This window comes from Ovis aries, chromosome 1 (genome assembly GCF_016772045.2).
Source record: "Ovis aries strain OAR_USU_Benz2616 breed Rambouillet chromosome 1, ARS-UI_Ramb_v3.0, whole genome shotgun sequence".
Taxonomy (NCBI): domain Eukaryota; kingdom Metazoa; phylum Chordata; class Mammalia; order Artiodactyla; family Bovidae; genus Ovis; species Ovis aries.
This window is the reverse complement of record NC_056054.1, coordinates 142322484-142394572: the sequence shown is the minus strand read 5'-3', so window position 1 is coordinate 142394572 and position 72089 is coordinate 142322484. Positions and strand designations below refer to the sequence as shown.

At 39.4% G+C, this 72089-nt stretch overlaps 1 long non-coding RNA gene across 1 annotated transcript; it reads right to left on the bottom strand.

Moving 5' to 3' along the window:
• Positions 1 to 15841: 15841 nt before the first annotated feature.
• LOC105607350 (uncharacterized) lies at positions 15842 to 42541 on the bottom strand. Its single transcript, XR_001044040.5, has 3 exons — positions 42346 to 42541; positions 25644 to 25766; positions 15842 to 19235 (listed from the first exon to the last, which is right to left on the bottom strand). It is a non-coding gene; the product is annotated as an uncharacterized LOC105607350 (long non-coding RNA).
• Between the last annotated feature and the right edge of the window lie 29548 nt (positions 42542 to 72089).

Below are 72089 nucleotides of genomic sequence, written 5' to 3'. Positions count from 1 at the left end.
GGTGTCATCTGCATATCTGAGGTTATTTACATTTCTCCCGGCAATCTTGATTCCAGCTTGCGCTTCTCCCAGCCCAGTATTTCTCATCATGTACTCTGCATAGAAGTTAAATAAGCAGAGTGACAATATACAGCCTTGACGTACTCCTTTTTCTATTTGGAACCAGTCTGTTGTTCCATGTCCAGTTCTAAGCGTTGCTTCCTGACCTGCGTACAGGTTTCGCAAAAGGCAGGTCAGGTGGTCTGGTATTCCCATCTCCTTCAGAATTTTCCACAGTGTATTGTGATCCACATAGTCAAAGGCTTTGGCATAGTCAAGAAAGCAGAAATAGATGTTTTCTGGAACTCTCTTGCTTTGTCCATGATCCAGAGGATGTTGGCAATTTGATCTCTGGTTCCCCTGCCTTGTCTAAAACGAACTTGAACATCTGGAAGTTCACAGTTCACATATTGCTGAAGCCTGGCTTGGAGGATTTTGAGCACTACTTTACTAGCATGTGAGATGAGTGCAATTGTGTGATAGTTTGAGCATTCTTTGGCATTGCCTTTCTTTAGGATTGGAATGAAAACTGACCTTTTCCAGTCCTGTGGCCACTGCTGAGTTTTCCAAATTTCCATCCCCATGGAAAAGAAATGCAAAAAAGCAAAATTGCTGTCTGGGGAGTCCTAACAAATAGCTGTGAAAAGAAGAGAAGTGAAAAGCAAAGGAGAAAAGGAAGATATAAGCATCTGATTGCAGAGTTTCAAAGAATAGCAAGGAGAGATAAGAAAGCCTTCCTCAGCCATCAATGCAAAGAAATAGAGGAAATCAACAGAATGGGAAAGATTAGAGATCTCTTCAAGAAAATTAGAGGTACCAAGGGAATATTTCATGTAAAGATGGGCTCAATAAAGGACAGAAATGGTATGGACCTAACAGAAGCAGAAGATATTAAGAAGAGGTGGTAAGAATACACAGAAGAACTGTACATAAAAGATCTTCATGACCCAGATAATCATGATGGTGTGATTACTCACCTAGAGCCAGACATCCTGGAATGTGAAATCAAGTGGGCTTTAGAAAGCATCACTATGAACAAAGCTAGTGGAGGTGATGGAACTCCAGTTGAGCTATTTCAAATCCTGAAAGATGATGCTGTGAAAGTGCTGTATTAAATATGCCAGCAAATTTGGAAACATACTCAAAATACAGTGAATAATTCAATGAATCATAAGTGTCAACATCTTGCTGATTTTATTTCATGTGTCCTTCTAGTTATACATGTTTAAAGTAAATCTCAAATGGTAACATTTTTCCTATAAACATTTTGTTATGCTTATCTAATACATAACAGAGCAGCGATGGCAATTATGACAATGAGTGGCTTGTATCTGTAATACTATAATCCATCTTAACATTTTTTAAATAATTATATGAGGAAGTCAAAATCCCAAAATCATTTTCAATATGTTTGAATAATTGGGGCATCATTCTACTCTGTGAACATTTCCCCTGACAGTAACTGGCCAGTGTTCAGTGAAGATTTACAGTCTGCATTCTTTCAGAGGGTCAAGGACTGGGTGTTCAGGTCAGGCCTGAAGGGTATTAAAAGAACTCAGGGTGGAAGTTTCAAACATCCTAGCTATGCCACTCAAACTAATGCTGATAATCTTCCTATTTTCATATGCACTAAATTCCTATCTGCTGCTGCTGCTAAGTTGCTTCAGTTGTGTCCAACTCTGTGCAACCCTGTAGACAGCAGCCCACCAGGCTCCCCTGTCCATGGGGTTTTCCAGGCAAGAGTATTGGAGTGGTTTGCCATTGCCTTCTCCAAATTCCTATCTGCATTTGTATAAGAAATATCATTCTTTTTACTTAAATTATCAAGGATAACCCCAGAGCAATAAAATTGTTCTGTTTCAAAACTATCATGCTTATCATGATTGTCACAATAATCCTTTTCTAAATATATGTAAATTGTTTCAAATGGCTCAGAACACTGAGCCAATATTAGTTCAATTTGGTAACCTTAAAAAAAGGAAAGTTAAAGTCAATAAATCTAATACTGGACAAGGTAATCTCAGGACTAGCCTTAAGACACAGTACTTTCACTTTCAGGGTTACCTGTGACTCCCTGGAGGAATATTTATAACTGTTATGGTTAGTTAGTTAGTGTTAGTTGCTCAGTCCTGTCTGACTCTTTGTGACCCCATGGACTGAAGCCTGCCAGGCTTCTCCGTCCATGGAATTCTCCAGGTAAGAATTCTGGAGTGGGTAGCCATTCCTTTCTCTGGGGGGTTGTCCCAACCGTGGGATAAAACTCAGTTCTCCTGTATTGCAGGCAGATTCTTTACTAGAACTCTCAGCCACCTGTGAATCTCATATTTATAACTATCTTGATTAATATTAGCTAAAACAGTAGCTCAGATGGTAAAGAATTTGCCTGCAATGTGGGAGACCTCTGGGTTTGGAAGATTCCCTGGAGAAGGCCACAGCAACCCACTCCAGTATTCACGGCTGGAGAATTCCATGGACAGAGGAGCCTGGCAGTTTATAGTCCATGAGGTCCCAAAGAGTCAGACATGACTGAGCGACTAACACATTCAACATTAGCTAAAACCACTGAGCATGTGAAAGCTCTGTTGAGGCTCAAGAAACTCTTTTCCTTATAGACAGGTAAAATAATGAGTGATAGTAATGGAAATTAAAAAAAAATAATGGATTTGTTTATATAGTTGACCCTTCAATGTCATGGATGTGAATTAGCTGGCCCACTTATATACAGATTTTTTTTTCAGTAAACACGTTGGAAATTTTTCTGGAGATTTGCAACAAGTTGAAAATATTCACAGATGAACCACATAGCCTAGAAATGTCAGAAAATTCAGAAAAAGGTAGATATGTCATGAATGCATAAAATACATGTAGATATGCATATAGCATAAAAAATACAGGTTAATTGACTATCTATATGATTGGAAAGGCTTCTGATCAGTGGTTAGCTATTTGTAGTTAAGTTTTTTTAAAAATTTATTCTAATTGGAGGCTAATTACTTTACAATATTGTGATGGTTTATGCCATATATTCACATGAATCAGCCATAGGTGTACATGTCTTCCCCATCCTGACCCTCCCTCCACATCCCATCCCATCCCTCAGGGTCATCCCAGTGCACCAGCCCTGAGCACCCTGTCTCATACATCGAACCTGGACTGGCGATCTATTTCACATATGATAATATACATATTTCAACGCTATACTCTCAAATCATCCCATCCTCGCCTTTTCCCAGAGTCCAAAAGTCTATTCTTTACATCTGTGTTTCTTTTGCTGTCTCGCATATAGGGTCATAGCTACTATCTCTCTAAATTCCATATATATGCATTAATTACTGTATTGGTGTTTTTCTTTCTGACTTACTTCTCTCTGTATAATAGGTTCCAGTTTCATCCACCTCATTAGAACTGATTCAAATGTATTCTTTTTAATGGCTGAGTAATACTTCATTGTGTATATGTACCACTGCTTTCTGATCCATTCATCTGCTAATGGACATCTAGGTTGCTTCCATGTCCTGGCTATTATAAACAGTGCTGCAATGAACATTGGGGTACATGTGTCTCTTTCAATTCTGGTTTCCTTGGTGTGTATGCCCAGCGTGGGATTGCTGGATCATTTGGCAATTCTATTTCCAGCTTTTAAGGAATCTCCACACTGTTCTCCATAGTGGCTGTACTAGTTTGCCTTCCCATCAACAGTGTAAGAGGGTTCCTTTTCTCCACTCTCTCTTCAGCATTTATTGTTTGTAGACTTTTGGATAGCAGTCATTCTGACTGGCGTGAGATGGTACCTCATTGTGGTTTTGATTTGTACTTCTCTGATAATGAGTGATGTTGAGCATCTTTTCATGTGTTTGTTAGCCATCTGTATGTCTTCTTTGGAGAAAAGTCTGTTTAGTTCTTTGGCCCATTTTTTGATTGGGTCGTTAATTTTTCTGGAATTGAGCTGCAGGAATTACTTGTGTATTTCTGAGATTAATTATTTGTCAGTTGCTTCATTTGCTATTATTTTCTCCCATTCTGAAGGCTGTCTTTTCACCTTGCTTATAGTTTCCTTCGTTGTGCAAAAGCATTTAAGTTTAATTAGGTCCCATTCGTTTATTTTTGATTTTTTCCCATTACTCTGGAAGGTGGGTCATAGAGGATCCTGCTATGATTTATGTCAGAGAATGTTTTGCCTATATTTTCCTCTAGGATTTTTATAGTTTCTGGTCTTACATTTAGATCTTTAATCCATTTTGAGTTTATTTTTGTGTATGGTGTTAGAAAGTGTTCTAGTTTCATTCTTTTACAAGTGGTTGGCCAGTTTTCCCAACACCACTTGTTAAAGAGATTATCTTTTCTCCATTGTATATTCTTGCCTCCTTTGTCAAAGATAAGGTGTGCATAGGTGCATGGATTTATCTCTGGGCTTTCTACTTTCTTCCATTTATCTGTTTCTGTTTTTGTGCCAGTGCCATACTGTCTTGATGACTGTTGCTTTGTAGTATAGCCTGAAGTCAGGTAGGTTGATTCCTCCAGTTCCATTCTTCTTTCTCAAGATTGCTTTGGCTGTTAGAGGTATTTCCATACAAATTGTGAAATTATTTGTTCTAGTACTCTGAAAAATACCGTTGGTAGCTTGATAGGGTTGCATTGAATCTATAGATTGCTTTGGGTAGTATACTCATTTCCACTATATGGATTCTTCTGATCCATGAACATGGTATATTTCTCCATCTATTTGTATCATCTTTGATATCTTTCATCAATGTTTTATAGTTTTTCTATATATAGGTCTTTTGTTTCTTTAGGTAGATTTATTCCTAAGTATTTTATTCTTTTTGTTGCAATGGTGAATGGAATTGTTTCCTTAATTTCTCTTTCTGTTTTCTCATTGTTAGTGTATAGGAATGCAAGGGATTTCTGTGCGTTAATTTTATATCCTGCAACTTTACTATATTCATTGATTAGCTCTAGTAATTTTCTGGTGGAGTCTTTAGGGTTTTCTATGGAGAGGATCATGTCATCTGCAAACAGTGAGAGTTTTACTTCTTTTCCAATTTGGATTCCTTTTATTTCTTTTTCTTCTCTGATTGTTGTGGTTAAAATTTAAAAACTATGTTGAATAGTAGTGGTGAGAGTGGGCATCCTTCTCTTGTTCCTGATTTTAGGGGAAATGTTTTCAATTTTTCACCATTGAGGATAATGTTTGCTGTGTGTTGATCATATACGGCTTTTATTGTGTTGAGGTATGTTCCTTCTGTGCCTGCTTTCTGGAGGGTTTTTATCGTAAATGGATGTTGAATTTTGTCAAAGGCTTTCTCTGCCTCTATTAAGATAATCATATGGTTTTTAATCTTTCAATTTGTTAATGTGGTATATCACATTGATGGATTTGTGAATATTGAAGAATCCTTGCATCCCTGGGATAAACTCCACTTGGTCATGATGTATGATCTTTTTAATATGTTGTTGGATTCTGTTTGCTAGAATTTTGTTAAGGATTTTTGCATCTATGTTCATCAGTGATATTGGCCTGTAGTTTTCTTTTTTGTGGCATCTTTGTCTGGTTTTTGGTGTTAGCGTGATGGAGGCCTCATAGAATGAGTTTGGAAGTTTACCTTCCTTTGCAATTTTCTGGAAGAGTTTGAGTAGGATAGGTGTTAGCTCTTCTCTAAATTTTTGGTAGAATTTAGCTGTGAAGCCATCTGGTCCTGGGCTTTTGTTTTCTGGAAGATTTCTGATTATAGTTTCGATTTCTGTGCTTGTGATGGGTCTGTTAAGATTTTCTATTTCTTCCTGGTTCAGTTTTGGAAAGTTATATTTTTCTAAAAATTTGTCAATTTCTTCCAAGTTGTCCATTTTATTGGCATATAGTTGATAATATGGCATATAGTTCATAATACTACTGATAGTAGTCTCATGATCCTTTGTATGTTGTCTGTTGTGATTTCTCTATTTTCATTTCTAATTTTGTTGATTTGATTCTTCTCCCCCCTTCCTTTTTTTTTTTTTTTTTGATGACTCTGGATAATGGTTTGTCTATTTTATTTATCTTCTCAAAGAACCAGTTTTTAGCTTTGTTGATTTTGGCTATGGTCTCCTTTGTTTCTTTTGCATTTACTTCTGCCTTAATTTTTATGATTTCTTATCTTCTACTAACCCTGGGGTGCTTTGTTTCTTCTTTTTCTAGTTGCTTTAGGTGTAGAGTTAGGTTATTTATTTGACTTCTCTCCTGTTTCTTGAGGTAGGCTTGTATTGCTATGAACCTTCCCCTTAGCACTGCTTTTACTGAATCCCATAGGTTTTGGATTGTTGTGTTTTCATTTTCATTCGTTTCTATGCATATTTTGATTCTTTTTTTTTATTTCTTCTGTGATTTGTTGGTTATTCAGAAATGTGTTGTGTAGTCTCTATATGTTTGTATTTAATAGTTTTTTTTTCCTGTAGTTGACACCTAATCTTACCACATTGTGATCAGAAAAGATGCTTGAAATAATTTCAATTTTTTAATTTACCAAGGCTAGATTTATGGCCCAGGATGTGATCTATCCTCAAGAAGGTTCTGTGTGCACTTGAGAAAAAGGTAAAATTCATTGTTTTAGGATGAAATGTCCTATAGATATCAGTTAGGTCTAACTGGTCCATTGTATCATTTAAAGTTTGTGTTTCCTTGCTAATTTTCTGTTTAGTTGATCTGTTCATAGGTGTGAGTGTGGTATTAAAGTCTCCCACTATTATTGTGTTACTGTTAATTTCTCCTCTCATACTTGTTAGAATTTGCCTTACATACTGTGGTGCTCCTATGTTGGGGGCATATATATTTATAATTGTTATATCTTCTTCGTGGATTGATTCTTTGGTCATTATGTGGCACCCTTCTTTGTCTCTTTTCATGGCCTTTACTTCAAAGTCTATTTTATCTGATATGAGTATTGCTACTCCTGCTCTCTTTTGGCCTCCATTTGCATGAAATATCTTTTCTAGCCCTTCACTTTCAGTCTGTATATTTCCCTAGGTTTGAGGTGGGTTTCTTACAGACAGCATATATAGGGGTCTTGTTGTTGTATCCATTCAGCCAGTCTTTGTCTTTTGGTTGGGGCACTCAATCCATTGACATTTAAGGTAATCATTGATAAGTATGATCCCGTTGCCATTTGCTTTGTTGTTTGGGGTTCGAGTTTATAGATCTTTTCTCTTTCCTGTCTAGAGAATATCCTTTAGCATTTGTTGGAAAGCTGGTTTGGTGGTGCTGAATTCTCTCAGCTTTTGCTTGTCTGTAAAGCTTTTGATTTCTCCTTCATATTTGAATGAGATCCTTGCTGGGTACAGTAATCTCCATTGTAGGGTTTTCTCTTTCATCACTATAAGTATGTCCTGTTATTCCCTTCTGGCTTGAAGAGTTTCTATTGAAAGATCAGCTGTTATTCTTATGGGGATCCCCTTGTGAGTTATTTGTTATTTTTCCCTTGCTGCTTTTAATATTTGTTATTTGTGTTTGATCTTCATTAATTTAATTAATATGTGTCTTGGGGTGTTTCACCTTGGGTTTATCCTGTTTGGGACTCTCTGGGTTTCTTGGATTTGATTGGATATTTCCTTCCCCATTTTAGGGAAATTTTCAACTATTATCTCCTCAAATATTTTTTCATGGCCTTTCTTTTTGTCTTTTTCTGGGACTCCTATGATTCAAATGTTGGGGTGTTTCACATTGTCCCAGAGGTCCCTGAGGTTGTCCTCATTTCTTTTGATTCCTTTTTCCTCTCTGCTTCATTTATTTCCACCATTCTATCTTCCACCTCACTTATCCTATCTTCTGCCTCAGTTATTCTACTGTTGGTTCCCTCTAGAGTGCTTTTGATCTCATTTATTGCATTATTCATTATTGATTGACTTTTTTCTTTTCTTCTAAGTCCTGGTTAAACTTTTCTTGCATCTTCTCAATCCTTGTCTCCAGATTATCTGTAACTCCATTTTGTTTTCAAGATTTTGGATCATTTTTACTATCATTATTCTGAATTATTTTTCAGGTAGACTCCCTATCTCTTCCTCTTTGGTTTGGTGGGCATTTATCCTGTTCCTTTACCTACTGGATACTTCTCTGCCTTTTCATCTTGTTTAGGTTGCTGTATTTGGGGTGGCCTTTCTGTATGCTGGAGGTTTGTGGTTCCTCTTTATTGTGGAGGTTCCTCCCTGTGGGTGGGGTTGGACGAGTGGCTTGTCAAGGTTTCCTGGTTAGGGAAGCTTGTGTTGGTGTTCTGGTGGGTGGAGCTGGATCTCTTCTCTCTGGAATGCAATGAAGTGTCCAGTAGTGAGTTTTGAGGTGTCTGTGGGTTTGGTGTGACTTTTGGCTGCCTGTAATTTGTGCTCAGGGTTATGTTCCTGCATTGTTGGAGAATTAGCTTGGTATTTCTTGCTCTGAAACTTGTTGGCTCTTGGGTGGAGCTAGGTTTCAGTGTAGGTATGGAGGCTTTTGGATGAGCTTTTGCCAATTAATGTTTCCTGGACTCCGGAGTTTTCTTGTGTTCTCAAGTTTTGGATTTAAGCCTCGTGCATCTGGCTTTCAGTTTTATTCTTACAGTAGCTTCAAGACTTCTCCATTCATACAACACTGATGATAAAACATCTAGGTTAATGGTGAAAAGATTCTCCACAGTGGGGACACCCAGAGAGGTTCACAGAGTTACATAGAGAAAAGAAGTGGGAGGAGGGAGATAGAGGTGACCAGGAGGAGAAGAGGGGAATCAAAAGGGGAGAGCAATCTAGCCAGTAATCAGTTCCCTATTTGCTCTCCATGGTCTGGGATACTCAGAGGTTCACGGAGTTCCATAGAGAAGAGAAGAGGGAGGAAAGAGATAGAGGTGACCAGAAGAAGAGGAGGGGTAGTCAAAATAAGAGAGACCAATCTAGCCTGTGATTAGTTCCCTAAGTATTCTACACAGCCCAGAACACACAAAGAGATTCACAGAGTTAAGTAGAGAAGAGAAGGGGAGGGAGGAGATGGAGGTGACCTGGTGGAGAAAAAGGAGAGTCAAAAGGGGAGAGAGCAATCAAGCCAGTAATCACACTCCTAAGTAAAAATGGGTACTGAAGATTGGATTCTTAAAGGTACAGAATTGATAACAAACACCAAAAAGCAAAGATTAAAAATCTAGAGTAGAGATTAGACTCTCAAAAATACAATATTATAGAAACAAAACAAAATTGCAAAAGTTATAAAAAATATATGTGAAATTTGCTTTGAATATAGGGTCTTTATTTATTTATTTTTTGCAAGGTAATAGTAGGTTTTAAAAATGAAAATTAAAGGAGTAATAAAGAACTTAAAATTTTAAAAAAATTAAAAAATGATAATAGTAAAATATATCTAGGAGTTTCTCTGGAGCTGTTGAGGGCAGTGTGGGGTCAATTCAGTTTTAGATAATTCCTTGTTCCAGCTTATACTTCTTCTCAAGGTCTACAGGTCCCTTCCAATGTAGTCAGTGCTAACTACAGGGTTTTAATCTCTTCCACCTGTCACTTCCAAAGTGGTTCCCTCTTTGTTTATTTTGGCTTCCTCTGTTTGCAAGTTTCTCCAGCATCTAACTTCTGCCCTGACACAAGGGGGCGAAGGTGGTTATTTATTTAGGCTCACTTGTTCAATTGTGCTGCAGGGAGGGAGAAACACTGCAAACAAATATCACTGGTGTGTGTGGGGATTGCTCACAGTGTCTAGGCCACACTGGGTTTGCCCCCGCTCACGGCATGTGTGCTTTCCCAGTCTACAATGCTCAGGCTACAGGTTGCTCTGCAGGGGAACTGTCTAAAGCAGGCCCTGGGTTGCATGCACTTCCCAGGTCTAAGCTGCTCAGGTTCAGGTTCTTGGGTACTCCACAAAGGCACAGAATCGGTTGGGCCTGTGTTTTGTGCCCTTCCCAGGTCTGAGAAGCTCAGGCGACCAGGTGCTTGGTGAGCGCACTCTCTCCAGGTGCAGTGCATCTTATCACCTCTGCTGTGCCAGCAGCTCGGTTTCCTGTGTGTGCAGTGGGTGCACCGTCTCAGGTGTGCCATGTTTCTCCTCTGGGGAGCTGATCTCAGGCTGCGATCCTCCTGGCTCATGTCAACCGTCCAGGATCCCAGGAAGACTTGGTTAGCAACTGGGAGCCTGCTCGCAGTTTGGTAGAGGATGCTGTCTCTGGGGCCGAGGTTGCCTCTTGCCTTCTGGCTCTGTCTGTGGCCTGCCTGCCTCTGGCAGGGGATGGGCTGGTCCGCTGCAGGCTAGCTGTCTTCTGGTATTCGCTCAGTCCTTTGTTCTGTGACCTGGCCGGCAGTGCCTTAAGTTAGAGCTTTTCACAGGAAAGCTCTCTCTCTCTCTCTCTCTCTCCTCTTTTTTTTTTTTCTCTCTCTATCCCACAGTTTGGGTTGCTATCTCATGTTAGCTTCCTCAGATTGCCCTCAGGGCCTTCAGGCCTGGTCCTTACCCTAAGCAATGCAGCCCGCGGCTGCCTGTTCAGCCCCCGCTTGCTGGTGGCGGATGCGAGCATCTGGGTGACTTCACTGGGAGTTGCAGTTAGGTGCATAATCTGTGGGTTTTATTAATTTATTTTTTCCTCCAAGTTATGTTGCCCTCTGAGATTCCAAAACTCCCCACAGAACTGCCAGTGAGAGGGTTTCCTGGTGTTTGGAAACTTCTCTTTTATGACTCCCTCCCCAGGATGGGTCTCCGTCCCTAACTCTTTTGTCTCTCTTTTTATCTTTTATATTTTGCCCTACCTCCTTTCGAAGAAAATAGGATGCCTTTCTGGGTGTTTGGTGTCCTCCACCAGCATTCAGAAGTTGTTTTGCGGTATTTGCTCAGTGTTCAAATGATCTTTCAATGAATTTGTGGGGGAGAAAGTGGTCTCCCTGTCTTAGTCCTCTGCCATCTGAGGACTGCCCTCTGGAGTTAAGTGTTAAGGGAGTCAAAAGTTATGGGTAGATTTTCAACTGTGTGGAGAGTTGGGGGATGGGGAATTGGTGCCCCTAATCCCTGTGTTGTTCAGGGATTGACTGTATATATGAAAGACTGTATGAGCGACTGAACAACAACAACAATGAAAGACTGGGTACACGTAGAAAGAAAATGCATGTTAATAGCCCAGCTAAATTCATCAGCCATCAAAAAATTTGTATACAGTTTTCCAGTGTTTCAAATCTGCTGATTTGTTCTGGTTACTCAGATTCTGTTCAGAAAATCTTTTTTTCAAGTGTGATAATGATGACAATTCAGTTCATTTCAGTTGCTCAGTCATGTCTGACTCTTTGCGACCCCATGGACTGCAGCATGCCAAGCCTCCTTGTCCATCACCAGCTCCCAGAGTTTACTCAAATTTGTGTCTGTTGAGTAGGTGATGCCACCAATTAACCCTTGTTTAAAAAGCAAAAGCTAAAATAACATCATTGTACTATGCCAAAAGCCCCTAAAGAAAATAAGAACTAATTTGTCTTTGTTCTGTTTTTACTTTGAATATGTCAGTATCATTAACCATGTAAGTATTCTGCTTGGTTTGTCATCAACAGATGCTAATCTTTTTTCACTTCACTGATAACATTTAATATGCATATATAAATGTATATGCAAGTTTCCATGAGAAGAGAGGAAATAATTAAATATTTTAAGCTGCTTACACTTTAGAAGAAATACTAATGAACTATGCCTATGGAGAGAACTTTGACTGTTTATACATAATTTTCAAATTTGTTATTTTTGAAAGTCTAGCTTTGAGAGATTCAATCAGCTGAGTTAAGCCACCAGGTTTTGAAAGTTTATATATAATGAGAAAGACAATGTGAATGACCACTGGATTAGGGAAATCTTTCATAACTATTACTACTGCTACTGTAAATCTTGCTCTTTTGGTTGTATTTTGTATTTCCAAATGATGATTTGACTCATTTCATTTGGTTTCACAATTATCTACAAGTTAGGAAAAGGATATTTTCACCCATTGTTCTCCAAATTTCAGAGGAATTACAAAATATGTAACTTCTGGGCTACTGTCAATGTTACACACCGTGATTAGACTTGTGGTTCCTTGACTATATATACAGGCAAAGTTCTATTCAGCTACACATTTATAATTTATGCCAGTTATACCTTAATAATAATATTTTAAAAGAATATGGTCAAAGTGATGAATTGGGTGAACTAAAGTGGTTTTCAGTGCAAAGAGATAGAGGGAAACAATAGAATGGGAAAGACTTCAGATCTCTTCAAGAAAACTAGAGATAACAAGGGAACATTTCATGCAAACATGGGCGCAATAAAGGGCAGAAATGGCAAGGACATAACAGAAGCAGAAGAGATTAAGAAGAGGTGGCAAGAATACACAGAAAAACTATACAAAAAAGGTTTTAATGACCTAGATGACCACAATGATGTGGTCTCTCACCAAGAGCCAGATATCCTAGAGTGTAAAGTCAAGTGGGCCTTGGGAAGTATCACTATGAACAAAGCTAGTGGAGGTGAAGGAATTCCAGTTAAGCTATTTCAAATCCTTAAAGATGATGCTGTGAAAGTGCTGCACTCAATATGCCAGCAAATTTGGAAAATGCAGCAGTGGCCACAGGACTGGAAAAGGTCAGTTGCTATTCCAATCCCAAAGGCAATGCCAAAGAGTGTTTAAACTACGTTACAGTTTCACTCATTTCACATGCTAGCAGGGTGATATTCAAAATCCTTCCAGTTAACCTTCAACAGTACATGAATTGAGAACTTCCAGATGTACAAGTTTTGGATTTAGAAAAGGCAGAAGAACAAGAGATCATATTGCCAGCATCCACTGTATCAGAAAAAACAAGGGAATTCCACCCCCTGACCCTTGACCCTCCACAAATAATCTATTTCTCCTTCATAGACTAAGCTAAAGCCTTTGACTTTGTGGATCACAACAAACTATGTAAAATTCTTAAAGAGATGGCAATACCAGACCACCTTATCTGTCTCCTAAGAAACCTGTATGCATGTTTGGAATGTTGGGCTGGATGAAGCAAAAGCTGGAATCAAGATTGCCGGGAGAAATATCAACAACCTCAGATATGCAAATGATACCACTCTAATGGCAGAAAGTAAAGAGGAACTAAAATCTCTTGATGAGGGTGAAAGAGAAGAGTGAAAAAGTTGACATAAAACTCAACATTCAGAACATTAAGATCATGGTATCCAGTCCCATCACTTCATGGCAAATAGATGGGGGAAAAGTGGAAGCAGTGACAAGTTTTATTTTCTTGACAAGTTTTATTTTCTGCAGACAGTGACTGCAGCCACAAAAATAAAAACACCTGCTCCTTCGAAGGAAAGTTATGACACCTAGACAGTGTATCAAAAAGCAGAGAACTCACTTTGCCAACAAAGGTCTGTCTGGTCAAAGCTATGGTTTTTCCAGTAGCTAAGTATGGGTGTGACACTTGGACCATAAATAAGGCTGAGCACCAAAGAACTGATGCTTTCAAACTGTGGTGCTGGAGAAGATTATTGAGTGTCCCTTGGACTGCAAGGACATCAAATAAGTTAATCCTAAAAGAAATCAACCCTGAATATTCGTTGGAAGGACTTCTGCTAAAGCTAAAGCTCCAATACTTTGGCCACCTGATGGGAGGAGCTGACTCACTGGAAAAGACCCTGATGCTGGGGAAAAAATAGAAGGCAGAGAAGGGGGCAGCAGAGGATGAGATGGTTAGATAGCATCATTGACTCAGTGGACTTAAATTTGAACAAACTCCAGGAAATATTGAATGACAGAGGATCCTGGCATGCTGCAGTCTATGGGTTAGCACACAATTGGACATGACTTAATGACTGAACAAAAGTTGGGTCACAGTATAATGAGATATCCACAGCTTTACAGCAGTGAGCTGAAGTGGAGAGTGTTGATGGACATTCAACATTGATTTGTCCTTATAAGGCAGAGGATATTGAAAACTCAAGTCAATTCCCTAGTGACAATACATGCATCCAGTATTTACTACAGCAGGCTTCCCTGGTGGCTCAATAGTAAAGAATCTGCCTGCCAATGCAGGAGATGAGAGTTCAATCCCTGGGTCAGGAAGATCCCCTGGAGAAAGAAATGGCAACTGACTCCAGTATTCTTGCCTAGGAAATCCCATGGAGAAAGCAGCTTGATAGGCTACAGTCCATGGGGTTAAGAATTGGACATGACTTAGCAACTAAACAACCACAATTTACCACAGCTCTCTATCTTGCAAAACAGTACTTGAGTAATTTAAGCATAGAGAAAGCTTTCAGACAGATCACAGAAATACTGGCTTTGAGTGACATAGGTTATGGTGTATAACTGAAGTATATTCCAGCCACACATATGGTATAGAAGAGTTGCATAAAAACATGTTTCCTATGAGCCAGTGCTTACAGATCTCAAAGTCCTTTGGCACAGGAACTAATGTATTTTGACCTGAGTTAGTAATGCTTGAATACAAAAAGGTACAAATCTTTAAAAATTACATCTCGTTATTGCATTGCTTAGAGAGTATTAGTATTGTATTCAAACACTAAATGCCTCTCTCTCCCAAGAGAATGAAGGAAGAAGAAGCTTGCTTCTGGATTCTATAAGTCACCTTAGTCCAGACGATTTCTACACCTCTTGACTAGACAGTAAAAATTCATCTCATGATAATATACATGTAGAATTACTTTTTGAGTCTTCATTGATATTTAATTAGGAATTTCTCATAGGCCAAAATATAATGTCTAGAAGTTATTGAGCTTCCTGAGCTTTTTTTATTAATAATTCCAGATACCAACAATCAGAGGACAGAATAAAATTATGGCCTTTTTTGTGGCCTACACATACTGTCAGTTTAATGTTGGTTAGTGTGATTTAGAATAATTTTAATGAAATAAATCAGGCTTCCTCGCTGTTCTTTTGCTTACAACAACAAAAAGAAATGAAAGACATTTGTATTAGTTATTCCTTGATAGAACAGATGAGATGTTAGAATCCATAGAAATCGTTTTGTGCTAGAGAGAGAAAGAGCTAGAGAGAGAAAGCAGGGCAGGATGACAGTCACTATCAGGCAACAAGCCCTGCCAGGGTCACAGTCACCTGTGACTTGACTTCAGTTTCCTCTACGTGTGTTCATGTGTGCACACGTGTGTGTGCACATGCAAACACTATATAGTTTTGCCTCCTTATGATCTTATCAGATATCCTCTCTTGAGTCTCACTGAATTTTTGCTGAAACATCCACACATTTCAAGCATATATCAACTAAAAGAGGATTCGATGACAACCCTGAGTTGAATTAAATATGAGTTGCATACAGTGTTGGCATCCGAATTTGACTCTCTTGGGCATTTATTTTTTATATATTATTGCGATTGTAACCTCTCTGCTTAGTTTTTCATTTTACATATGCTTATGGGAAGTTTAGCAAGAACCAGACCATTGCTTCTAACTTAGAACCTCAGAATGATAGAGATTATAACATGTAATATTATTAGAAATATTATTTTATCCAAGGCAGAGAAAATATTATTAGGGTATTTGAAATATTATTTTCTCCAAGGCAAAGAAAATCTTGATGGCACAAACTCAAAAGCTGCATTTCCTTGGCTTTTGTCTTGAAGTAGAACTGACAGCCATGAGTTAAGGAAATAATTACCGGAAAGGATGCAGAGGCGTATAAACCAAAGGAGAAGAGACATGTAATACCTATGAATTACAACTTTGTATGGTCAGCATTTTTATTTGTAGAGATAATCTGACTATGTATTATTTGTACATAAATAAATATGGTCACAGTACATGTAAAATAGTTATAAATTACTTGTCAGATGCAAGTACTTATTTATATTTGATGTTTATTGCTCTTATCACTGTACAATCGAGGCACTTTAAGGAAATTAAAAACACAAGTTAGTTTTAGCTATATCTGTAATAAATTTAGTTTCATAAAAGTAATTAATCCTACATCTGAAGTATAATTTTGGTAGATTGACTTCCTTTCTACATAATGAATAAAAGTAAGCAGTGAAATATTGTTTACAAGCATACAAGTTAAGATGGCGGATTACAATTGAATCATGTAATTTCTTTCCCATAAAATTTAGCAAAATGAGCGGGAACAAAAAGGCTAATAAAAGCCAATCAGAAATCTTCACCAACAGTCACTAAACAAGAACAATGGAAAACAATGCATTTTAATAAACTAATCCAAAGAAAGAAACAAATGTTTCTGGAGAGGAAGGAAGAAGTGAACAAAAACATGCTCTCAACAATGCCATCAGTCTCAGAAAGAGCTTGTCAATGTTTCCTAATATGGTACGAATGATATAAAGAAAATTCAATTGTTGTCTTTTTCTTCTGCTTGAACATTAGGGGAAAGTCTCCAGGGGAAAGATGGGTGAAGTCTGGAAAAATGAATAATGAAATACCTCTGATAGAAGTAAAGGCTCCAAGGTTTCACAGGGAAATTCTACTTGACAGAGTGTCCAACTGGGTAAAGTGACCCTGGACTAAGGCAAAGGGCAGAGGGCAGAGGGCAGAGGAGAGAGGAGAGAGCACAGTCCTGAGTTCTAAAAAGGATGGCATACCACTTTATCTGAGCTGTCTGCCATGCATGAAACTTCTATTCTTCCCAGCTCTCTGGCTACAGAAAATTGTCCAGAACATAAAATACTCACCCTGTAGACTCTAGCTTGGAGGTGCAAACAAATGGATCCAAAAAAATGCAGTGTCGTGTCAGCCACTTTAATTTTTAAAGGAAAGTAAAAATGTGAACCCAACCACTCACACAGAAGCAAGATGAAAGATCTCATCTTAAAGGAAAATAAGGATAGCCTGCTTAAAACCAGAAGAAAATTCCTACCTGTTGCTGTTCCCTGTAAAACAACTCAGTAAGGACACAAATTCAGTAGGTTAGGCACTTAGAGGCAAGTCTTCTTTTCAGCTCTAAGAACTGCTGTCTCACCAAAGGAGCTAAGTATACACATGGACCAACTCAGCTCCAGTCCTCCACACATTTCTATGCTGAATCCCCACCCACCTCTGGATTCTAATGTCTTAATATAGTATCTCAGATCATAACAACCATATCCACCCAGAGGTCATGATTCCCTACCCTCAATATTGGTCTTGCATCTCCACAGGGCTGCTCATCATTCAGCCTCTGCATTTTCTCTAATCTATCAACTCCTCTTGATCCAACCCCCTTCCCAATCCAGTGAAGGTTCCATGAACTATGATTCTCATTAGCTCCCTAGTGGCTCAGTGGTGAAGAATCTGCAATACAGGAAACCTGGGTTTGATCCTTGTGTGGAGAAGATCCCCTGGAGAAAGAAAGGGCAACCCACTCCAGTACTCTTGCCTGGAAAATCCCATGGATAGAGAAGCCTGGTGGACCATAGTCCGTGGGGTTGCAAAAGATTCAAGACACAACTTAGTGACTAAAACAACAAAAATATTACATTCTGCATTAGAACATTCTCCTACTATTATTTCTAGAGGTGAGTCTTCCTTAGAGTTGTATATCTGCCCTCTTTTATCCTCTCCATATGTTTTAGTTTCCCTTTGTCGCTGTCACAAAGGATTATGGATTTAAAACAACATAAATTTATCCTTTTACAACTCTGAGGAGGTTCAAAGTCCAAAATGAGCTTCATTGGGCTGAAGTCAAGCGGTCACTAGGGCTGGTTTCTTCTGGGTTTTCCAAGAGGAGAAAACAGTTTCCTCTCCATTTCCAGTTTCTATGGACCACTTGTGTTTCTCGTGGCCCCTCACTCTGTATACAAAGAGTAGCACTTCAGTATCTGCTCACTTCACACTGCCTCCTCCTCTGACTTTGGCCCCTCCTGAGTCTCCCTTAAAATTAGCATTTCATTGCAGTGAAGAAAACATTAGATCTGCCCACATAACCCAGAAGGATCTTAATCTTAGATGTTCTTACTTCAATCACATCTACCAAGTCCTTTTTGCCTATAAACTAATAGTCCCAGGTTCCAGGAATTAAGAAGTAGACATATTGGGGGTGAGAAGGGGCATTATTCAACCTACTGTACTTTAGCTCTAACTCATCTACTAAGGATTCTATGGTTAGAACTTTTCTGCAAAGCAACAGAGCTACTACCCAATTCTTCTGTATGAATATCCCACCTACACCTCAAACTCTAAAATATTCAATCACCTATCTTTTTACATTTGATCTTAATTAAATTATTTTCTCCTTTTTTGTATATTTAAGCTTTTCCTTCATTCTGCATCAATTTCATTAGAACGTAGCCAGGGTTAAGGATCTCTCATCTCCCAATTTTGCCTGCTTCCTTGAATAAGTCTTTCTGACGTCCTCTGACTAGATTAAATGTCTCTATTTCATACTTTAATAGCACTTTAAGCCACTCTATCTACATACTTGACATGGTATAATTTTACACAGTTATAATTTTACATAAATTTATTGGTATAAGTCTGTTTCTTCCACTAGATGATAAGCTCCATGCAGGAATAAAGCATAAATGATTTTATTTATTGTTGTTGTTGTTGCTAAGTCTTGTCCAACTCTCCATGACCCCATGTACTGTAGCCTTCCAGGCTCCTCTGTCCATGGGAAATATTTTTATGCAATACTGTATTTCACTAACTTTACACAGATCCAGGGGCATAGAAAATGTTCAGTAAATACTTATTAAATGAATGAATGAATAAGTACCTGCACTCTGCCGGGAACTGTGCCAGGTGTTTGAGGAAATATAATAAGCCATACAAACACAAGCAAGTCCTACTAGTGTTCAAACCTCTTTTAAAAATTGCTTGGGGTTGATAATTTTAATTATCAGAGAGGTTATTGTAATACTTTAGTCTCTAAGAAATTAGCGCATAAACAAGATTAGTACTTTTTTTTTTCTGTTCAGTTTTATTGCTCAAGAATGCAAATGTGAAGTTTCTCTTCCAAGGACATGTAAATGTGGCCTTAGATTGAGTAAGACAGTCTTTGTTCCTGGACAAACACTTCTATATTTTGAGGAGAAGAGGGCATCAAAAAATGATGTCTTTACAGTAAATGCTGTGTTTTATGGAATCCTTAACTTTTATTCTTCAAGGTTTCCCAGAGCTGAGGTTGTCGTTAGCGATAGTCCAGCCATTTTTTGGTGATCACCTGATTTTGATAGGGAGCCAGGAAGAAAAAAGTTGTCTTCAATGATCAGTCCACCTTCTGGCAACCCACAGATGTAGCACAAGGTCCTGTAATTTAATTACGTAAATAACGTAAATAGGAAGAAAGGCTTCTGCTCCAACCTGAATATCTTCAATTCAAATAATCTTCATGATCATTCAAAACTAGAAAGCTCCAAAACACAGTCACTATCTTTGACAAGAATACTTTCTGATAACTTTGATTTCCTGTCTCCATTTAGCCTTGTAAATAATTAAAAAATATAAACTGAAAAATTCATTTATCATATTTTTCTTGAAAACCAGTAAGCAGTAGTTAAATTAGCTTAGCAGTAAAGATGGGAAAGAGAACACAGACATCAAAAACTTACAGAGAAAGTTAGAAAAGACACACTTCTGAAGTCAGATTCCTTGTTATAAAAATGTCTTACATTGCAAACAAGGGTTGTTTCTAATAATAAATCTGTCAGTGGCAGACACTGGCAAATCTACTTCTACAATAATTTGCAAAACCCTTATTTGCCTATTTTATACATGACAATTCCTTGAGTAAAAATGAGTCTAATCTGTAGATCTACAGATCTATAGTATGTTTGTGTTTTGACGTGCTTCTTCATCATTTTCTGCAATGTTTTAGGTCCAGTACATTATCTTGAGCAGTTGGTGGCAAGTATTTATAACATATAATCATTACATTTGAAAATATCTATGTGCTCTGAATGGGGCCTTGTCAACAATGAGAGAACGTTTAGTGGCCGATAGAACCTAGATAGCTATGGGACCTTCCTGTCTACAAGGGGTACTAATCTTCAGCTTTCAAAATTGTATGCTTTGGGACCTCTTAATGGTTTCACTACCACTTAGTATCTGAAGAACATAGTCAAGATTTGCTTATTGGAAACGTGGCACTGCTGAACTTTGGCTGTGATGTACAGTTTACTGCCTTCTTCCTGTCAGCTAGGCTAATTAAGAATTCAACAAACGGCTATTCTATCCTTGTTACAAGTCTAGCCAAACTGTCTCCATTCTCTCTTTCGGCAGTAAGATATCACTCTAAGGCCTGCCGCAGACTCCCATTGATAAATCCTGTTCTTTGAATTGGAGAAACTTACAAGGCACAGGGGCGCCTTTTGTTTTCAATTTCTAACTCAAATGAACATGTGAAGATGTTTGACTAAAGATAATCAGGTTATACCTTTTCTTTCTGGTTTTTCAAATTGGAATTAATAAATGATGTCTTTACTTGATTAAATCTTAAAACCAATTAATAGAAAATAGTTCCTGTGAAATTAGTCTGGTTCCATAATTTGAAAAAACTTGTACCTGTGATAGCACAATTCAATATTTATGAAGATTTTTTTTCCATGACTAAAGAGATACCTGTTAATGGGTTTCTAAAAATAAGGAGATTCAGTCATTATCACTTAAAAAAACTCATTATCTGTTTCAGAATTTTACCAGTCAAGCTCTTATCATTTCTAATTCAGAATTAGAGGAGGAGGGACAAAAACTGTGGTCACTTTTCATAAAAATGGCCCAGTGCTTCATGTGAGTTTCCTTCCCAAAGGTATGATGGAGTAAGGATGGAGGTTGTTTTTGCTTTTGCAAAACAAAAAAGCTTTCATTTAAATTACCTAAGCCAGGACCAAATTTTCTTCAACGCTATTTTAGTCCGTTCCCCTGCTGTCACCTCACTGTTTTACAAGTAATGATAAATGTGATAATGAGTAATGACATCTATTCATGGAAAATGTGAAAGGTCTGAAGTTACAGTACTTTTCATTAGGAAAATGTGTCTCTAGCAGCGACAGGCACCTTGACTTAATCAGCCCAGCTCCAATTCTCTAAAAGAAATAAATTTTCCTTAAATTTTATACAGTCCCCACTTCTTCCACCCTCTCCCCACCCCTTCAGTCCTATTAGCTACACAGGCTTTTTCATGGTAGTTTAAGTGTAAAGAAATGTTTCAACTCTTATTTTATCCATTAAAATGCAAATGATGTAGGGCTTTCTGATTGTTTAATCCCCTGGGAGCTTTTGGATATGCAACATTGACTACATGTTTTCAAAGTGAATTCTTCTATATCCTTCATCTTCTCCCTTCCAGTATGCGAAACACAATGAATGATTAGTGTGGAGCCAGGCAAGCAAGATGTACACAGAGATTAAAAATGACCTTGCTTTCTTGGTCTCCATTTGAGACAAGCTGTATGATGCACGGAGGCCATTTTACAAACTTGAGATGGCACGTTATTTCTATAGCTCTTCTCTATCAGGAGTTCAAAGATATTTATCTCTCAACTGACACTGGTAGTATACTTGATCTCCAGCTAAGAAACTAGTACCTGTGTAATTAATGTAAGAAAAATAATCCACCATTAAAGTCTGTTGGTTTTAGAAATACAAAATATAGTTTTATGAAAAAGAAGTCATATTTTACGGCAAGACAAAAATGTAAACATAAAAAAAAAATCTCTCTGCCCTTTGGCCTCCTCTCTCCCCCTATTTGCATTGTGTATCTGGGCCATGCATCAGCCAACCTTCCCATCAGCAGACATACCTGTTCAGCCATAAAGAGCAGCATTCTCCTAGCATCAAGGCAATTCCTTAAAGATAACATTCCTTCCTGATCTTGTAAGGGGCCGTGATGACACTTAGATCTGATTTGTGTAAACCATCAGTAACACGTCATTTAATATACAGCCTTCAGTCTCAAAACTCATATAACTCTACCTTGACTTCTAAAGGGGGAAACAGTCCTCAGAGATTTCTGAGCTGCTATTCCTGGGTTATAATCTTAAATCTGACTCAAAACCAATTTCCCATTTCTTTCTTAGACTGATTAATTTCTTTGTTGACAATGTTTTGTCTGAGGTTTACTTGGTGGGGGGGGGGAAGGAGCAGTTAAACATTTGAATGCCAAGCCTTTACTCACAAATATCTATATGATGCCAGTATTATACCCAAAATATTTAAACTATATAATACTAATAATATCAAAATAAAACTTAAAACTGTCCCCAAAAGAGTGGAATTAATTTATTTATAGCACAAAGATAGTTTAAAACATTTGAATTTTTTTCCCTTAGTGAGTTCTTAACTTTTAATGAGCAATATCAACATGCTTTTTTAAGGGGACTTATCTTCATTTAAATATCCCTTCCTGCAAACTCACAGCAGAGCAGTATGACTGACATTCATCATCAGTATCTTCCCTTTCTCCTCTCTCTTCTGGGAACACTTACAACCCAGGTCACAATGTGTCATCTAGACTTACCTCATTTCATGCTTCATCAAAATGTATCTATTTTGTATCTCATATATTCAAATGTCCAGTAAGTAAAATAAACTAATTTATTTCTAAAATTAATATTTGCATAGGTAAACATATTAATCCTTATATGAAGGGCAGTGGTTAAAAACCACAAATTCATCGTCATGGTAAGAATGTCAGGGAGGCTAGTGTGGAAGGTATTGATATCTAGTACCTTAATGAGGTCTTTTTCTGCTTCTTGAATTGCCTGATGTAATTCACTTTCCACTCTCCCAGAAAGAAAGATTCACTTTGAAATGTGTATATTCAAAAATCATATTCTCAAACCAACGGCCATAGCCAAACCAATAGGCATGTTATCAATCATGATTTTTTTGTGTGAAAATCATATCAAACATGGCTTCTTGGATTTGCTTAAACTATTTCCTTTTCTCTGACCTTGTTTTCATTTTAAGTATTAATTTTCAAAAATAAAATAAAGTTCAACCTAAATTACTTTTGAGCATAAAATTCATTTTTTGCTCCCCAAAAGTACCACTTCAGCATAACCATTAGCAATAAGCTCCTCTTTTCTGATCTCTGGACCTGATTACAAAAAAACTTTTGCTCTTCAAACCCATGTGTGTGTGCGTGCTAAGTCGTCTCAGTCGTGTCTGACTCTTTGTGAGAATCCCATGGTCCTCCGTCCATGGGATTCTCCAGGCAAGAATACTGGAGTGGGTTGCTGTGCCCTCCTCCAAGGGATCTTCCCGACCCAGGGAAAAAACTCAGATCTCTAAGGTCTCCTGCATTGGCAGGTGGGTTCTTTATTCCTAGCACCACCTGGAAAGCCCTCAGACCCATGAAACTCTCTTATAATCATTGTATTCCCAGTCAATAGATATTAGCCTCAGTGTTTACATAAATAAGTTTAATAAATCTGTGGCCACTTGCAGAACCTATTATGTAAAGATCTCCACAACTCCCTGCTTGTCTAAAAATTACACTTCAGAGGTTTTTGGTTCAATCAGCTTCAAAACATTACTTTTAACTTCAAAATTCTTCCCTTTCTTTTGCAGGGAGAAAATGATAAGATAGGTTCTTTCTATTTCTGTGAGTCAAAATATTTATTTGGCCACCTGACAAAGGTAACAGAATGCTGCTTCCTGTTTGAAAATAAGGAGGAATTTTGCAAAAGCATTGGAAATTTTAATTCCTAATCTATAAAACTTTTAATTCAAATGAAATGACTGATTAAATAACACAAATTTAATTGCTCCTAGAGTTTTAAAAGCACTGTTTTTATAATATGTTAATTACTTTAAACCAGTTCACATAATAAGGCATTCAAAGGCTTTAAGCAAAAACTAAATGGAGCATATCTGTAAAAGTAGCAACTGGCCTTGAATATGAATGTGGTCTTAAAGAAAATTATGTTGTATGCTACAAATAAAAAACTTTAAATATTTACATAAAATTAAATAATCTATTTTCTACTTATTTTCATCCTTGTGTAATTTATCAATTCAGATATTTTAGTAGCCAATTTAGCTCTATGCCTATGTTATTCCATTATGAAAAGGAGTCTTCATGAAACAAACAAGTAAAATAAGCTTCTGCTCTTCAAATGCAAACAAGAGCTTTCTTAATACACAGGAATTCTCTAGAAACAAATTATGGCTTTCCTGTTAATAGATCCAAAGATGAAAGGATGAAGAGGAAACTGATGTTTCCTAAAGATGAGTCTTTATATCTTCTACTCCTAGAAATAGGATACAGTTTTCTATCAGAAGAGATTTGCAGAGGATTTGTAATGAGAGAGACACAGAAAGCCAAGCACTTAATATTTTTTTTTTTTTACTTGCCAAAATTTCAAAAGCCTTTCTAACACTTAACCAGTACTATAGGAGTGATGTATTTACCAGAACTATACATTTGGGACCTGAAAAACTAAATGAATTTATGATGTATTAACATTTTTCCTTTGCTAAGGCTGTAAAATTAATAAACACACAGTAGGTGTGTTGCCTGAACTTGCAGCCCTATTACTCTCCTGTCTATATTTAGTTAGACTTTGAATTAGGAGCCAAGTTGGTTTTAGAATTTTTCACACTATACTTTATTGTGTGTATTTGATTTCCCCAAAACAGATATGAATGTACTGATGGCTGGGATGGTATCTTTCAGTTTTGGGGGACTATTCAATTACATTAGAACCACACAGTGCTCCTGGCACCAGCATCATGGCGATTCATCAAGACTAAATCAGGAAACCAAGCCATTAACTGGTTCTGTGACCCTGGACCACTCATCTCACCCTTCAAGTCTCCTGGTGCTTCTTACATGAAATGAGATGATTACACTCTTTCTAAGAAACATTCCAGATATAAAATTCTATGATGTTTAATTAAGGAAGTAAGTACAGGAAGGGATAATATCGAACGTGTGGGAAGGAGCTTCTTGTTCAAATTCAGGAGTGAAACATAAATTCGAAGAGTAAACTGACAAATCCTTGGTAAAATTGTTCAAGCCTTTGAAAACCAGAGGAAGCATTCTGGAAGAGCAGGATGAAAGCAGAAGAAATCTACTCGCTAAAGATGGCATGACATGGATGCACATTTGTGAGTTAGATGCTTTTCTTTACTGAATGCATTGGCCAACAATGAGCAGTCTAGGTGGCAAAAAACCTGACAAGTCAAACATTAAGACAAACTTAACAGAACAGCTGAAAATTGGGAAAATCCCTCGAAATAGGAAAACAGCAGTGAGGTGATCCTAATCTCTGCCTAGATCCGGCTTACATCTTATAATGTAGCCTGTTTGACATTGAGAACAAGTGAACTTTGCGTGTTCGGTCACTTCAGTCGTGTCCAACTCTGAGACCCCATGGACTGTAGCCCGCCAGGCTCCTCTGTCCATGGGATTTGCAAATCAAGAATACTGGAGTGTGTTGCCATTTCCTTCTCCAGGGAATTTTCCTGACCCAGGGATAGAAGTGGGGAAACCCCTTAAGTAAACTTTGATTGCATACAAGAACTTCACACGTTTTCTTCCTCGTATGCTTTTCAAGCCACAATTTCTCTCTTTTCATATTGTGCATCCATTCACAACTTGTTATAGCTATAGTTAATATTTTCATCCTTTAATCTTGATGCTAGAATTAAGTGTTTAACATTCTACTGTATTATACTGTTAGAGTATTCTGAAGTTGTCTATCAGCTTACTTTTACTGGTGAATTGTATATCTTCATGTTACTTATATCAGGGGATCCGTTGCTAAGATGTTCCTAGTGGCTCATGGGTGAGCTTCTTAATGGAGTCCATGATGCAGTTAGTAGGATTCATGTCTTAAAAAAAAGAAAATTCATTTGGCTGAGCCAGGTCTTAGCTGCAGCACATGGAAACTTTAGTTGGGTCATGTGGGATCCAGTTCCCTGATCAGGGATCAAACTGGGCCTCCTGCACTGGGAGCTTAGAGTCTTAGCCACTGAACCACCAGGTGGTCCCAGAGTCATGTCTTTTAATACCCTAGAAGGGTTCTGTCTGTTGTGCTCTCAGCCTCCCCTTTCTCACCACCCACCCCCCTCAGTCATCCAGCTCATAATTCAGGTATCTGGATGAGGAGAGAGAGAAATGAGCTCCTTTGGCAGCATCTCACATGGCTGGGGAAGTTGAGGGCTCTCTCACATGCTTCTGCTATGCCCTGTGGGAGAATCCTGGCTAAGATGGGCCAAGAAAAACTGGTATAGCAGAGTTCAGTGCCCAAGGCACATAAAACAGCCTTATTATTTAGGAACACGAGGGAAATCTCAGCCAAGTTTTTATGTGACAGACTTAACTAGCAAGCCCTTCAAAGAGCAACATCAGACCTGCTGTATTAACTCTTTCCATAGTCACCCTGACACTGCTTCTAAACCCCAGCTGTGGCACTTTCTTCCATAGCTGCAGTTACATCTTGTTTGGATTCCCCCCATGACCGCCAAACTCATAGAAACAGCCTCATCACATCCTCTGCAGAGAAACTAGGCACCAGTCCACCAGCTCTATCTCCTTAAATGTCTGAGTTTCCCCTCCGCAAGTCTCTCCTTTAAAGCTTTTAAAATAAATAATCCCAACCTCTTCCTTGTTCACTTAGACCTAGGCATGGTTTCTGCTTCCTGCAACTTCTATTTTTGGTAGTTTCATTTTTTCTGTTGAGTTCATTAACAACTTTCCACATAGCTTAAAATCTTTATATGAAATTATATATGGTCAGATATCTACTGCAGCTCTAAGCTCGACTCTGACTAATACAAGAACAGAGACCATCTTCCTTTGGTAGAGGTGGTCAACAAGCTAGAAGCACCAAGATTTGTTGATTCACTTACTCGTTAATTTTCATTTTTCATACCAAGTTTGTGCTGAGACAGCTGTGGCAATAGTAGCAAGAACAGAAGTAGCCACAGATTCAGTGACCTCTGATGACACCTGCCCTGGATGAACCTGAAACCATATTTCAGCATCAACTAAAAGACTGATGCTGAAGCTGAAGCTCCAATACTTTGGCCACCTGATGCAAAGAAGCAACTCACTGGAAAAGACCCTGAGGATGGCAAAGATTGAGGGCAAGAGAAGGATGACAGAGAATGAGAATTCATGACATCACCAACTCAATGGACATGAGTTTGAGAAAACTCGGGGAGATAGTGAAGGACAGGGAAGGCTGAAATGCTGCAGTGCATGGGATCTCAAAGAGTGGACATGATACCACCTGAACAACAAATGTACCAAAAAAGTCACTGTAGACATATGACATTTGATATTCCATTGTTCACTTCAGTTCAGTCATTCAGCCGTGTCTGACTCTTTGCAACCCCATGAACCACAGTATGCCAGGCCTCCCTGTCCATGTCCAATTCCCAGACTTTACCCAAACTCATGTCCATTGAGTCGGTGATCCCACCTAACCATCTCATCCTCTGTCGTCCCCTTCTCCTCCTGACCTCAATCTTTCCCAGCATCAGGGACTTTTCCAATAAGTTAGCTCTTTGCATCAAGTGGCCAAAGTATTGGAGTTTCAGCTTCAACATCAGTCCCTCCAGTGAACACCCAGGACTGATCTCCTTTAGGATGGACTCGGTGGATCTCCTTGCAGTCCAAGGGACTCTCAAGAGTCTTCTCCAACACCACAGTTCAAAAGCATCAATTCTTTGGCACTCAGCTTTCTTTATAGTCCAACTCTCACATCCATACATGACTCCTGGAAAAACCATAACCTTGACTAGATAGACCTTTGTTGACAAAGTAATGTCTCTGCTTTTGAATATGCTATCTAGGTTGGTCATAATTTTCCTTCCAAGGAGTAAGCATCTTTTAATATCATGGCTGAAATCACCATATGCAGTGATTTTGAATCCCCAAAAAATAAAGTCTGACACTGTTTCCCCATCTATTTCCCATGAAGTGATGGGAACAGATGCCATGATCTTAGTTTTCTGAGTGTTGAGCTTTAAACCAACATTTTTACTCTCCTTTTTCACTTTCATCAAGAGGCTATTTAGTTCTTCTTCACTTTCTGCCATAAGGGTGGTGTCATTTGCATATCTGAGGTTATTGATATTTCTCCCGGCAATCTTCATTCCAGCTTGTGCTTCCTCCAGCCCAGTGTTTCTCATGATGTACTCTGCATATAAGTTAAATGAGGAGGGTGACAATATACAGCCTTGACGTACTCTTTTTCCTATTTGGAACCAGTCTGTTGTTCCATGTCCAGTTCTAACTGTTGCTTCCTGACCTGCATACAGATTTTTCAAGAGACAGGTCAGGTGCTCTGATATTCCCATCTCTTTCAGAATTTTCCACAGTTTCTTGTGATCCACACAGTCAAAGGCTTTGGCATAGTCAATAAAGCAGAACTAGATGTTTTTCTGGAACTCTCTTGCTTTTTTGATGATCTAGTGGATGTTGGCAATTTGATCTCTGGTTCCTCTTCTTTTTCTCAGAAAACTTGAACATCTGGAATTTCATTGAACTTATTTTTATAAGATAGAAAAAAATGCTTTTGAGATTTTTGGTCACTTTTTTTTCAATATCAGATGAAATTATATTCATAATGGTCAATAACTTAGGAAAGCTGATGTATTATGTGTGCTCAGTCATGGAATTTTCCAGCAAGAATACTGGAGCAAATTGCCATTTCCTACTCTAGGGGATCTTCCCAACTCAGGGATCGAACATGCACCTGTTGCGTCTCCTGCATTAGCAAGCAGATTATTTACCACTGTGGCACATAGGAGGCCCTCTTACTACACCTGATCTTAGCCAAAAGGCCAAAATCTAATAGAATTTACTTTTAGAAGGTTATACTTGATGGGATAGAGCCTTGAACTAATTGCACAAAAAGGACTGTACCTATAGTCAGCTAGCTTGAGTCACTGGAACACAGTTAGAAAACTGTTAACCAACCACTTTGACTTTCAGAATAACAATGATGTTGGCCTTTAAGACTTATTTAACATTGTTGAACTTTTATGGATAACCTGAAATTGTACAAGCATAAAATTTTATAGAGAATGAGGATCAATAGAGAAGGATCTGTTATATCACAGTCACTGAACATAGGAATTTTATCTCAATGCTGAAAAGATGTTTCTCTCAACCACAGCTTACATATATGGCCACTTCAATGGTGTACCTCTATAACATTTTCCTGAATTCCCATAAATAAGAGTTCTTACTGTTATTCTCTTTAGGTAATTGCAGCTTCCAGAATAACCTCAGGTCATTGAAATGTCCTGGTTCTGCAAGAAACCCTTTATTAGCCAGATTCCATCATGAAAATCCATCTTGCTACTGCTGTGAAGATGTGACTTTATGACCTTGGAGGAAAAAAATACAAAGAGCTATCCAGTGGCTCTTCATGGTGAAATAAATGCTGTCAGGGTATGTTTTCTAAACCACAGTTGTTAAGAAATGGCTTCACCTCTTGGTTCTCTTCACCCTCCTCTGCCTCATGAAAATCTTCTAGGGAGTCACATGTATGTTGGGTGATATATACATAATATATACATATTCACAAAGTGAATAGCCTTTGTTCTTAAAAAATATGAACTTCCACTGTTCTTCGTTGACCGTTGTCTCCATCAAGGTCCAGTAAGGGAATGAAAACCATACCAGTCATTGAACAGACAGAATTTAAATATTAGGAATTTTCAATTAGATATAAAGTTGTGAATTAAGTAACTGAAGGGCTTCCCAGGTGGAGCTAGTGGTATAAAGAACCCAGCTGCCAATGCAGGAGACATAAGAGATGTGGGTTCAATCCATGGGTTAGGAAGATACCCTGGAGAAGGAAAAGGCGACCTACTCCAGTATTCTTGCCTGGAGAACCCCATGGACAGAGGAGCCTGGTGAGCTATGGTCCAAAGGATTGGGCACAACTGAAGTGGCTTAGCACACACACAAGTAACTGAAACAGAAAAAGAAAACACCATTGAAGAATTGATGCTTTTGAATTATGGTGTTGGAGAAGATTCTTGAGAGTCCCTTGGATTGCAAGGAGATCAAATCAGTCAATCAGGAAATCAACCCTGAATATTCATTGGAAGGACTGATGCTGAAACTGAAGCTCCAATACTTTGGTCACCTGATGCAAAAGGCCAACTCATTAGATAAGACACAATGTTGGAAAAGATAGAAGGCAGGAGGAGAAGGGGACAACAGTGGACGAGATGGTTGGATGACATCACCGACTCAATGGACATGAGTTTGAGCAAGCTCCAGGAGATGGTGAAGGACGGGGAAGTCTGGCGTGCTGCAGTCCATGGGGTAGCAAAGAGTTGGACATCACTGAGCAACTGAACAACAATTGTACCATAGAGGCAGCAACAACTAGGGATCAGATACCATCCCTGAGGCTGAAAGAATGAAAAGGAAAGGTTGGACTTAAAATTTAGAAATTTAGGTGAGGAAGAGTGGTCCTGAATTGTTGAAACTCAGATTTTTGAAGAGAGAATGGGTTTAGTTATGAAGTGGGTACTAGTGTTTCTGAGCTTAGAGAAGAGACCCCAAAATGCTGGGACCCCAATCCCTGAGGATGTGATGCTGTTGGTTAATGGTGGTACTGTAAGAGTAACCCAGAGAGGCTTGCTCCATGAGTGTTGAAAAAAGTGCAAACTGAACCCAACAGCTGCTACCCAGGGAAATGAAAAAGCATTGTCAAGATGATACTCAGGGAACTGCAAGTAGATTGGAAGCCAACAAGGCATGCACAGAAGGGCAGTGTCCCTGTTTTCTTCTCCAGCTTTACAGTCCCCTCCTTCTGTCCTCTTGTGGTCAGCTGGTAAGTAGAAGTGAGGTTTGCAGAATCTCAGCTTCAGCTTCACAAAGCAAGTAGAGAAAGGTGTTTGGAGCTGAGAGACAATTACTTAGTAAGTGACACAACCATCCACAGAACATTCTTCTGAAATAACTGCAAGTTGACTCCTGATTACAATCACACTGTGGTTAACAGTGTAACTACTTATAAAGGTTGGTAGCTTAGTAGGAGACTATATAACTCTGCATAACTTCATGGTTTTAACAGTGGAGAGAGAAATAATGCAAATTCCAATCCATGTTTATTATGTGATACAAGAAGATGAACCATACATCTGCATATCTCTTTCTGATGCTTGTTTGAAGAACACTGATGCACTCTATGACTGCCGAGAGTAAAAATTGTAACATAAATTTGACACTTACCAACCATTAAAAGGAAAAACTGAGAAGTTCCTGTTTTTTAAACCAGATCAAATGAAGCTAATCTCAAATGATGTTTGTTGAAAATACACTCACTCCCATCCCTCTCCTAAAACACCACATAAACTAAATAACAACTAGAATTTCTCACTTCTGCCTATGTCAAAAAGTCAAAACCTGATTTTGATTAGTGTGTGAAAATATATGTTGTTATATCCTGTTGGTGAGAATTTCATTCACATTTCTGTACAGGGGTACCTTTTGGCTGTTATACATGACAACCCTCTAAAGCAATCATCTGCAGCCTTTTTGGCACCAGGGACAGTTTTTGGAGAAGACAGTTTTTCCATGGACAGGGGTGGGGGTTGTTTGGGGATGATTCAAGCTCATTACATGTATTGTGCACTTCATTTCTATTATTATTATATCAGCTCCGCCTCAGATCATCAGGCAGTACATTCCAGAGGTTGGGGACTTCCTGCTGTAAGTGAAGAAGTGAAGTGGCTCAGTCCTGTCTAACTCTTTGCGACCCCATGGACTGTAGCCTACCAGGCTCCCCCATCCATAACATTTTCCAGGCAAGAATACTGGAATGGTTTTCCATTTCCTTCTCCAGGGAATCTTCCCAACCCAGGGATCAAAACCAGGTCTCCCACATTGCAGGCAGATGCTTTACTGTCTGAGCCACGAAGGAAGCCTAAAATATGCTTTATTCTTTTCAACAGAAAACTCATTTCTAAAACTTTACTCCAAGGAGATAATCACATGGGTATAAAATAGATTCATTCACAGATTTCTCTTATTAATGTCATTTAAAGTAAAATAGAACTGATAATAAACTTAAACATTCATCCATTGAAGAATGTTGCTGTTCAGTTGCTAAACTGTGTCTGACTCTTTGTGACCCCATGGACTGCAGCACCCCAGGCTCCTCTGTTCTTCACTGTCTTCCGGAGTTTGCTCAAATTCGTATCCATTAAGTCAGTGATGCTATTTAACCATCTCAGTCTCTGCCGTCCCTTCTCCTTTTGCCTTCAATCTTTCCCAGTAACATGTAATGAGATACTATGCAATCTACAAACATGATTATAGATATGGGTATATCTTTATTAACAAAGAAAGAACAAGTTATAAAACATTCATTCAACACCTGAGTACCTGTTTGGCCAATGAACCAAACACTGCCTTTGCCCACAAAAAGCTCCCATTTGTGTATAACTATTTGAGTATACTTATTGGACACAAACATATGTGTATATATATATATATATATATATATATATATATATATGAACTAAGTTCTGAATATTCATCGGAAGGACTGATGTTGAAGCTGAAACTCCAATACTCTGGTCACCTGATGCAAAGAACTGACTCAATGGAAAAGACCCTGATGCTGGGAAAGATTGAAGGCAGGAGGAGAAGGGGACGACAGAGGATGAGATGGCTGGATGGCATCACCAACTTGATGCACATAAGTTTGAGTAAGCTCCGGGAGTTGATGATGGACAGGGAAGCATGGCATGCTGCAGTCCATGGGGTCGCAAAGAGTTGGACACAACTGAGCAACTGAACTGATATATATATATACACACACACACACATACATGAATATCAGGCAAGATCTCCTTAAAAACATTGAGTCATTAGCATAAAGAAAAAAACACATTTTTCTCTCAGTGGTGGGACTGTAGCTGATTTCTACTTCTGTCTTTGTCCTTTTTTTACTTTAAAAAATCCTACGCTTATTCAAAATCTAGGGCTCTAAGTCTTAGCAGAGTTCTCAGTTGAATGTGATTTTTTTTTTTTGCTCAGAATCACTTTATCATTTGGTTTGTGTCATTCTTGGGGACCTTATATTCCATTCTGAATTATAATTAGTTATGTACTTGTCCTTTCCCCTTATATAAGATAAAAAGTATCTTGAGAACAATGACACCACCATGTGTAACTTTCCATCTCTCATAACATCGAAAATAGAGCTTGGCATTTAGTGTGTGCTCAATAAATATTGTGTTTCATTCCTAATTTCACTCGCCATCAAACTGCACTGGGCATTAATCAGAGTAATTGTTTCACTCATATAGTTTATAGGTAATCATGCACTACTTATAGCCCATGCTGAGGAGCTGCCTTAGTGAGCAATGTTTCATAGTATACATCCTAAGTCCTCTAGACAGAGCTGACTGTTCCAAGGGTGGACAACTGACCCAAAGACAGCCAGTCCAAAGGCTGGCCACAGACCTGACCCAGGATGAAAATTTGACTAATAGCTATTCCCTGGAGGAAAAAAAAAAAAGGCAAATGGTTATAAACATAGGAAATGGTGCTCAGCTTTATTAACGATTGTGAAAATGCACACTAAAACAAAGCAGAGACACGATTTCTTCATCCATTGGATTATTTAGAAGACAGTGTTTTATGTGGAAGAGAATAAAGAGAAATGGTCACTTCTAACATTGCATGGGTGGTAATGTAAATTTAGCTTTCCAGTTCAGTTTAGTTAGCTTTGGGGAAGGCAAAGGGACAGCACCTTCAGCATTTACATTGCGCTCATCTTTCGATGTAGTTATTCTGTACCAGGAATATAATTTGCAGAGATATTTCCTTGTGCATAAGGATGAGCAAAGGATGGTCTTTATAATCTTAAATGAAACACTTAAAACTTTCCCTTCATTAGGAAAGAAGGGTTAAGTAAGCTATTTACGTCCATGAAGTAAAAAAAGAATCAGGAATGCAGTAAAGTTACTAAAATCAAATGCAGTGTCCTTAGCAAGACCCACAGTCCTGTGTAATCTGGCTTCTGCCTCTGAGAACTCATTTCCTCTCTCTTCCTTCATGTCTTGCTCTGTTTCAAAATCTAGGGCATTTTCACTTTCTTATTCTTCTACCTGTATTATTCTTTCTTCAACATTCTCTTAGCTGGTTCATTCTCTTCAAAAGCTCTGCATGAATGGCACCGTGTGGCATCCTGATTTCTACCTTCTCAATATTTTAACCCACTTTATTTTTCTTCACAAAATGTACCAGCTCCTAACATTAAACGCTGAAAGTGAAAGTCACTCAGTAGTGTCTAACTCCTTGTGACTCCATGGGCTATAAAGCCCATGGAATTCTCCAGACCAGAATACTGGAGTGGGTAGCTGTTCCCTTCTCCAGGGCATCTTCCCAACCCAGGCATTGAATCCAGGTCTTCTGCATTGCAGGCGGATTCTTTACCAGCTGAGCCACAAACGAAACCCAATAATATTAGAGTGGGTAGACTATCCCTTCTCCAGTGAATCTTCCCAACCCAGGAATCGAATGGAGGTCTCCTGAATTGCAGGCAGATTATTTACCAACTAAGCTATCAGATAAGCCCATTAAACGTTGAGCTACATATTAATAATCAATCTCCTTCACTAGAACCCAAATGTTTATAGGCAAATATTTTATCTATTCAGTTCAGTTCAGTTCACTCACTCAGTTGAGTCCAACTCTTTGTGACCCCATGAATAGCAGCATTCTAGGCCTCCTTGTCCATCACCAACTCCTGGAGTTCACTCAGACTCATGTACATCGAGTCAGTGATGCCATCCAGCCATCTCATCCTCTCTCATCATCCTCTCCTTCTGCCCCCAGTCCCTCCCAGCATCAGGGGATTTTCCATTGAGGCAATTCTTCGCATGAGGTGACCAAAGTATTGAAGTTTCAGCTTCAGCATCAGTCCTTCCAATGAACACCAAGGACTGATCTCCTTCATGACGGACTGGTTGGATCTCCTTGCAGTCCATGGGATTCTCAAGAGTCTTCTCCAACACCACAGTTCAGTTCAGTTCAGTTCAGTTGTTCAGTCATATCCGACTCTTTGCAACCCCATGAATCGCAGCACACCGGGCCTCCCTGTCCATCACCAACTCCCGGAGTTCACTCAGATTCACGTCCATCGAGTCAGTGATGCCATCCAGCCATCTCATCTTCTGTCATCCCCTTCTCCTCCTGCCCCCAATCCCTCCAGCATCAAAGTCTTTTCCAATGAGTCAACTCTTCACATGAGGTGGCCAAAGTACTGGAGTTTCAGCTTTAGCATCATTGCTTCCAAAGAACACCCAGGGCTGATCTCCTTCAGAATGGACTGGTTGGATCTCTTTGCAGTCCAAGGGACTCTCAGGAGTCTTCTCTAACACCACAGTTCAAAAGCATCAATTCCGCAGCAACCTCGGTTCGTATCCGAGTCACGGCACCAAAAAAAAAAAAAAAAAAAACCATCAATTCTTCGGTGCTCAGCCTTCTTCACAGTCCAACTCTCACATCCATACATGACTACTGGAAAAACCATAGCCTTCGCTGGAAGGACCTTGGTCAGCAAAGTAATATCTCTGCTTTTGAATATGCTATCTAGGTTGGTCATAACTTTTCTTCCCAGGGGTAAGTGTCTGTTAATATCATGGCTGCAGTTACCATCTGCAGTGATTTTGGAACCCAAAAAATTAAGTCTGACACTGTTTCCACTGTTTCCCCATCTATTTCCCATGAAGTGATGGGACCAGATGCCATGATCTTCATTTTCTGAACGTTGAGCTTTAAGCCAAATTTTTCACTCTCCTCTTTCACTTCCATCAAGGGGCTTTTTAGTTCCTCTTCACTTTCTACCATAAAGGTGGTGTCATCTGCACATCTGAGATTATTGATATTTCTTCTAGCAATCTTGATTTCAGCTTGTGTTTCTTCCATTCCATCATTTCCCATGATGTACTCTGCATATAAGTTAAATAAGCAGGTTGACAATGTACAGCTTTGATGTACTGTTTTTCCTATTTGAAACCAATGTCCAGTTAGAACCGTGTCCAGTTCTAACTGTTGCTTCCTGACATGTGTACAGATTTCTCAAGAGGCAGGTCAGGTGGTCTGGTATTCCCATCTCTCTCAGAATTTTCCACAGTTTATTGTGATTCACACAGTCAAAGGCTTTGACATAGTCAATAAAGCAGAAATAGATGTTTTTCTGGAATTCTCTTGCTTTTTCTTGTTTTTCTGGAATTTCTCTTGCTTTTTCCATGATTCAGCAGATGTTAGCAATTTGATCTCTGGTTCCTCTGTCTTTTCTAAAACCAGCTTGAACATCTGGAAGTTCACAGTTCATGTATTGCTGAAGCCTGACTTGGAGAATTTTGAGCATTACTTTACCAGCGTGTGAGATGAGTGCAATTGTGCGGTAGTTTGAGCATTCTTTGGCATTGCCTTTCTTTGGGATTGGAATGAAAACTGACCTTTTCCAGTCCTGTGGCCACTGCTGAGTTTTCCAAATTTGCTGGCATATTGAGCGCAGCACTTTCACAGCATCATCTTTCAGGATTTGAAATAGCTCAACTGGAATTCCATCACCTCCACTAGCTTTGTTCATAGTGATGCTTTCTAAGGCCCACTTGACTTCACATTCCAGGATGTCTGGCTCTAGATGAGTGATCACAGCATCATGATTATCTGGGTTGTGAAGATCTTTTTGTACAGTTCTTCTGTATATTCTTGCCACCTCTTCTTAATATCTTCTGCTTCTGTTAAGTCCATACCATTTCTGTCCTTTATCGAGCCCATCTTTGCATGAAATGTTCCCTTGGTATCTCTAATTTTCTTAAAGAGATCTCTAGTCTTTCCCATTCTGTTGTTTTCCTCTTTATCTTTGCATTGATCACTGAAGAAGGCTTTCTTATCTCTTCTTGCTATTCTTTGGAACTCTGCATTCAGATGCTTATATCTTTCCTTATCTCCTTTGCTTTTGGCTTCTCTTCTTTTCACAGCTATTTGTAAGGCTTCCCCAGACAGCCATTTTGCTTTTTGGCCAGTTCAAATCAATTCTTCGGTGCTCAGCTTTCTTCACAGTTCAATTCTTACATCCAAACATGACCAGTGGAAAAACCATAGCCTTGACTAAATGGACCTTAGTTGGCAGAGTAATATCTCTGCTTTTCAATATGTTATCTAGGTTGGTCATAACTTTCCTTCCAAGGAGTAAACATCTTTTAATTTCATGGCTGCAATCACCATCTGCAGTGATTTTGGAGCCCCCAAAAATGAAGCCTAAATGAAGACACTATTTCCCCATCTATTTCACGTAAAGTGATGGGACCACATGCCATAATCTTAGTTTTCTGAATGTTGAGCTTTAAGTCAACTTTTTCACTCTTCTCTTTCACTTTCATCAAGAGGCTTTTCTGTTCCTCTTCACTTTCTGTCATAAGGGTGGTGTCATCTGCATATCTGAGGTTATTGATATTTCTCCCAGCAATCTTGATTCTACCTTGTGCTTCTTCCAGTCCAGCGTTTCTCATGATGCACTCTGCATATAAGTTAAATAAGCAAGGTGACAATATACAGCCTTGACGTACTCTTTTTCCTATTTGGAACCAGTCTGTTGTTCCATCTCCAGTTCTAACTGTTGCCTCCTGACCTGCATATAGGTTTCTCAAATGAAAACCTACAAGAACTTTTAGAACTAACACCCAAAAAAGATGTCTTTTTCATTATAGGGGACTGGAATGCAAAAGTAGGAAGTCAAGAAACTCCTGAAGTAACAGGCAAATTTGGCCTTGGAGTACGGAATGAAGCAGGGCAAAGGCTAATAGAGTTTTGCCGAGTGAACGCACTTGTCATAGCAAACACCCTCTTCCAGCAACACAGGAGAAGACTACATGTGGGCATCACCAGATGGTCAACACCGAAATCAGATTGATTATATTGTTTGCTGCCAGAGATGGAGAAGCTCTATACAGTCAGCAAAAACAAGACCGGGAGATGACTGTGCCTCAGATCATGAGCTCCTTATTGACAAATTCAGACTTAAATTGAAGAAAGTAGGGAAAACCACGAGACCATTCAGGTATGACCTAAATCAAATTCCTTATGATTATACAGTGGAAGTGAGAAATAGATTTAAGGGCCTAGATCTGATAGATAGGGTGCCTGATGAACTATGGACTGAGGTTCGTGACATTGTACAGAAGACAGGGATCAAGACCATCCCCATGGAAAAGAAATGCAAAAAAAGCAAATGGCTGTCTGGGGAGGCCTTACAAATAGACCATTCAGGTATGACCTAAATCAAATCCCTTATAATTATACAGGGAAGTGAGAAATAGATTTAAGGGACTGGATCTGATAGACAAAGTGCCTGCTGAACTATAGATAGAAGTTCGTGACATTGTACAGGAGACAGGGATCAATACCATCCCCATGGAAAATAAATGCAAAAAAGCAAAATGGCTGTCTGGGGAAGCCTTACAAATACTGTGAAAAGAAGAGAAGCGAAAAGCAAAGGAGAAAACAGAAGATATAAGCATCTGAATGCAGAGTTTGAAAGAATAGCAAGGAGAGATAAGAAAGCCTTCCTCAGTGAATCAATGCAAAGATAAAGAGGAAAACAACAGAATGGGAAAGACTAGAGATCTCTTCAAGAAAATTAAAGATACCAAGGGAACATTTCATGCAAAGATGGGCTCGATAAAGGACAGAAATGGTATGGACCTAACAGAAGCAGAAGATATTAAGAAGAGGTGGCAAGAATACACAGAAGAACTGTACAAAAAATATCTTCATGACCAAGATAATCACGATGCTGTGATCACTCATCTAGAGCCAGACATCCTGGAATGTGAAGTCAAGTGGGCCTTAGAAAGCATCACTATGAACAAAGCTAGTGGAGGTGATGGAATTCCAGTTGAGCTATTTCAAATCCTGAAAGATGATGCTGTGAAAGTGCTGCACTCAATATGCCAGCAAATTTGGAAAACTCAGCAGTGGCCACAGGACTGGAAAAGGTCAGTTTTCATTCCAATCCCAAAGAAAGGCAATGCCAAAGAATGCTCAAACTACCGCACAATTGCACTCATCTCACACGCTAGTAAAGTAATGCTCAAAATTCTCCAAGCCAGGCTTCAGCAATACGTGAACTGTGAACTTCCAGATGTTCAAGCTGGTTTTAGAAAAGGCAGAGGAACCAGAGATCAAATTGCCAACATCCGCTGAATCATGGAAAAGCAAGAGAGTTCCAGAAAATGTCTATTTCTGCTTTATTGACTATGCCAAAGCTTTTGACTGTGTGCATTACAATAAACTGTGGAAATTTTATCTATTGGTTACTATCAAGTCACCAGTGTCTAGAGAGACATATTGTAATGAATATGTGTGTCAGATTAATCAATTAATTCTAAGGTATGCATTAGAATTATACATTTTAACATGAAAAGATATCTAAGATATACTGATGTTGCCAAAAAATACAAATGATATGGTCCCATTTATGTAAAGAATAAGTGTGTGCATATATATGTATATATACACACACTTTTATATGTTTATGTATATATATATGTATGTATGTATAGATATATATTTCCATGGTGGCTCAGGAGTAAAGTCTCCTGACAATGCAGGAGATGCAGGTTCAGTTCCTGGATTGGAAAGATACTCTGAAGAAGGAAATGAAAATCCATTTCAGTATTCTTGCCTAGGAAATTCCAAGGACAGAAGAGCTACATTCCATGGCGTAACAAACAGTTGGACATGACTTAAACAACTGAACAACCACTATATATGTATACATATATATATGTATACATATTTATATAAGCTTATACATGAATGAATTTGTGTATTTGACCCACAATTGCATGTAGATATTTAGATAAAGAACTGAAATTACACACATCAAATTGTTATCTCTGGCAAGCAGAGTGTCAATGGGAAGCAAGGAAAAGGAACTTTCACATTTTACTTATTATACTTCCATATTAATTTAATTTAATTTAATTAACTTATTTCTTTTCTTCTTTCTTTTGTTTGCTTATTTGTCGTTTTTAGTCCTGTCTTTAGGTGTAACCTAACTGAGTGAATGTAAGGCAAATTATACTTTTTAAAGCTACAAAGGAAAAAGAACAATACTAGACAAAATGATACAAAAACAGTTGTGTTTTATGTTAAATTAAAACGCTCCCTCCTTCTGAATTTTTCTACTCAGTACATCAGTGTATCATGATAGATTACAGTACACACTGCATTTTATTTTCTTTAGAGCTTCTCTATGTGATGAAAGAGAGGTTGTTTATTTTTTATTTTTTTAATTTTAAAATCTTTAATTCTTACATGCGTTCCCAAACATGAACCCCCCTCCCACCTCCCTCCCCATAACATCAAGAGAGGTTGTTTTGTGTGCTAAGTTGTTCACTCATGTCCAACTCTTTAAGACCCCATGGACTGTGGCCCACCAGGCTCTTCTGTCCATGGGGATTCTCCAGGCAAGAATACTGAAGTGGGTTGCTGTGCTCTTCTTCAGGGCATCTTCCCAACCCAGGGAGAACTCAGGTCTCCCACACTGCAGGCAGATTCTTAACATCTGAGCCACCACATGATATTGGTCTCCTATCTCCTTATTCATTAAATTAAAACATCGTTTGTTTTTATTAAGCATTTATGAAATCATACCTATAGTCCTCCTATCATGGGATTTTATCATCTTTAAGGTTTCATATGGGATGTAAATGAGACTGATCATTGTAGCCAATATAATCTTCCAATTATAAAAATTGTGCTGTTTATCTAGAAATGATCCCTGAATGTGTTCACACAGTTCAACCTCCAGTGTTACATTACAGAGAATACCAGTTTACTAACAATTTCAAGATTGCCTTGGGGTTTTCCTGCTTCAGAGCATGAGGTTTATCAGTTGTGAATGAGGATTAAATCTGAGCATATATGATTACAAACACATACATGTCAAATCTTAGCTTTCACATTCAAAGTGCCTGCAAATAAAGAACTGCTCTTTTAAATGCAAGCTGGAAAAAAAAAATAAGGTATCACATCTCATTTGTAGATTGTGTTCCTTCCTCTGAAAAAGAGTGAAAGATGAGGTCACACTGTTCTATTAAAGCATATTCCCTTTTACACTGAGGCAAAGATATGATTTAAAAGTCTGCTCATCACTCTAGCTCTGCCTTTTATGTGTGAGCTACTGAAACATAAATATACCGCTAATTCTTTGCAACTACAAGACTGTAAATCAAACACGCCACTTAGTAAATGACCCTTATTCCTCATCTCTGTTTCTTACTAAAGATTACTAGCTATTTGTGGCTACTGCAAGAACACATAGAAAGTTTTGAGGAAGATACTTTTGCCTATCATTCCCCGAAGGCAGCTTGCTTATTTTGAAGCTCTCTTTGTAAAGAAACAAACAACTGGTTGAAAGGTGAAAATTCTAGTCAAATAATTTTTGTAGGGTTTATATTTTCATTCTTTTCATAGGATGGTAAGTGATGATTTGTGAAATATATATTTTTTCTGCTGAATTCACTAATTGTTTTGATGGTAAGTAATTAGAGACACACATCCACTAAGAAATGAAATAATCAGACAAAAAGAGAATTTGTTGCAATAATCCCTCTTGTAAAAAAAATTAGCAATAACAATTTAAAAAATTAATTCAGCCCAACCATAATAGTAACAACTCCCATTTACTGAATATTTGCTGTTTACTGGCCACTTACCAGAATTTAGCACCTCTGGCCAGCTCACAGTTGAGAGCCTATTGGATTTAGCAATAAGCAAGTCGCTGTTGTATTTGCCAAGATTAGTTTCTGAATCAGTTCCAGTGGAGATGAAAGACTAGTTTCAGTATATTAAGGAAGATTGGGTAAGAAGGAAGTAGAAAAAACTACCATGGAAACAAAATTACTCATAAAAGGAAAAAGAGTAATATAGCCCCAAAAAGGTGGTTAGAAAGCTGGACTTTGATAAATTTTTTTTTTAGTTTTCTTTTTTTTTTTTTTTTAAGATAAAGGCAAACTGAGCTGATGTACATGAAATGTGGAGCAGCAGTTTAAAGGTACAGAAGAGAGATGTAACAATCCTCCGAGCAAGGCAACTGAGGGTACAAAGAAGGGGAGGGTTTCTGGGGAAGATATAACTGCTGTGTTCAGATTCTGTCAAACCCTACTGGACATCTATCCTTAGGCATTCCACGAATGCCTCAAACTCAGCATTTGCATCCCCCATCCCCAAAATGTTCTGCTTCTTCTTCCTCTCTTAACAAATGGCAACATTATCCACCTACGTTCCCAAACCAAAAATCTGGACATGATGCCGAATCATACCCTTTCCTTATCCTCTCATTCTATTGCAAGTTCTGCTTATCTTTTAAAAATATGAATATTATATTTCTCCTGAGAATCTTACCCTGAGAAGTCCAGGTTAGATGCTCTATGATATCAGTCAGGATCCCATCAGAAAAACAGGAATTACAGCAGGTATTATAGGAGAGGCGATTTAACACAAGAAATCGGTCACACAAAGAGAGAATGAAGGAGCTGAAGCAACTGAAAGAATAACAACAGAAGGGCAACTACCACCTCTAGAGACTGAGGAATGAGTCAGAGAGATGGCATTACTGGAACCAGGGGTGTACTGGTTAATGTTCAACATCAAGCTCTCTGGAAAACAACAAAACTCGTCTGTGAATTTATGTGGTGTAAATATCCCGGCAGAGCTGATTTCAAGCTACCAACTCATCGCTAAATATAGAGTTGGGAAGCGATGCACAGATTCAGCTCTGATGAGCTGCCATACCGGAAACCAGAAGCTAGGTTGGAGCTATAGAGGAGAAGTAGCTATTTCCTAAAATTCTAAGTAGAACCTTGGCTTCTCCGGGTCTGCCACCTTCCATTCACTCTTCAGTGCCTCTGTTTGGCCAGACCCAGCCATATCCAAGCTCAGCCTGGGAAATGCAGCCTGAAAGTTCAGATAGCCTTGGATATATAGCACAGCTGAGAAAGGCAAGAACAGATGAGTAAAAGACTCCTGGAGTGCACCTACCTTCATTAATACTGGCCTATAAGCTTTCCAAGGACAGGAGCCACTGCATAGTTCAGAGTGTGCATTCAATAAGCATCAGATATTTTAAAGGATAAATGAATGGTTCATCGGCAAATGTAATGTCAGCACTCAATAACAGAAATCTGTGCCTCTTTGTGTGTATACAAAGTGAAGTCAAAGTGTGGTCGGTCAGTAGTATCCAACTCTTTGTGATGCCACGGACTCTAGCCTGCCAGGTTCATCTGTCCAGGGAATTCTCCAGGCAAGAATACTGGAGTGGGTTGCCATTCCCTCCTCCAAGGCATCTTCCCAACCCAGTGATCCAACCCAGTTCTTCTATATTGCAGGTGGATTCTTTACCCTCTGAGCCACCAGGGAAGCCTTGTGTATATATGACTTGCTGTCACATTCCCACATTTATTGATACAGTGGAGCTCTAACTTGGCAAAGTAGCATACACAGGTGTTTTACTGCTTGACTTTTAAAAAAATCCCCACTAGTGCCTTAGCTCTTCGATCTCATCTCAGACAACTTTCTGGAAAACTGTAAGCTTTTGTTTGATCTAATGATTCTTGTCAATTAAAAATCTCCAAGTTATTTACAAATCTACTTTTTAGCAATTATCATTAACCTAGCATATTCTACAAGTTCCCCTCTCTACCTAGCTCTGTCAACTCCAAAGTTGGTAGTTAAAATCTTCATCTCTATAGCTGGTTTCTGCCAATGGATAAACTGTTTCAGCTTCCACCTATCTTCTGCCTGGTCCAACTTCTATTTGTAATCACATTCAACAGAGTCAAATATATTTCATCTGAAGGACTATTTATAGTAGAATTTTCCTGGCCTGGGGTGCCTCTGCATCAGATGGCTACTTTTGTTCTGATGTGTATTTAGAATGATTTGTAAGTCTTGTTAAAGATTAAAAAGTCAAGGCTTCCCTTGTTGTCCAGCGGTTAAGAATCTGCCTACCAGTGCACAGGACATGGATTTGATCCCAGGTTCAGGAAGATTCCACGTGCTGCAGGACCCTTGAGCCCGTGGACCACAACTACAGAGCCTGTGCTCACAAACTGACTTCTGAGCCTGTGTGCCGCAACTACTGAAGCCTGTGCACCTACAGCCTGTGCTCAACAATGAGAGAAGCCATTGCAATGAGAAACTCATGCACCACAACTAGAGAGGAGCCCCCACTTGCTGCAACTAGAGACAGACCCAATGCAGCCAAAAATAAAAAGATAAATCTGAACACTAGTTGGGCTTCCCAGGTGATGATAGAGGTAATGAACATGCCTGCCAGTGCAGGAGACGTGAGAGACATGGGATCGATCCCTGGGTTGGGAAGGTCCCTTGGAGGCGGACATGGCAACTCACTCCAGTATTCGTGCCTGGAGAATCCCATGGACAGAGAGGCCTGGAGGGCTGCAGTCCATAAGATCCCACAGAGTCAGACGCAACTGAAGTGACTTAGCGTGTACACACGGACACTACTTGAAGTGTGAAGGCCAAAATTGAGTTGGTAATAAGCTACGGCAAGCAGGAAGAGAGTCCAGAGTAAACTGAACTCAACTGAACTCAATTCTGATTTGAACAGTGATGACTGGACATTTTAGAGGAAGAATGAGGGCGAGGGAGACAGAGTCCAGGAAGAGAAACTTTTAAAAAGTAGGGAAAGGACATTGGTGCATGTGAAACCCATCTGGGTTACCAAGTGGTACTTATTTAGGCTACTACATACCCACAGGGTGGGGGAGACAGAGGTCCCGCCATCAGGTGTTGGTTGGGACAAACAGTGGACTCTTCGGGCAGCCTTGAGTTCTCTCAGGCAGCCACTTTAAGGGGGTGGGGGCCCAGGTCATTGCCACTGGAAATTATTAATTTTTTCTTCACGTCTATATAGGCCAAGGTTGGGCCTAATCTGAAAGCGTGCTTAGAGAAGCCTGGCTAGAGTTTGACCAAGGAAAAACTCTGTCAGTCTTACACAAAAACACATTCTCAACTATTCACTCTTCCCAGACATCCTCTTGTTAGAAAGTCAGGAAGAGGTCATTCCAGTCACTGTTCTATGTCTCCTCCTCCACCTCCCACAGCACAAGCTCTCCAAGAGCAAAGACTAGGTGTAGTTCCCTTTTGAACTACTTCTTCTGTGAATTTACCCGTTTTCCACATTCACTGTCACCCATGGGTGGGCCAAGTGGTGGGTGAAGTCTTCTTCAGGTTCAGGTAACAAAGAAGATTCTGTTGTCTACAGAGAATTTTAAAATATCTGCCTTTCATTATTGCCATTTTTAACAATGGCAGTGACAAAAGTATGCCTCCTGCCTGAAATCTTTCGCTGATCTAAATTCTAAGTAATTTCTCTGGCCACTATTAAGTTTTAATAATAACATGCATAAGCTTCAAATTCATACAGTTTTATTACTTATCCTTTAATAAATATTGTATTTTTTACAGAGAAGTTAATTTGGATAATTCCCAGTTGTACAGTCAGCTCTGAACACTTGTGGACTCAGTATATGCTTCCATTTAAAAACAACTTTGTAATGTTTCAAAAATTAGTTGAGCTCTCTTTGGGTGCTATAGGTATCTTTCATTGCTTCACTTAAACAGCAGACTCAAAATATATGATGAAAGCATATTGATAGCTAAAAAAACCAAAGAAGCAGAATTTGAGTTGACATAGTTCTGTTATTCCATATAACTACTTGGAGTCTATATTTGTGCTTAAAACATTAAAAAGTGAAATAGAATGCAAGCCATGAGTTACAACATTCCATTTACTAAGTACAATTTTTAATTTATTGAAATTGATAATTAATATATTGAATAGTATCATAAATTAAAATTTTTAAAATTAGTAGCAGTTTTAAAACTAAGCAATGAATCAAGAAAACAAAATGTCCATCAGTTTTGTCACTGAGTCACTGTCTAAATTTTGGTTTTAATAAAACTCCCTTACTAATTGTCAGAAAATTATTTACATAAAATATTATGATAGAATTATAACCAAATAATTAAAGTTTAAACTGTTAAATAGATATAAAAACAATTAAATGAGTACTTGTGCATTTATTCATTTTGGTGCAAGATTATTTTATCTCTCAATTTTTTTTTTTTTAATCCATGATACAAAGTTCAGTGAAATAGTCCTCCTTGCCTATATATTTTCCTAGCCATTATCATTATAAGCTTTTTGTTTTATTTGATGATTATTTCTGAAAGGACTTTTGTCACATGGGGAGGTATTTAAAAAAATGAGACATTTCAGTGTTAAATACACTAGGTCTACCCTGGGTGACATCCACCCTAATCACCCTCTGTCCTCTCCTAAACCACAATGACTGATTCCTATCTGGGCTTCTTCATACAGAAGTCACAATGAGCTTTTCAAAATTCAGATCTGATCACACCCACTCTCTTCTCTTTAAATTCTTCCACAGCTTTGAAGTGGTCCTAGGATAAAGACATAGCTCCTTATTGTGGTCCCACAACTTCTGTCTCTTACCCATCACCTTTATCCTAACACCACTTTACCCCGACATCACCTTTATTCTCACATTGCCTTCATCCTTACCCTTACTCCAGGCTCTCATCACTCCCTGCTCCATTCACACTGGCCTCACTCTCAGCCTCTTCTACTTCCATACTCCCTCTCTCCACAAGACTCTTTTCAGATGCTATTTCCTGTACCCCAAAAGACCAGCACCTTTGCTTTTTTTTGTTCTAGTTAATTCTTACTCATCCTGCAGAGTCCCATGTAACTGTTAGCTCTTCAAAGACCTCTTCTCTGATCTCCCTTGCTTAGATGAACCCCCAACAGTTACAGCCTCACGTAGCATCGTGTGCCTCTCCTTCTAGCACAGGTCAGAGTGATAATTTCACTGATGTCACTTGGTGGTTACTGTTTGTTCTTCTGTTGGACTCTCGTGTTTGCTCACTGTAATATATCTAGGGCCTGGCATAGTACCTGGCAAGTGAAAGAAGGAAGGAAAGAAGGCAGGCAGGGAGGGAGTGGAGGGTGGGAGAAAAGAAGGAAGGAGAGTGGAAAGAGAGTGTAGGAAGGAGAAATGGGAAAACCTCAGAGAGAGAGGAAGGGAAAAAATAGTGACAAAGAATAAGACAAGGACCTAGACAATTAGACAAAATGACATGAAATCATTTGAAAACTTGAAAATTTTATTGCAAATCTTCCATAAAATGTTTAGGAAAGGTTCATTCACTCTCACTATTTACTTAATATAATCTCTCATACAAATATCCTCTCCAATAATTACTTTGCAAGGTCTTTATATGGAGAAGGAGATGGCGACCAACTTCAGTAATCTTGCCTGGAGAATTCCATGGACAAAGGAGCCTGGCAAGCTAAGGTCCATGGAGTCACAAAGAGTTGGCCATGACTGAAGCGACTTAGCATGCACACAAGGTATTTATAAGCTATGGTCAAAAGAAATGCATGAGAAGACCAAAACAGAATAAAATGAAAAAAACTTGAAAAATATATTTTCAAATTATATCATAGATTAACTGCTAATTTCCCCAATATGAAAGGTCTTCTGAAAAACAAGAAGACAAAAACGTGCAGAAAAATAGGCAAAAGATAAGAAGAAATTCACAAATAAACATTAAAATTTGCTTAATCTTGCTCACATAACAGAATGTCAGTGAAACTACGCAGAGGAGATTGGCAGAAATCCACAAGTTTGACAATGTACTTTGTTGGGTTGGCGATAGGGAAATGGGATCTCTCATATTTTGTTGGTAAGAAGGAGCTATAAGGATATAATCCTGATGAGGAGAATTTATTACTAACTAGCAAAATCACCTTTTGGATCACCCTCCCATAAAAACCTAGTCTAGGCGACTGCTTCAAGGATACTCTGGGCAAAGGACACATGAGGTGAAGGGTTCCTCAGTTCCATTTTTCTCCTCTGTCTACTTTTGTGAGTACTTTTAAAAATTATATCCAGCTTTGTTTCCTTTTGACTGCAGTATTCTAATGCTTTGGCTGGGGTTTTCCCCCAAAACTAAAGCCTAAAATAAAAGCTACTGCATGAATGGACTATTCAGAAATGGGATGGAAGAGGGATGGTAAACAGGAAAGAATGGAGGGTCCTGACAAAGGTGCATTGTTGAGCTGGCCATGGCAAGAGGTTGCCCAAGTGGAGGGACTTTCTGAGAAAGCCTGATGGAATGAGCCTCGGAAGCAGACATTCTCAGCCTCAGGGAGATTCCAGGGCAGAAGGGGAGCAGCAGCAGACCTGCATTGCCTGAATCCATGCCCTGTTAGGGCATCCTTATGAGAAGTCTGGCCTGTGCAGAACAGTTCGTGCATCTGTGACTGGACAAAGAGAATTCAATATGGCACGCAAGAGGTGCACGCTACCAGGAAGGGGGATTATTGCCCCTTGTAGATAAGTTTTGAAACTTAACTTTGAATTGGTAGAGTGAAATGAATACTATGATTACTTTTTAAAAAATTGTCATTAAACCATCAAATCACCAAACAGATCATCTTGTTCTTCTCAGTTTTACCAAGGCATGCAGCTATCTCAGGAAGAAATAATATGTATAAATCTGGAAAAGTATATTACAGATGTTAAGAGTTCAAATATGTACCCATCTATAAGAATAAGTCCGTTGTAAATGGTTTTCAGAGAAGCAGGGCTAAATATTTAGCATATTTAGCATATCAAATATGCTAATAGGGGTGAGAGAAGCATCCTAAATATATACAATATGATATGTGTACACATATTGATTTTGAAAAATTTGATAGTAAAAAGCAAGGGAACATAAGCTGGCATACCGTCTGCTCCATAAGCATTATTGAGGCAATGATAGAACAGCCAAGGGCTCATTTTGAAATGCTGATTATTTCTCTATGCCAGACAGAAGTGGGAATCAAAATGATTTACTCTAAGAACTTTGACTGTATTACTGTGAAATAATTTATACACTGTTAAATGATTTGAATACCCACGAAGTCTGCGAATCCCAAAGCTTGTTCCTTTACATTTCCCTGCATTTCTCCCACCAAAGCCAGATATTATGTGAAGTAATGAGTCTGAAATTCGTAAGCAAATAAATTTTTTACTGACTTCAATCATATGAGCTGTTTAAAAGTTTGCAATCTTCTCAAGATGGTCTTCCCATCTGTATTAACTTCTCATTGCTGTTGTAACAAGATAACCACAATCTCAATGACTTAAAAAACTGAAATTTATGTTCTCTGAGTTCTAGAACACAAAGACCAGAATCAAGACATCAGCAGAGCCATGCTTCCTGCTGAAATTCTTGGAGAAAATTCATCCCTTGCCTCTTCCAGCTTCTGGTGGTTATTGACATTCCTTGGGGGTCCTTGACTTGTGGGTTCTATCTCTCCACTCTTGCCTCTGTCTCCACATTCCCTTCTCTTTCCTCTGCGTATCAAATCCTCCTCTACCTCTTTCTTCTAAGGACATTTACAATGAAATTTAGGGCCCGTCAGGATAATCCAGAATTATCTCTTCATCTCAATTATTCTTAGCTTATCTACCTCTTCAAAGACCCCTTTTCCAAACAAGGTAACATTTAGAGTTTCAAGAGATAGAACCTGATGTCTTTGGGGCCACCATTCAGTCCATTACACTAAGCATGAGTTAATCAACTGATACTAATTTCTGTCTCACTCATTGCTGCTGTAGGGTAACAACTAAAAAGGAAATTCTCCTCCCCCCATACTTATCCTCATCCCCACCCCAAGATTAGCCTTATTTTGTTTCTAAGGAAGAGGTCAGCATACTTTTTTCTGCAAAGCTTCAGATAGTAAATATTTAAGGATTTGTCAGCCATATGGTCTCTGTTACAACTACTTAACTTTGCGTGAAAACAGCTATAAGCAATATGTAAATGAATGTGTTTCAACAAAACTTTATTTTCAAAAACAGGCAATCAGCCAGATTTGGCCTGTGGACTAAGGTTTCCTAACTCTTGCAAAATCTAGACTTTTCGTAGGGGGAATGAAAATATTTCTGTATTTCAGGGTCTGTACTGAAATGTCCCTCTGTTTCTGGAATTGCCCTGAAAGAGAGAAGGGTGAGTGTGTGGAAACTGAGATAGGAGGGAGGCCAACTGAGTCAGGAATGAAGGTGTCAGTGAGGCTTCTTACGTCTAGGGGAACAGGTGTGGCAGCTCTGGGAGTACATTAGGTTCCTACTGCAGCTGTAGGGAATGAACTTAAACTTGTGGTTTAAAATTACAGTTACTGTCTTACAGTTCTGTAATTTAGAAGCCCAACAGAGGTCTCACTGGATTAAAATCGTGATGTCAGCAGGAACACGCTCTCTGGAGCCTCCAGGAAAAGTCCATTTCCTTGCCTTCACCAGACTCCAGAGGCTGCTCACACTCCTTGGCTTGTGGTCCTCTTCCTCCATTTTCAAAGCCAATAGCCTCAGGTTGAGTCCTTATTACAACCCATCATTCTAATCTTTTCTGCCTCCCTTTTCCACTTTTAAAGATGCTTATGATGACATTGGGCCTACCCAGATAGTCCAGGGTAATATCCTTAAGTCAGCTGATTAGCAAGCATCAATACTTTCTGCAATCTTAATTCTCCTTTACCATATAATGTAACATATTAATGAGTTCTAGGAAACAGCTAACATCTTTGGGGGATCACTATTCTATCTATCACAAGGCATAAGCAGAATCTGTATTCTACTCCAAGCAAAGCTCAGGAGGCAGCTGAACTTCTGATGGGGGATGAATGTAGGTCCAAAGAGCCTGGAAACACACACTCTGGCCCCTGAGAGCAACTACAAATTCCCTGTGGCAAAGAGGACCGTGTGAAAACGCATCTCTGGAAACCAGCCGGAGCATCTCTGCAGCTCCCGATAGACTTGCCCAGCATTAAAATGAACAAAACGATGGTGATCATCTGGCATGAAAAACCAAAAATCTCTCCCATTTCCACAGAACTATGTGAGCCCTAGCTTCTTATTTGAAAGTGAAGGGTAAGTTCTAATAATGATTAATACTGGATGTCCTGCCAGTCAGATGGTTGGAAACTCAAAGCAGGTTAAATTTGGTTAGAAAACTAGAAGAATATGACATTCATATTATCTCTACTATCTCACAAAACTTCCTTATACTCACTACATTATCTTCCAAATTAGAGATGCTCAATCTGATCTCCTAATATTGCCACCGAGCTGCTTAACAGCCTTTAAAGGCTCAGTAATTCTGATCCTGGCATTAAAGAACTCTCCACTAATATCTGTTACAATGCTACTTCCTCAAATCACTGTGTGTGTGTGTGTGTGTGTGTTTGCTCAGTTGCTTCAGTCACGTACTGCTCTTTACAACCTGGTGGACTGTAGCCTGCCAGGCTCCTCTGTCCATAGAATTCTTCAGGCAAGAATACTGGAGTAGGTAGCCATTCCCCTTTCCAGCGAATCTTCCTGACCCAGGGATTGAAACCTGGTCACCCTCTTTGCAGGCAGATTCTCCACTGCCTGAGCCACCAGGGAAGCCCAAATCCTACCCATATTCAAGGTCATTTGCAAACAGTATCTTTCAGCATAAATCCTTCCTTGATCTTCCCATACAAATTATAAAAGACCCCAACTGTATTTGCATAAATCTTTAACTGCTAGAATCTCCTAGCAGTGTCAGTCAGATGTCCTCAGAACACATTAAGTATTCCAGCAAAAAGATTTGGTACTGGAGCTGGTTATACAGGTATTTGAGGGCTGACAGAGCAACAGAAAACACTGAAGCCTACCTGGAGATTACAGGTAAGCTACTGCCGGCGAAGCTTAGGGAATAAGAAGGAAGAGGCTACATTACTAGAAATGTAAGGTCTCTGAGAGTAGGGACCCTGAAGATCTGAGACTCAGACCTCTAAGGAGGTGGCAATGCCTGGTTGCACTTGGTACTTAATGGAGGGGAGCAATTAACTAGCTTTAGAATACAAAGAAACTGGAGGTTGAAACCAGATGCCATTGTTAAGACAAACTGTTCCTACTCGGATGAAATGTCACTGCTGCAGTGAACTGTCACTGCTAAGGGGCTAGCAGTAAGTAATAGCAAGTAGGAATAAGGAAGTCCTTCTCTCCTTCTTTTGTGTTCCCATTATTCTAGTGTTTCTAAGCAGAACCTAACAGGAAGCCAGCTGGCAACCAAGTCTGGGAAATACAGCTTGCTATGTCTTAGCCCCAGATTAGCAAGACAGATATACAAAGGTGGAATTGAAATCAGACAAGGCAGGTACTCTGGAACACTAACGAGGAAGATACTTTACAGTAGCAGCTCTTTCAATACCTTTAAATTGTACCATCTAAAGACTGGTCATGTGGTCAACATGTTGAAGTGAAAGTCATTCAGTCAGGTTTGACTCTTTGCGACCCCATGGACTGTCTCCAGGGCAGAATACTGGAGCAGGTAGCCTTTCCCTTCTCCAAGGGATCTTCCCAACCCAGGGATCAAACCCAGGTCTCTCGCACTGCAGGTGGATTCTTTACCAGCTGAGCCACCAGGGAACTTCACTGTTCAGAGCACTAACCCTGACTCTGAGATCGCAACCTGATAGCAGTAGCCTCCCTAATGTCCAAACAATTTGGTTTACTTCTACTGAATCTAGTTTGCTTTACTCTTTTTTAAAAAACACTAAGTATTTCTACATCAAGGATTTCAAGTCAAGTCGTTCTCATTTAATGGAATTTTTCTTTTTTAAATGAAATGGTCACTTATGTACCCGTTAGGATGCTTTGTCAGGAAGGAAGAGAAGACTTAGCTTTTGAGTCTTCAAATAAGGAAAGAACACTGCATGACAAGAAGACCCAAGGAGGCATTTCCATGATTATTTCAGGCACTAAATGACATCAGTAAGATCAAGAGTGCCACTCCTTCAGTGACTTGGAATGACTGTAAGAGCTCCGGGCATCCCATGTTTAGCAACAGTATTTAAAGTCCATAAGAGAGGGAGAGGACACCTCCTTTCCATATGTCTTGTTTTAAAAAGAGGAACATTACCAGCAACCCCCTGAACAAGACTTTTTCCTCATGTCTCTTTGGCTAAAATGATGTCATGCATCCATCTTTAAACCAGTCTCTTGAAAATGAATGGTATTATTGGGATGAGTTCAGAGTAATCCGGATTTGCCTATTAGGGCACAGAAGACGTCTACTCTCCTTTGAAAACAAAACCACCCGAGACTTGAAGATCCCAGGGTTCTGTTAGTACAGAGCAGGGGTAGCAGAGGGCTGTAGGATTGCTCCAGGCAATGCTCAGTCTTCTCTGGACTCTGTTGTTGCTTAATCACTTAGTCGTGTCTGACTTTTTGTGACACCATGGACTGTAGCCCCCAGGCTCCTCTGTCCATGGGATTTTCCAGGCAAGAATACTGGAGTGGAAGAATTCTTTTCCTTCTCCAGGGGATCTTCCTGACCCAGGGATGGAACCCATGTCTCGTACACTGCAAGGACTGGAAGCTTGCCTGTTCAGTCTTCTCTCGGCTCCAGTGCCCCCTTAATTACAGTTGTTTCACTCCATTCAAATTTTGTTTTGTGTTTTCCCTTTCCAAATTTGATCTGATTTTCTAATAGACCACTCAATATGTTTAAAAAAGGTTGAAGGGACTTCCCTGGTGACCCAGTGGTTAAGATTCTGCCTTCCAATACTGGGATACAGGTTCAATCCCTGATCAGGGAACTAAGATTCCACATGATGAGGGGCAACTAAACCCATGTTCTGCAACTAAGATCTGACACAGTCTAATACATAATTAAATTTTTAAATAATAAAATTTATTAAAAGGCCGATAATATCTATAAAAGTAAGTGTTGATCTGCTTTCTCCCTCGCATCCATCAGCTATATAAATCTGCTCTACATAGCTGGGTTACCTCTTCATGTAGCCTGGACACTGCCCTGTCCTTAGTACTTTTCACATTCATGTTAGAGATTCGGCTACCTCACAGGCTCTCCACGGATCTGCTTCACTCTTTTACATGGCCCTTGGGGCTTCCTTATTGGCTCAAATGGTAAAGAATTTACCTGCCAGGCAAGAAACCCAGGTTTGACCCCTGAGTCAGGAAGATCTCCTGAAGAAGGGAATGGCTACACACTCCAGTATTATTGCCTGGAGAATCCCAGGGGCAGAGGAGCCTGGCAGGTTGCAGACCATGGGATTCTAAAGACCATGGGGTACGAGAGAGTTGGACACGATAGAGCAGCTAACACTATATACTCCTGATGATTTAGGACTCCCCTTTCCTCAGGGATCTTGTAAAATCCGAGCTTTCTAGAGAACTTTCTATATCACTGGTGTGTCTCTCTTTTTCCCTCATTGCAATGTTGTGAGTGTTTTTGCAAAATTTCACTTCTGTGAATCTTCTAGCCTTTCCCAGAGACCTTCCCTTTGCAATCTCTCCATATAAAGCTACTAATTTTTTCCCTGAACTTCCTTACATCTGTTTTTACAAACTTTGTATGATATGGCTCTCTTCTGTATTACATTTCTGAGCTATCAGATACTTAAAATAGGTCACTTTCTTCCAAAATTCTGGCTATTCCCACTGGATACTTAAGCAAAAGAAAAAGCACCCGAACTGAGTAAAAATCTTGGCTTTTTTTACTTAATAGTCGAAGAAATGAATTAATTTACCCAAGTGTGATTCTGTGTATGTAAAGTGAGAACACAAACACCTCCTTCATAAATCGTGAGGATTAAACGACAGTGTGTCTGTGCGTATATGAATGTGTGTGCGTTTGTGTATGTATCCCAGTCACTTCACGCTCATTCTTTTCAAACGGCTTGCTTCGGTCGTTCAGTCATGTCCGACTCTTTGTGAACCCATGGACTGAAGAATGCCATGGACTGCAGAATCTCCTGTGCATCACCAACTCCCAGAGCTTGCTCAAACTCGCGTCCATTGAGTCAGTGATGCCATCCAGTTATCTCTTCCTCTGTCGTCCCCTTCTCCTCCTGCCTTCGATCTTTCCCAGCATCAGGGTCTTTTCTAAACATCTAGAGGTTTGAAATGTCAAAATGTTAATTTCTCCAGAATAACCATAAAGCAGCAGTTACAAATTCCACAGGAGCTTGTGGCAATTGGCCTTCAGGATCTGAACCGTCACTGTGCTCTCTTCAGCCTGTAGCTTGCTTTCTTCAAGCTATCACTGAAGTCCACTCGGGTAGTTCAAAGCATATTTATGTGACAGAGCCCATTCTGCCACATCTCTCTCAGGATCTTGGAAAGGTCAGACTCCCCAGGGGCAGGGCCCCTCTGCAGACACTAAAACATCTTTGAAAACTGCAGTTTGAGGTCCCGCTTGGCTTTTTCCTGTGTCATTCCAAGTTTACAGTTTGAGCATACAAGGTAGATGGCTGTTTTCCTTTTCAAGGAAGAGAGCGCCCTCTAGTGGTTCAAGTGAGTCTCTACTTTCCAGTGACCAAATGAGTACCTGGGAGAGAGCTCATTTAATTTCTAAGAGCGATGAGAGTTGACGAGCTGGGAGGAGAGAGAGGTGAGCTGCAGCATTTCTTACAAGACCCAGAGAAGCATGACCTGATGGGATACCTTACTTTGCTATGCTGGCAGCGAGCAAGGAGTTTTATGGACCTTTAGAGACTTGGTAGATCCTTGCCACTGATTTATCTTTCTGATTATGATATGTGATTTATTACCATTTTCTCATTTCTGTTATTTCAGCTCATTTCCCTCCTATCTCTTCACTTTTAGAGGGTGCAAATTCTTCTCATATAATTGCCAAGCCCACATACAGCATCCATGCATAACTATATGGAATTAGTTGAGGACAAAAAGTTGGTTATTATCCTTATGTTTGTATTAAAAGAAATAGTCAACAGTATCCATATGCATCTCTGGTTTTGTGACTTTTACCTCATCAAGAAGAGAGAGGAGGGTCATGGGCCATTTTCTTCTCCCTTCAATTCTAGTGAAGCAGCTAGAAAGAATTCTTTTTTTAAAAATTGGTCAAAACCAATTAAAAGAGAAATGCTGGTAACCTGCCAATCAGGCGCATTAAAGGAAAACAATGCCCAAGATTCACTTGGATAAATAAAGTCTTACTCTATTGCAATAGTATTTTACTGAATTATTCCACTGCAGACATTTTGCCAAAATAATTCATGTGCTTGTTATTCAGTCCTTAAAGCATCACTTGGTTAAACCTGAAATGTGCACTTCTGTCTCCAGCAACTATAGCTCCCCTCCAACAGTACCAAGTGGAGGATGTAAAAATGAATGGCAGATCCACCATCCTGAGGTGGTTTCTGAAATGACCCTGGCCAGCCAAACAGAAAAATCTCCCATGTAGATGGGGTCTTTGTGTCTCAGAGATAAAGGAATTGAGCAGTTTTCATGCAAATGATCACTTATCTAGAACCTACAGTCACCAGTTTCAGAGCATTGTTTAGATGCTAAGGCAATAAATCATTTTGGTGAGCTAATGTTTTGAAGCCTACATTGTCTTTCAATGTACGTAATCAACAGCAATGGTGGTTTTTGTTCCACTTCAAACTACTGGCCCCTGGGAAATTGAGAGAACGCAATGTTTCAATGTCACAATATATTATGTGCTTCAGAAATTTTCCTCTTTCGTTCATGCTGACTGAGTGAAAAGACAATCACAGATGGAAGAGGCAAAATCAAAACCAAAAAGAGTAGTCTGGCTAATTTCACAAACCAGGTCATCTGAAATCACATTAATTTCAGGATGAATGTGTAGCAAAGACCATGGTCTTTGAATATCAAGTCATGGCTTGATATTCTTCTCTCAATCTTCTATATTTTAGCTACATTATAAATTAACCCTATAACTAGTTATCATGACTCAATCTTCTTTTGAAGCATTTTTAATTTGCATGATCCTTCCCTATTATTTTAGTTATAAAGTACCAACCTCATAATAACATTTTTTATTGCTCCCAGAAGACTGATACATGAAATTCCTAGACTAGGTGCTAAGTGGGTTCTCAGGGCCCTCTCCATTCCAGGAGGAAGATCATGACACTGTGATGATGTTACTAGTTTCAGTATCACTTTTTATTTAACAATGTTTAGTGCCTCCATTCAGAGAAGGCAATGGCAGCCCACTCTAGTACTCTTGCCTGGAAAATCTCAGGGACAGAGGAGCCTGTTGGGCTACAGTCCATGGTTTCGCTAAGAGTCAGACTTGACTGAAAAACTTCACTTTCACTTTTCACTTTCATGCATTGAAGAAGGAAATGGCAACCCACTCCAGTGTTCTTGCCTGGAGAATCCCAGGGATAGCGGAGCCTGGTGGGCTGCCATCTATGGGGTCGCACAGAGTCAGACACGACTGAAGCGACTTAGCAGCAGCAGCAGCAGCAGTGCTTGTATTGGAGAAGGAAATGGCAACCCACTTCAGTATTCTTGCCTAAGAAATCCTAAGGAGGATTTTACACAGAGGTCCAAAGTGTCACTAAAGACTCAGACACGACTTAGCAACTAAACCACCACCAGTGCCTGTAATGGATTCATACTGTGTCAACTTAGTTAAGATGGAGCCACCTTTCCAAGAATTCTCTTCACTGTATAATTTCAAGTTAGTATGGGCCACAAGTGGGCTTCCCAGGTGGCTGTAGTGGCAAAGAACCTGCTTGCCAATGTAGGAGACAGAAGAGATGAGGATTCGATCCCTGGACTGGGAAGATCCCCTGGAAGAGGGCATGGCAACCCACTCTAGTATTCTTGCCTGGAGAATCCCCATGGACAGAGGAGCCAGGTGGGCCAGAGTCCATGGGGTTTCAAAGAGTTGGACACAACTGAGCGACTTACATATGGACCACAAGTAATGTTTGCATAATACCTGAGAAGTGGAAGCAGCACCCTTGTTTTCCTTTAATATGTGGAATATCTGTGCCGTTTCTCTAGCAGGAACAACTGCAACTCACGCATAGTACCACCTGCCAGTTCATCATGATGAGGGGGTTGGGTGAGTCAGATCTCTGTCCATTACTCCTCCTGTTCCCCATCTCAGCTTCTCCAACCACAGGACAGATGAATGCTTAGATCTGTGTCAAAGGACTCCAGCTGCCATTGCAGATCGCCTGCACCTTGCAACTGGAGATGGACAGACCAACAGGGGTTCTAGCCCATTCTTATGAGTTCCAGTCTCATCCCCAGGGGTTCCAGTTCCCCCTTGCTCATCATCGTCTTCCCCAAGTGCCTCCCTTCCTAACTCATATGTAAAGACAATAGACTTTGGTCAGCTCTTTAGCTGGTTCCCACAGTTATTGATACATAAGGTCAAGTCCTCCAAACTAAATTCCTCGCTATATATATATATATCTTGAACTGGTGTGCTGCAATCCATGGGGTCACAGAGTCGGATACGACTGAGTGACTGAACTGATTCCACGTGGGTTTCTTTCTCTGAATCCCGATGAGATAGTGCTCACTGAGAACACATCACTACAGCCGGTGGCAGGGATTTAAAAAATGAATAAACCGATGTGGTGAAGAATACTGATAGTTTGTTAGGGCTGGCATAGGAAAATACCACAGACTGAGCGGCTTCAACAAGAGAAATCAATTTTCTCACAGTTTTAGAGGCCAGAAACTCAAAATCAAGACGTCAGCGTGTTTCTCCCGAGTCTTCTCTCCTCGGCTTGTGGCTGGTTGCCTTCTCGGCATCTCCTTATCTGGTCTTTCCTTATGTGCATGCATCTCAGGTATATCCTTCTCTTCTTATAAGGACCCCATCCTATTAGAGTAGGGCTCCCCTGTGATCTCATTCACCTTAATTACCTCTTTAATGGCCCTGTCTCCAAATACAGTCACACTGGGGTTTAAGGTTTCAATATATGAATATGGGGTGGGGGCTGGGGGTGACACAAATCAGTGTACAACAAGGATAAACAATAAATGGGATATTGTAATTGCTTGTGAAAAAATGCTAGGTGCAATACAAGAATGCCATGGGAAGCCACAAGAGGGGTACAAAACACAGTTCTGGAATTATACATTCAGAGATATGATGATAAAATAACAAATCATCCAAAATGGCACCCTTGTGAGAGTGAAAGAGGGCATTTAAAAGAGACATTCACTGATAGGTCTTCATCAGGCGCAATCTAGATCTGTCCCAGGGAAACCAGGGGACATAGACACCTTGTTCAGAGAAGACTCTGTAGAGAAAATAATATCTCAGGTAACACCCAAGGAGGAATAGAAATCAAGCAGACAAAGGTAAGAGGTAGAGAGTACTCCAAGTGATCAAGCAGAAACAACATAATGAGCAAAAAATAATAAATCACCTGGAACAGTGGCAAGTTTGAGAAACTACTAGGGATTCCAGGTGGCTGAAGTTTAACGAGACCGAGTAGCCAGACAAGAAAAACAGGAGCAGGATTCAGAGTATGGGGGCCCTTTAAGGAGCTTGTACTTGGTTGAGAGTGGTCTGAAGATGGTGGAGGGATAGGACAGGAAGACCACTTTCTCCCCCATAAATTTACCGAAAGATCATTTGAATGTTGAGCAACTTCCACAAAACAATTTCTGAATGTTGGCAGAGGATAGCAGACAGCCAGAAATGCAGCCCAATCTCTTCAAAAGGAGATAGGACAAAATACAAAAGACAACAACAGAGACAAAGGTCTTACTGATAGAGACCCGTCCTGGACAGGGAGTCGTGAAAAAGAAGTGTCCACACAATAGGAAACCCTCTCACAGGTGTGTCAGCGGGGAGCTTTGGAATCTCAGAGGGCACCATAACCGAAAGGGGGAGGAAAAAAAACACAGATTATGTGCCTAACCACAAATACCAGGAGAAGTGGCCCAGACGCTTGCACGCGCTGCCACCGAGTGGGGCTGGGCAGGGAGGCCGGGCTGCATTGTAGGTTCTTAGTGTAAGGACCAGGCTTGAACGCCCTGAGGAAAATCTGAAGGGTCTAATGTGACATAGCAACGCAAACCATGGGATCACCAGAGAGACAAGAAAAAAGGACCTTTTCCGAGAAAGGCCCTAACACCGAACAGTGACCCCTGGCACATTCACAGACTGACACTGAACTGACCCCACACTACCCACAACAACTCCAGAGAAATTCCTAGATATATTTTTACTACTATCACTTTTTAATTTTTTTAAAAAAATTACTTCTTTACTATTCCTTTAACTTTCATTTTTATAGCCTACTATTAAAGACAAAAAAGAAAATGAAGTCACTCAGTCGTGACTTTGTGACTCCATGGACTGTAGCTTACCAGGCTCCTCCATCCATGGGATTTTTCAGGCAAGAACACTGGAGTGGGTTGCCATTTCCTTCTCCAGAGAATCTTCCCAACCCAGGGACTGAACCCAGGTCTCTCGCATTGTAGGCAGATGCTTTACCGTCTGAGCCACCAGGGAAGTCCAGCCTACTATTACCTTTCTTAAAAAAAAAAAAAAAAAAAAAAAAAACTATTTTTTTAAAACAAATTCCATATATATATATATTTTTTAATTTTTGAGATTGATTTTGTTTTGTATTTTTATATTGTACTTTTTTAGAGTCTAACCTCTATTCTAGGTTTTTAATCTTTGCTTTTTGATATTTATTATCAATTTTGTACCTTTAAGAATCTAACCTTCAGTATCCATTTTCACTTAGGGATATTTGATTACTAGCTTGATTGCTCTCCCCTTTCGACTCTCCCTTTTCTCCTCTGGGTCACTTCTATCTCCCTCCTCCCTCTCCTCTTCTCTATATAACTCTGTGAATCTCTCTGAGTGTTCCTGGCTGTGGAAAGCACTTAGGGATTTGATTACCGGCTTGATTGCTCTCCCCCTTTGTGAACCTTCCTCTGGGTCACCTCTATCTTGCTCCTTGCTCTTCTCTTCTCTATATAACTCTGTGAATCTTTCTGGGTATTCCTGGCTGAGGAGAGTTGTTTCACTACTAATCTAGCAGTTTTATCTTCTGTGCTGTATGAATGGAGAAGTCTTGCAGCTACTGTAAGAGGAGGACTGAAACCCAAAAGTTGGAGGCTCAACTCCAGAACTTTAGAACATCAGAGAATTCCTGACTCCACGAAACACTAATAGACAAGAGCCTACCCCAAAGTCTCTATACCTACACTGAAACCAGGTTTTACCCTAGAGCCAACAAGTTCCAATGCAAGATACATCATGTTAATTCTCCAGCAAAACAGGAACATAATCCTGAGCATTAAAAGATGGGCTTCCCAAAGCCATACAAAACCCAGAGACACCCAAAAACCCACTACTGGACACTTTATTGCACTCCAGAGAGGGGAGATCCAGCTCCACCCACCAGAACACAGACACAGGTCCCCCCAACCAGGAAACCTTGACAAGTCACTGGTCCAACTCCACCCACAGGGAGCAGAATCCATAGTTAAGAGGAACAATGATCTTCCAGCCTGCAGAAAGGGCACCCCAAACACAGCAATCTAAACAAAATGAAAAGGTAGAGAAATATTTAACAGGTGAAGGAACATGATAAACACCCAGCAAACCAAACAAAAGAGGAGATAGGAAGCCTACCTGAAAAAAAGAAAAAATTCAGAATAATGATAGTAAAGATGATCTAAAATCTTGAAAACAAAATGTAGTCACAGACAAATAAACTAGAGACAAGGATTGAGAAAAAGTAAGAAATGCTTACCAAGGACCTGAAGAAATAAAGACGAGTCAGTCAATAATGGTCAATGCAATAACTGAGATTAAAAACACTCTGAAGGGAACCAACAGTAGAATAACTGCAACAGAAGATAAGAGAAGTGAGGTGGAAGATAGAATGGTGGAAATAAATGAAGTAGAGAGGGAAAAAGAATAAAAAGAAATGCGGGCAACATCAGATACTGCTGGAACATATGTTAAATGTCCCAACATTCTAATTATAGGTGTCCCAGAAGAAGAAGGCAAAAAGAAAGGGTATGAGAAAATACTTGAGGAGATAATAGTCCAAAACTTCCCTAAAATGGGGACGGAAATAGCCACCCAAGGCCAAGAAAACCAGAGAGTCCCAAACAGGATAAACCCAAGGTCAAACACCCCAAGACATATATTAATCAAACTAATCAACTAGTTTTCACAGAACTAGAACAAATAGTTTCACAATTTGTATGGAAACACAAAAAAACTTTGAATAGTCAAGAAATCTTGAAAAAGAAGAATGGAACTGGAAGAATCAACCTTCCTGACTTCAGACGATACTACAACGCTACAGTCATCAAGACAGAATGGTACCAGCACAAAGACAGATAAATGGAACAAAATAGAAAGCTCAGAGATAAATCCACACTCCTATGGACACCTTATATCTGACAAAGGAGGCAAAAATATACAGTGCAGAAAAGACAATCTCTTTAACAAGTGGTGCTGGGAAAACTGGTCAACCATGTGTAACAGAATGATACTAGAACACTTTCTGGCACCATACACAAAAATAAACTCAAAATGGATTAAAGATCTAAATGCAAGACCAGAAATGATAAAACTCTTAGAGGAAAACATTGGTAGAACACACTCTGACAAAAATCAAAGCAAGATCCTTTACGACTCACCTCCCAGAGTAATGGAAATAGAAACAAAAATAAATAAATGGGACCTAAGTAAACCTAAAAGCTTTTTCACAATGAAGGAAACTAGAAACAAGGTGGAAAGGCAGCCTTCAGAACTGGAAAAAAATAATAGCAAAGGAAGCAACCAACAAAGAATTAATCTCTAAAATATATAAGCAGCTCAATACCAGAAAAATGAACAACCCGATCAAAAAGTGGGCCAAAGAACTAAACAGACATTTCTACAAAGAAGACATACAGATGACTAATGAACACACGAAAAGATGCACAACATCTCTCATTATAAGAGAAACACAAGTCAAAACCACAAGTATCATCTCACATTGATCAGAATGGCCACCATCAAAAAACTTACAAACAATAAATGCTGGAGGAGATGTGGGTAAAAGGGAACTGTCTTACACTGTTGGTGGGAATGCAAACTGGTACAGCCACTATGGAGAACAGTGTGGAAATTCCTTTAAAAATTGGAAATAAAACTGCCATATGACCCAGCAATCCTACCATTGGGCATACACAACAAGGAAACCAAAATTGAAAGAGACACATGTACCTCAGTGTTCACTGCAGCACTGTTTACAATATCTAGGACATGGAAGCAACCTAGATGTCCATCAGCAGACAAATGGATAAGGAATTTGTGGTACATATACACAATGGAATATTACTCAGCTATAAAAAGGAACATATTCAAGTCAGTTCTAATGAGGTGGATGAAGCTGGAGCTTAATTTACAGTGTGAAATGTCAGAAACACCACTAAAGTATATTAATGCATATATATGGAATTTAGAAAGATGGTAATGACAATCTTATATGCAAGGTGGCAAAAGAGACACAGATGTAAAGAATAGACTTTTGGAGAAAGAAAGGGTGGGATGATTTGAGAGAATAGCATTGAAACATGCATATGACCACATGTAAGATAGATGGCCAGGGCAAGTTTGATGCATGAAGCAGGGCACTCAAAGCAGGTGCTCTGGGACAACCCAGAGGGATGGGGTGGGGAGGGAGGTGAGAGGGGGTTTCACGATGCGGGGGACACATGTGCACCTGTAGCTGATTCATGTTGATGTATGGCAAAAACCACCACAATATTGTAATTATCCTCCAATTAAAATTCATTAATTTGAAAAATAATAATATAAATAAGGGAGTTTGTACTTGGTTCTGATGGGAGCTACAGGTCATTACAAGCTTCCATCATGGAAATGACATAATTTGATTTACTTTTTAGAAAGCTCTATCAGAAATTAGACCAAGACATGGTGACTAGTCGATAACAATGTATTATATAATTGAAATCTGCTAAGAATTGTACAGTTGCTCATTCATGTCCAACTCCTTGTGACCCCATGGACTGCAGCACGCCAGGCTCCTCTGTCCTCCATTATCCCCTGGAGTTTGTTTGAATTCAGGCCCACTGAGCCAAGTAATGCTATCTAACCATCTCATTCTATGCCACCCCCTTCTCTCTTTGCTTTATTCTAAGAGAGTGAAGGGGCTTCCCAGCTGGTGCTAGCTGTAAAGAACATACCTGCCAATGCAGCAGACATGAGAGATGCTGGTTCAATCCCTGAGTCTGGAAGATCCCTGGTAGAGGGTATGGCAACCCACTCCAGGATTCTTGCCTGGAGAATTCCATGCACAGAGGAACCTGGCAGGCTACAGTCCACAGGGTCACAAAGAGTCAGACCTGACTCAAGTGACTGAACAAGAGAGAGTGAAGCAAATGTTCTCACCTCCACCCTGCAAAAATACAAACATGTGAGATGACGGATGTGTTAATTAACTAGATGAGGAAAATCCTTTCATAATGTTTAGGTGCTGATGAAATCTCCACGAGGCACACTTTAAGTATCTTAGAACTTTGTCTGTCAGCTATACCTCAATCAAACTGAAATTTTAATAGAAAAAAAAAAAAAGACAGAGAAGTTAGATCAAGACAACAGACTCTTGCATTTTCTGACTCATTTTTCTGATACCTTTTCCCTCCTGGGACAAGAATATATTGTGTTAAAGACCAAATCAGTAACAGCTTCAGGAACAATAAGAAATTTGATCTTCAAAACATAAACAAGGAAGGTTTACGAAAACCATAAATCAAACAGAATCAGACAGATGAAGACACCACAATCCAGTATATGAAACTTAGTCCATCTGGAGGGACTAAGGAGCCAAGATGAAAAGGCTCTCACTCATGAATGAGGAGACAATTGGAGTGTCAATAATTATAATAACTAAATGGATTAAAAAACATGTCAAATAAGTTTGTCTATATGTCTACAATGATATTGCAACAAAGCTAATCAGTTACCGCTTTAGAGAACCAGAAAATTATTTTGACTATTATTAAATAAAAAGAAAGAATAAAGCATTTTCCTTGCTTTTCCCATATGAAATGTACCAAGAGGTTACCATTACTAGATGAGAAAAAGTTTCTCTTTAAAGAAATAAACCAACTAATAAATGAGGAAGGGATTATTTAATTAGTACCTCACCACTTGAATTAACAGAGTTAGGTATTGATCAGAAATAGCTGCCAAAACCGCAGAGAAAAACAAAAAACCTGTAAGTGCCTCTTGGTAGAAGAACATAACATGCCCCGTGAATTAATTTGAAAAGTTAAAGTTGAATCTAACCAAACCTTTAATAAAATCTGCAAAAATTACTAATATATAAGATGTTTAGAACAACACAGGTTACAATCTGCAAAATCAACCTACATTTAAAAAAAAGATAATAAGATGGAAGCATATTCAGAGACATACCTACTGGTATCAATGTCTACACTTTATTTATATCCTGATTCAGAGGAATACACTGTAAACCAAAGTTGTGTTATCAACACCACAATTGCAAATCTAAATACTGACCAAATATGTGCTGACTAAATATTTTTGAATTTGAGAATAGATGAGGTGATATTTCTAGAAAATGGCTTCATCTGTAAGTCCAAAGCTCTTGATAGACATTTGGCCTGGAAATATAAATGTGGAAATTAGAAACATCTATGGAATTTTGCTGGACACATGTACATTAGCAAGATATTAGGCTGTGTATAGAGTAGAATTTCTCATTCTTAGCACTGTGGAGATTTGAGGTCAGAGAATTCTTTGCTGTAGAATGCTATGCTGTATGTTCCAGGATATTTAGCTGGCCTCTATGCAACTGCTGTTATTGTTGAGTCACTAAGTCATGTCTGACTCTTATGTGGCTAAAAGGACTATAGCCTGCCAGGCTCCTCTGTCCTTGGGATTCCCCAGGCAAGAATTCTAGAGTGGGTTGCCATTTCCTTCTCCAGGGGATCTTCCCAATCCAGGGATTGAACTCTCCATTGTAAGGAGGATTCTTTGCCACCAGGGAACCCCTCTGTGCAACTAACTAGAAGCCAGTAATTTTCCTGCCACCCAGTGGCCACAACCAAAAATGTCTCCAGACATGACCCCAAATCGCCTCCCATTGAGAATCACTGATGCAGAGTGAAAAGAGAAGAGAAGGAAGGATGAAGCCTTAAGGAATCCAAATACCTGAGATTAAGTTACATCTCCACCATTGCTAACTGTCACCCTCTCTGCAGGCTTTCCTCTTCTTATCTATAAAATGGAAATGACATCATCAAATCCACTAAGTAGCTGTGGCAAATATTTAACATGGAGAACACTCCATAACAAGAACACATATAACACTCCTCCCTTCATACTTGCCCATTGCTATTGGCTTTCTTTTCTTTCCTTCCTCCCTCAAAGTTGTTAGTCCAGTTTAGCTCTACAAAATTCCAGAACACAACTTCTCTTTCTCGTATGGCCAAGATACCTGAAGTTTGACTTTATAGCTACTGTGAAGCTGCCCAAGGATGCCTCAGAAACTTACTGTAAGCATCCACCTTCACCCTCTCCCCAACCCTCCACGTGAAAATGCTTTGCAGTAAGAGAAACAATAAAATAACCTCAAACTACAAAGGTGAGTTTTTGTTCTCTTTGGAGTCTAAGATCAGAGCCTGCACATGCCTCTCAGAGAGTTCTCTCGATTTGACTAAGAGACAGTATAGACTCATTAAAGTTCTTTAGATCAAAAACTGAAAAAGGACTCTGGTGGTCGAGTGGTTAAGACTCAGTGCTCTCAGTACAGGGGGGTGGGTGTGATCTAGGGTCAGGGAACTAGATTTTTTATGCTGCAATTAATAGCTTGCATGCCGCAACCAAAAAAAAAAAAAAAAAGAAAAAAAATCGTGCATAAAAAAACCTGCATGCTGCTTCTATGAAGATAAAAGATCTCACATGCCACAACCAAGACCCAGAGCAGCCAAATAGCTAAATGAATTTTTTTTTAATATATATTTTCAGTGATTAAAAAAGATTTCAACAGGGGCAAGTCACTCTGTCATAAATGAGGCTCCATATCTTTCTTGCACTTTAAGAAAATGGTGTGAAGTTCACACTTTACCTCTGTTTATGCAACATGGTTTCCTTTTAGTGCTTATTAACTCTATATATCAATAACTTTACTGAGATATAGTTCACATGCCTTACAATTTACCCAGTTAAAGAATGTAATGCAGTGATTCTCAGTATATTCACAAATATATGCAACTACCACCCCAGCAATTTTAGAACATCTTTGTCACCACAAAGAGAAATCCTATACCATTTAGCTACCATCTCCCTATCCCCAATTTCCTCAACCTTAAATGAGTATCTTATAATTCAGTAATCCATTTCTGTCCATATGTATTTGTCTCTTCTGGATATTTCATATACCTGGAATCGCGTAGTCTGTAGTCTTTTATATATGGCTTTCAGTTAGGAAATTTTGAAAAATATATTTTTAAGATTCATCCATATTGCAGCTAAGGTCAGAATTTCATTCATCCTTTTTTAAGTTGGAGCAACATTGTATTGTATAAACATAACACATTTTATTTTTCCATTCATTAGCTCATCACCATTGAGTTTCTTCCACCTTTTGGCCCTGATGTATAATTCTGCTATAAATATTCATGTACAAGATTTTTGGTCTTGAGTATATACCTAAGACTGTGAAGAAGGCTGAGCGCTGAAGAATTGATGCTTTTGAATGGTGGTGTTGGAGAAGACTCTTGGGAGTCCCTTGGACTGCAAGGACATCCAACAAGTCCATTCTGAAGGAGATCAGCCCTGGGATTTCTTTGGAAGGAATGATGCTAAAGCTGAAACTCCAGGACTTTGGACACCTCATGAGAAGAGTTGACTCATTGGAAAAGACTGATGCTGGGAGGGATTGGGGGCAGGAGGAGAAGGGGACGACCGAGGATGAGATGGCTGGATGGCATCACGGACTCGATGGTCTTGAGTCTGAGTGAACTCTGGGAGTTGGTGATGGACAGGGAGGCCTGGCGTGCTGCAATTCATGGGGTCGCAAAGAGTCAGACACGATTGAGCGACTGAACTGAACTGAACTGATATACCTAAGAGTGGAATTGCTGAGTCATACAATTAACAGCCAAACTGATTTACACAGTAGTTAACTCTTACCCCCAAAATAACTTTAGAATATAGGATAACAATTTACACTCCAAAACAGAATATCCTGACTCAAATCACCAAAATACCTAGGTCAGATCTCCAAAAATAAGAGATGGTAGATATGTAATATAGACATGCAGTCATTTTGAACTATTCTGCATTTATGAAAAATATAAATGCATTTACATTTTAAATATAAATGCATTTATTCTACATTATGGGGTGTTTTTTTTGTTAAAGAATTTGTAGCATAACTTAGTAACCACAACATTATCTAAAACCTTGTTTCTACAGAGAAATGTATTCTGAGTTAAAATTAGTGTTCTAGGAAAACATATTTTCTTGTTTTTACACAGTACCTGGGGCCACCTGACCAGGATAGTTTATCTTCCCTATCTCATCTAGCCGCTTCAAAGGACTTTTAACATGTAATTAGGGACTCTTTGGACAGTAAGGAGATCAAACCAGTCAATCCTAAAGAAAATTAACCCCAAATATTCATTGGAAGGACTGATGCTGAAGCTGAAACTCCAATGCTTTGGCAACCTGGTACAAAGAACTGACTCATTTGGAAAGACCCTGATGTGGGAAAGATTGAAGGCAGGAGAAGGGGACAGCAGAGGATGAGATGGTTGGATGGCATCACCGACTCAATGGACATGAGTTTGAGTAAGCTCCAGGAGTTGGTGATGGACAGGGGAGCCTAGGGTGCTGCAGTCCATGGGTCGCAATGAGTCAGACACAGTAGAGCGACTGAACTGAAGAGAACTGAACTGAAGAGCTTCCCAGGTGGCACTAGTGATAAAGAACCCACCTACCAGTGCAGGAGACATAAGAGACAAGGGTTCAATCCCTCAGTCAGGAAGCCCCCTGGAGAAGGGCATGGCAACCCACTCCAGTATTCTTGCCCAGAGAATTCGCATGGAGAGCCGAGCCTGGCAGGCTACAGTTCACGGGGTCAAAACTGAAGAGACTGAGCAAGCATGCAAGGCTATAAATACTATAGCAGCATTCTCAGATGATTCCCCCAAATTCCTATCCCCTGGTTTATAAGCCTTATATAATTTCCTCATGGAGGGCCATTGGAATCTGTGATTAGGATGAATTATCAATCTTGAGATTCATTTCCATTGAATGGCAAAGGTGAAGGGATTTTGAAGATATAATTAAAGCCCCTAATCAATTGGCTTTGAGTTAATTTGAAAGGAAATTATCATTGGAAGGGGCCTATGGGCTGTCTACATTTCACATCTCACTAGAATTCAAGAAGTCATTGTACAAAAGGCAGATGTGAATTATTATGGCTTCATCATTCTTTTTCTTTTGATATTACTATGTCTTGCTTTATATTTTCTCTGAAGATAATCAAATAAAATCATTTTTACTAAAAAAAAAAAAATAAAGCAAAATTAGCATTGGTAGCCTGGACCTAATCAAGTGAAACTTTAAGGCTTGCTAGCAAGCTGTCAAGCTACAGAAGCCTATGGAAGGAGCCATTGGGGTATGGAAGGCAGCTCCTAGCTGCTGAGAGTAACGCTGACCAACAGCTTGGAACAGAATGTGGATCTCAGTTATACAGATGCAGGAATGGCTTCTACCAACAAGTCGAGGGAGCTTGGAAGTGGATTTCCGCTGTTGAGCCCCCAGATGAGGATGCAGCCAGGCAAGGCCTTGATTTCAGTCCTGTGAGACACTGAGATGCCAGAAACTAAACAGAACCATGCCAGATTGCTGATCCACTGGAACTGCAAGATAATCAATCAATACCATGCTAAGTTGCTCAATCTATGGCAATTAGTTTTGTGGAAATAGAGAACTAACATGGTGCCCAAGGCCACAGTGTGTGAACACTGTGTCTTAGGATGACCCAGTGGCTTCGAAACACTGGGCAGATCCTCACACGTATTCTTGCTGTTGTTCTATATGCCTTTTGTGCAGTTATCCTGGACTTTTGCTGAACATCTAAATTGCTCTTTTTCCACCTATTTTATATGTGCACCTTATATAATTAAATTTAATAAATGGTTTTTGTTCTCATCTTAATGCAACGATCTACACAAAGGATTTGCATTTAATGTCTTTTGTGTTCATAAGTGGAGTTCTAAATCTCTAAACCCTGCAAATGCTTTTCTGCTTTGAATCCCAAGTTGCACTTATAAACAGAATAAGACTGAGAAGAAATTAGAGGCTGGCTACAGAGAGATTTAAAGTTCCTAGGGGAGTGGTAAACCTAACAGAAAACCTGCAGTTTGTGTGTATAATCACACAGACCATTGAGATGTGGGTGTTATTGTTTAGTTAGCCCAGAATTATAAAAAAGCCTTAAGCAAGTTTATTTTGGTGATTTCAGAGCACAGAGTGGTATATATCTGTATCATGGGATTGAAGTTTGAATAAAAATACACCACGAAATAGACTCAGAACCTTCTATTGCATTGCCTACCGTGCTATCACCAAAGCCTCCCATTTCTTTCAAAGCAGATGGACAACAAATGTCCTTCTGTTCTTGATACAGAGCTCAAACTGAATGAGATATATCAGGATTTCACATCTAATCCCTCTTCTTAAGGAGCTCTGGCTGTTAGTTTTGGCTGGCAAGAAAGGGGAACCAGATGATTAAATGCCAGAGGGCTGAGTTCCTAAGTTCAAAAAGTTTTAAAATAAGTTCCATTGTCTTATATTTGCATACATCATTCTAAGCAATCAATATCAATGGATCTGAATTATGAGTTAATCTAAATGGCCAACCCTTCTTTCTCCAAATAAAACCAGAGTGTCAACTAAATTGTTAGTAATAGGTGTATCTGTGCTTGTCACCCTAGAGAATAAAGCCAGTATTGAAATTTCTAAGTAACGCTATTAAAGATATATTCATGAAGTAGAACATTTTTTTCTAAATCCTTATAAAATGTCACCCGCCCCCTGGCCTGGAACATCCCGCTCATGAAAGTATTTGCAAAGCCTCCAGCTGTTTCTCTCCATTTCCCCCCTAACTATCATCTCAAAAAGGCACAATGGGATTTGCCCAAATAATCACCAACACATGATGAAATTAGTTCTCCAGATCTAAGAACTCTGGCAAAGAATTTGTAGGGGATTACTATCTCATTTTCACACAGTGCCCTCTTCAGATGTAGCTACAACCATCCTACAGTTAGAGCAATAATTTCTTGTTGCCACATTTCAGGGGGTCTCCAGTTACCTTAACAATTGTCATGAAATCTTAAAATAAAATTAAATTTACATTTGTTCTCATAACAAAAAGACTAAAATGTACTCTGTTAGAATTATTTGAGGTGGGACTTGAGAATCTCCACGCATAAAACAGATGCACCCAGAGCAGCTAGTCTGTAGACAAGAGTTTAGAATCATAGAAATTAGGAGATGTAGCAGCATGTTTCATTGATTTGATAGAGTGGTAATTGTGACACAATGCTTGAAAATAAGCTATTCAAACAGAAAATTAAAAAAGATAGACTTCTGGTCTGAATTTTTGCATTTAGCTTCTCATTCTCCCAGATGCCCAATGGAAAGTCCAGAGCAATTCAAAAATGGTGGAAAATCTGGATCAGCTCTGAAAATCAGGGAAGGAAACCAAACTATTGGGAGGGAAAGTTGAGCAAGTTCTGCAGAATGTATTGCTGTATTGGGACTCTATTGGGAGAACTGATGGCCAACTCACCATTCATAAGTTGACCCGAAGTACAGAGCAGCAGAGCCTGGAGTGAAAAATGGGCATCATGACAGTGGGGGAAGTTTGGTGGAGGAGGCTGCAAATCTAGAGCTAACAAGGGTGAGATCACTCTGCATACTTTGCTCCCAGTTACAGTTGAACTATCGAGCAGGCCAAGTTGGATGGGGGCAGTACCACAGCTGCCTCTAAAGAAAAAAGTCTTCCCAGTTAGAGAATAGGGACATTATCCCAGCAAACAAAGAGGGAATAGACTATCTCTGGCACAGGGGCAAAATTCCCCGCTGTGGTTGCCCTTGGCTGTAATTCATACCTACTCTTTGGTGGTAATGGCCCTATAATCTGGCAGTATAAAACTACA